The 72,089-nt window shown below is 39.1% G+C and overlaps 3 protein-coding genes across 4 annotated transcripts in view; 2 read left to right on the top strand and 1 right to left on the bottom strand.

Moving 5' to 3' along the window:
* INO80C (INO80 complex subunit C) overlaps window positions 1-2,259 on the top strand; it is an 8,056-nt gene extending 5,797 nt beyond the window's left edge. The window contains exons 4-5 of the mRNA XM_032238076.1: window positions 315-382; window positions 2,041-2,259. Coding sequence (XP_032093967.1) covers window positions 315-382; window positions 2,041-2,172 — 200 coding nt within the window. The 3' untranslated portion in view covers window positions 2,173-2,259. The remainder of the gene's footprint in view (window positions 1-314; window positions 383-2,040) is intronic.
* Window positions 2,260-15,806: 13,547 nt separating this feature from the next.
* Window positions 15,807-22,085, bottom strand: CCDC127 (coiled-coil domain containing 127). 2 transcript variants are annotated; one of them, XM_032234488.1, is made up of 3 exons: window positions 22,005-22,085; window positions 19,688-19,819; window positions 15,807-17,618 (listed from the first exon to the last, which is right to left on the bottom strand). In XM_032234488.1, the coding sequence occupies exons 2-3, from the start codon at window positions 19,809-19,811 to the stop codon at window positions 16,942-16,944; spliced, it is 801 nt and encodes a 266-aa protein (XP_032090379.1). In that variant the 5' UTR covers window positions 19,812-19,819; window positions 22,005-22,085; the 3' UTR covers window positions 15,807-16,941. The 2 variants fall into 2 exon arrangements, with proteins under 2 accessions (XP_032090379.1, XP_032090378.1); XM_032234487.1 differs by lacking the exon at window positions 22,005-22,085 and adding an exon at window positions 21,659-21,845.
* Window positions 22,086-22,090: 5 nt separating this feature from the next.
* SDHA (succinate dehydrogenase complex flavoprotein subunit A) lies at window positions 22,091-69,934 on the top strand. The gene is made up of 15 exons (XM_032234485.1): window positions 22,091-22,180; window positions 24,202-24,291; window positions 24,976-25,137; window positions 27,622-27,765; window positions 29,644-29,808; window positions 32,056-32,204; window positions 34,125-34,249; window positions 41,156-41,324; window positions 42,216-42,411; window positions 45,348-45,519; window positions 51,181-51,299; window positions 56,751-56,862; window positions 61,559-61,689; window positions 66,600-66,713; window positions 69,392-69,934. The coding sequence occupies exons 1-15, from the start codon at window positions 22,100-22,102 to the stop codon at window positions 69,476-69,478; spliced, it is 2,016 nt and encodes a 671-aa protein (XP_032090376.1). The 5' UTR covers window positions 22,091-22,099; the 3' UTR covers window positions 69,479-69,934.
* The last annotated feature ends 2,155 nt before the right edge of the window (window positions 69,935-72,089 follow it).

The following is a 72,089-nucleotide window of genomic DNA, read 5'->3' as shown; positions in this document are numbered from 1 at the left end:
CTCTGGATATAAATTACTTGTTAAAAAGAATAAGATTTCCATAATTTGAACATATTGTAATTTAAATTGCTACTTAACTGATATTTTACAATGTAATTTAAATGAATACTTAAAATGCAGAAAGCAAATACTTAGCATTAGAATCTAATTACATGTCCTTGCTTGGATAGGATACTGTCTGTATATTTGTACTGATTGGAAAAAGTGATGGCACTAGATTAAAATTTTCAATGTAATTTGTCTCAGAATTGGAGGCTAGCCAGATCTACATTGAAATGATGAATTTAATTTCTTTTTAATTTCTTTTCTTCCAGACTTCAGTATTGATGCTCTTACTTCATTTAAACCAGTCAAAAAATATTCTGATATTTCAGGACTTCCTGTAAGTATTTTAAACTTATTTTAGAATTTAACTTTTCTCTGCATTGCTCTAAATATTTCCACTCTTGTTTAGTAGTTATCTAACAAAGTAATTTCAAACAAAATCAGACTGACAATAGAATGTAATCTTGTAATACTATTTGCCCCAGCTCTTGCCAATCTAGCAGTTTGAAAGCATGCAAATATAAGTAAATAAATATGTACTGTTTTTGTGGCGAAGTTACTGTTTTCCATATTTTCATGCTGGCCACATGATGACAGAAGTGTCTCTTGGACAATGCAATCTCCTTTGGCTGAGAATTGGGGATGAGCACCACCCCCTTGAGTCAGTCACAACTGGGCAGGGGAAACCTTTAAATCTTCAATTTAAACCAATATTGAAATCCCTGATTAGAAAAGTAGTACAGCCTTTTTTCATGCTTTCAGGGTGAAAAGTACTTGCCAAACAAATCATAACATTTTAGTGTTGAAAATCACTATGAGGATCAACTGATCCCACTCTCTGCAATATGCAAAAAAATAGTTATATACAGGAGAGGAGATTGTACAGCCTCATGTTAAAAACTCTAGTTTGTTTTCCTTCTGTTTTTCTTCTATAATTTAAAACTGAAAACTTCAAAATATTACTTAGGAACAATTTTTAGTCATCCTGATGGATTGTTAATTGCATTTTAAGAATAAAGACAATTCTCTCTAAATCTGATCTCTTCTTAAAATTGTTGTGACATAAACCCAAGAAAGATTCATGTATAAGCTGGTTTGAGCTCCTGGAAAAAACATGAGATACAAATCTAATAAATTAGGTATATCTGGTAATCACCCCTATTTTCATTTAAGTCAAGTTCCTAAGTAGATTCTAACCCACCTCATAACAGAAAGTTAGGAGCATTTGTAGACAAGATGAAAGACAATTATAGTTTACTTTACTTCTGGAATTGATAAAAGCACAGCACAGGTATACCTTTCTTTATCTAGATCCCTGTACTACTGCTGAGCCAGGTACATTTTATTCTACATTTGTGCTTTTGGGTTTTCCTACCTAAATCACAATTTTGCTTTTCTCATCACTGAACTACATATGGCCCAATGCTCAAGGACTGGAAGATCTTCAAGGTTCCTCCCAACCTTATTATTCGATATTCTATGTCCATTATGGTCAAGAGTTTTACATGACTGGCAAGAAAATACATTAACAAAATGTAACAGAGTGTATATACATATATACACTTTGCATAATAATGAAAAGCGAAGCAACCTATCGAAATCAGAGGTGCTCCATTACTGAAGATTTAAAGAAAAGTTTGGACAACCATTTGTCTGAGATGGTATGAGAATTCTTATATCAGGGCAGTAGGTTGGACTAAATGATCTTCATGATTCCTTCAGATATTAATGATTATATGGCAAGAATCACATTTATACCATTATCTTTTTTAGGTATTGATAACCATTTTATAATGTGGAAAATTAGTTAAATTTCAGAACATATTTTAAAATTTGAATTTTTATTATTATGAAAACATGGATGGATAGAACAAAGGAAGAAGGGAAACTAAAGGACCATGTAATGTTTCCAATAGTATTGATTTTCACTGTTTTTAAAAATGTGCAATTTCTTACACTTCCACTCAGATATTTCAATTTGTGCTTCTCTTACAGGCAAACTATACTGACCCTCAGAGCAAACTGAGATTTAGTACAACTGAGGAATTTGCCTATATACGAATGCTTCCTTCAGATGTTATTTTAGGTTACCTTACACTAAGGAAAGCAACAAATGTTGTTCCCTGAGAAACAAAAAACAAAGCCATCATCATCATCTTTAAAAATGTAGGATATATGTTTTCAATTAAATTAAAGTATCATTATTATTATTGATTCAGTGTTGATATTTGTTTTTCCTTTTTTCCATGATATTGATTATAGTGAACAATATGCACAACATTTATCACTGCATTGGTTCTGTTGAAATTAGTAGGACTAAATACTACTTGCAAAGGCTTTAGAAACCAGTTTTTTAAAACAGAGAGTAATTAGAGGGAGTTTAACATTTCCAACAAAAAATCTCCCACGGTTGACTGAAAGGGAAGAGATCATTCAGTTATATACTAAAAATAGTATATAGTATTAAGAAAAACTAGATTAGAAGAAGATGAGCATGCTTTTAAAATTGGGGGAAGAAACATCAATACCTTACACTGTATTGATAACATTACACTGATAAGTTGTGTTTTAAATAACAAATCAAATCCATCTGTACATAGCAGAAAAAAAATTCTAGTAGTTCCTCCAGTGTCTCTGTATAGGAGTCACAATTCAGTAGCAACTCAGAATGTTGCCAGCAGTCCATTTTAAGCCCTGATCTCTCCTTCATAATTTGGAGTTCAGCTATTTTTAAAAACATGGAAAGAATTCCAAAAAGTACATTTTTCATATTTTCTTCACCTTGTTTGTTTTCAGATCTTTTCAAAAGTTATGTAGTATTATTCATTTTTACTATCTTCCATTTTTAGAATTTTATTTTATTGGAGTTCCTGGCAAATTTATTTCAAGTAACTTTTTGTTAAGGTAGTTACGCTCAACTTGAACTCTTTCCTATTTTAATTTTTTTGCCATGGAGTCCCTAATTATTGTTGGTCTGAGTTTTAAAAAACCATTGTTAAAGTCCAAAATAAATGTTCAATTTCACAGAATTTTAATTTTCCTTAAAACCATGCCTTGCAGTAAAGGGGGAAAATAGGGCTTGCTGAGGCAGCAACAGACTATGGCAATTCCTGCAACCTGAAACAGCTGATCATCGGGAGGCCCATGCTGAAACTGAAATTGGAATTGAAACAGGCTTTGCCGTTTACTGCAAGGAGGCAAATTGTTGGGAGGCAGAGACAGATTTTTTTTCTTGTGCTAATCAGGCTAAACTGAAACAGGCTGTTTACTACAAGGAGATAAGTCAATAACTATAAATGCCTATAGAACAGTGATGGTGAACCTTTTGTGGTTCACATGCCAAAAGCGGGGGAAGCGCATGTGGGGTCATGTGAGGGTGTGCTACACATGGACACGCTTCCCTCCTCTCTGCACATGCATGTGCGACCAGCGCTTCCCCCCCCTCCACTTTTTTTGCCCTCCCCAGGTTTCAGAGGCTTTCTAGGAGACTGGGAGGGCGAATATAGCATCCCCCTCCTGAGGCCCTCTGGAGGCTTCAGGAGCTTCCCTGAAGGCTCCGGAGGGCAAAAAACAGCCCTACGGCCAAACCGCAAGTCACTTCCAGTTTGCTCGTAGTGCCGTTTTTTGTCCCCTGGAGCCTTCAGCCTTGACTTAAAACAATGCTTTAAGTCAAGGACTACATTCCAGACTGCATGTTTCTCCTATAGCCATAAAATAGTGGTAGTCCATGCTACTGCCCAGTCAAGAGAAAATTAAATTTTATTTTCTCATATATCATTTCTCTCTTAAGAAGTACATCAACAATACTCTGTATTTGTTTTATTTTTTTTATTATAGTCCTTTTTGTTTTATGTAAAACAAAGCTATATTTTCAAAGGGTATTTATGAATAGATAATTACAGAGCTTCTTCATCAATATGACAGCAAAGGTTGTTCAGGCAACACTGACCAAAGGGATCAAAGTTATGGCTGACATTCCTGCAATCAAGTAATCAAAATTTGGAAACTTGGCAAGCTGCCTGCACTTACATCCTTGATTGCCTTCCTGTGAGCTTGTGGAGAGAGCAGGAGTTCTTGTTTACCTGGCCTTGGAGCTTGTCATCCAATGAATAGTGGGGACATTGCTGGGGTGTCTGTTGCCTCTTCTGGAAGGTTTAGTAATGTACTTCTTGATCATGTGGTCAGGCTCTGCACAACAAAAACAAAGGGCAAGTTCTCTGTGCTGTTGCTGTTCTTCTGCTCTTCAGGCTTGGTGAGTGACAGGATGGCACACATGCGCATATAGTTCAACTCAGGCTAGGGGCAGGCTGGTGCATACATCCAGGCACATGCAGCTTGACTACAAATTCAGCTCCATATTCATATGCGTGTACACCCTGAGTGCATGAGTTGAGCAGCGTGCACATGCATGCCGGCCCCCCTCTTTTAGACCTGGTTCCAAATAGGCCAGTAGTGGGCCAATAGTGGTATCACCACAGTAGTGGCTCACTACTGGCCTATTTGGAACCAGACCTAAAAGGAGTTGGGACCCGTCATAAACGAGTTAGATGAGGGGATAAAAGGAGAGCTCATCAAATTTTCAAACATCAAGTTGGGGGAAATAGTCAATATTGTATATGTGTCAGCCTCTGCTTTGCTGTTGCTTCGGCTGCCATGAAACGGGGAGGGAGGGCATGGTATTTGGGTGGGGTTACTAAGTGTGCTGGAGGAAGGTTCTGGAGTTCAACTGCTGATTGGACTGCGCATTCGTGGGAGTTTCCCGCCAGGAATAACGGCACCGACATTCCATCTTCATGATGCCTTTTGAAGTTATCTCGTACCTGACACTTGGGAGAATTATGATTGGACTATAACTGTGATGCCAAGGGGAGAGGAATGGGCTATTCTATATCAATCGCTTTCGCGCCTAAATATTCAGATTTCGCTTCGCTATGCCTTTAATCATTTTTAATTAGTAAAAGTACACTTGATTTCCACACATGGAGTCTCGTGGTCTTTCTTTCCTAATTATTTAATGAAGAGGTGCTGACAGTAAGCGAAATCTCACTAACACCCCACCAGGAGATTACAACCTTCCGTGGGGGGTGTACTTGCAAGAAGAAACGAAGAAAATGTCTTTGCACGCAAGCGATGAAGAAATTGAAAAGGACACTACTGATCCATCATTACCTGAGAGAATGGCTGAGTTGGAAATAGCGGGCCCTGCGATCCCCCCCCCCCGTTGGTCCTTATCTGTGGGACAAAAGGAGGACAGCACAAGCTGGGATGCGGGAGTTACCAGAAGAAAACATCAGGCAAAGCCACTTGAAATGGGGGCCGAATGAAGGCCCTGAGAAAGAGTTCAGCCGGAGGACTTGGAACAAAGGTACTCTATGCAAAGATTCGGGGAGGGTGAAGAGGCCGAGGGGGAATGGAAGCGCGCTAACCCAGAGACAGCTTCAACCCCCCCCCCCAGCCAGGGGGGCTGCCAGAGCAGGGGGAGCCCCAAGAAGACGCAGAATGGCAAAAGTCCCTCCCTTAACTGTAAAGTATGACGGAAATCCCAAGAAACTGGGCCTCTTCATTATGCAGGTTTATAACTTTATGGAAATTTATGGGCCCGATTTAGAATCGGATGACATGAAAGTACGTATGGTGTTACTTGCTTTGGAGGAAGAGGCTGCCGACTGGATGATGGGTCTGCACCAAAGCAATTCCCCCCTCCTGAGGAATTTTGATGCTTTTATGACTGCGTTCAAGAGACGATTTGATGATCCCCTCACTGAGAAACGGGGGAAGCTGAAATTTATGACCCTCACACAGGGAGATAGGCCAGTGTCTCAGTACATTCAGGAGTTTCAACACCTCTGTACTTATATGAGAAGATGGTCTGCAGAAGCGCTTTTGGATAAGTTTGCATTGGGCTTGAATGAAGACATTTATCAACAATGTGTTAATCGCCACCTTCCTAAGCGCGTTACTGCTTGGTATGAAAATGCAGCAGATATTGAGCTTGATTTAATTAGACTTCAACGTGCGAAGGAGGAGAGAGAGAGAGAGAGAGAAAGAGCAGCAAGATCTCCCCCCCCCAACTCACAAGCCCCCTTTCCGAGTGAGGAGCGAAGGGAAAGGAGGCCCCACAGGCAAAGTCAAGCCGTTCACATTTTTCGTTGCGGGAGGGGAGGCCACCGCACTCCGGAGTGCCGCGCTAAGCTTCCCGCGACCACCCCACCCCCTGCCAAGAGGGAAGGGAGATCAAGCAAGGCCCCGGACAAAAAGAAAACGGAAGCTGCTTTCGCCGCGGATGCCACCACCCCACCCCCCCGCATTTCAGACAGGACATGGAGGGAGAAGCTGACGCCTCTACCAGCTCTTCCGATGACGACGCCTCGCCTCGCTGGGTGAGTTCAAACAAAGGCCCCATGCTGATCCCAATAGAGTTAAGGGTTCCGCCCGATGGGGTATCAGAGCAGCTTCCCGCCCTCCTTGACTCAGGCTGTTCCCGCTGCATGATAAATCCTGCTATGGTGGAGAAACTAGGCCTCAAGTTAAAAACTTTGAAAACCCCTATTGTCTTTTGCCAGATAGATGGGTTCATAGCAGGGGGTGGCCCAGCCCACTTCTATACTGAGCCTCTAGAGATGAAGAGGGCTCCCACACCGAATTAATCTCTTTTATTGTGGCTCCTGGAATGGACAGGCCCCTCATTTTAGGCCTCCCTTGGCTTCGAAAATAGAACCCTCGCATAAATTGGAGGGAGGGTTGGTTGGGCATTCGCACAAGCACGCCTCCAGAGGGGAAGGGCGTTTCCCCGGAACCTGTTAGCTGCAGTTCTGCTTTGGCCGCCAGAGGGCAGGAAAGGATTGAAGGAGAGGAAAAGATTCCAAAAGTGTATTGGGACCTGAGAGGTGTTTTTAGTGAGGAATCTTCCGATAAGCTTCCGCCCCACAGACCTACTGATTGCTCCATCGACATTTTGCCCGGTATCAAGCTTGCAAAGCCCCAAATATATTCCATGTCCCCAAGGGAGATGGAGGAAATGAGAAAATTCATTGATAAAAATTTACAACGGGGTTTCATCGAGCCAGCACAGCCCAAAGTAGCTGCCCCTGTATTATTCAGAGAGAGGAAAGATGGCTCCCTGAGGCTTTGTGTTAATTTCAAGAATCTGAATGGGATCTTGGCCCAAAACCTCTACCCATTGCCGTTAATGAAGGACATGTTAGCCCAATTGGGGAAGGGCCGCATTTTCACTAAACTGGACCTCAGAGAAGCGTACTATAGAGTCCGCATAAAGGAGGGGGATGAGTGGAAGACTGCTTTCAACTGCCCCCTCGGCTGCTTCCAGTTCCGGGTGATGCCTTTTGGCCTGTAGGGGGCGCCTGCAGTTTTCATGCAATTAATTAATGAAATCTTGCATGACCACCTTTACAAAGGTGTTATCGTATATTTGGACGATATCCTTATCTATACTCAGACTTACGACGAACACGTCGCTTTGGTCCGCACTGTCTTGAAAAAACTCAGGGCCGCTGAACTGTATGCCAAGCTGTCCAAGTGTGAATTTCACCAGGCGAAGATTGACTACCTAGGGTATCGTATCTCCCCCGCTGGCATTGAGATGGACCCTGGGAAAGTGAAGGCGGTCACTGAGTGGGAGGCACCCCGGTCACGCAGACAATTGCAAAAGTTTTGGGGTTTTGCTAATTTCTACCGTCAGTTCATTCCTTCTTTTGCCAAAATTGCGCTTCCCATCACTAATTTGTTGAAGTCCAAAGGGGGGCCTAAACCTAAGCCTAGCAAACCACTGGATTGGACCATGGAGTGTCAAGCTGCTTTCGAGAAGTTAAAGCACCTCTTTGCTGCGGAACCAGTTCTGAAGCATCCTGACATGGACAAGCCTTTCGTCGTCCAAGCCGATGCCAGTGACGTCGCTGTTGGGGCCATCTTGCTACAAGCCAACGACCAAGGTAATTTGCAACCTTGCGCTTACACCTCCCGCAAGCTCACAGACACTGAAAGACGTTGGGCCGTTGGGAGAAGGAGGCATTTGCGGTGCGCTGGGCCCTGGCCACATGGCGCCACTTCCTAGAGGGAGCTAAACACCCTTTTGAAGTGTGGACTGACCATAAAAATTTGGAGGCTTTGAGGACCCCACGCCGCCTATCCCCTAAACAGATGCGCTGGGTCCAACATTTCAACTGTTTCAACTTCACACTCAAGTACATCCCTGGAGGGAAGAATTTCATGGCTGATGCTTTGTACAGACTCCCTCAATACAACTGCTCTAAACTGAGTATTGTTCAGCCTGTCGTTCCCACATCCAGCCTTGCGGCTCCAGTGGTCACTCGCCAGCAGGCACGCTCGAAAGTGGAGGTGCCTCAGGATTTTCTTTCTGACCTCAGACGCGCCCTTCCCCAGGATGACTGGTTCCAGCGGCATCAGGATGAGTGTACAATGAGGGACGATTTACCATGGATCGGAGCCAAGCTTTACGTCCCAACCTCTCTTCGTCTCGTCGTCCTCCAACGAGCTCACGATTCTAAGTTGGCGGGTCACTTTGGATTCGTAAAAACATTGCACCTAGTGAAGAGACAATTTTGGTGGCCCTCTTTGAAAAAGGACATTGAACTTTATGTTGCCAGTTGTCCGGTCTGTGCGGCCGCTAAACGGCCACCTGGAAAACCACAAGGCTTACTTCAATCTGTCGCCTGCCCTGTCACCCCTTGGAGGGAAATTTCGATGGACTTCATTGTCGAGCTTCCTGAGAGCCAGGGGCACACCGTCATTTGGGTTGTTATAGACTTATTTTCAAAACAAGTTCATTTTGTTCCATGCCACAAGATTCCTTCTGCTAAGGCACTGGCTAAACTCTTCATTTCCCACATTTCCGATAGAGGTGTCCAGTTCACTTCTGCTTTCTGGAAGGAATTTCTTACACACATTGGCTCCGCCCAGGGCCTAAGCTCCGCCCACCATCCTCAGACTAATGGGGCATGTGAGAGGACTAATTCTGTTTTGGAACAATATTTACGTTGTTTCATTAATTATCAGCAGGATGATTGGGTGGACTTGCTGCCGCACGCTGAGGTGGCCTACAATAATTCGGTCCATAGCAGCACTGGTTTCACTCCTTTTCGTGTTGTTTTTGGTCAGGATTTTGTTCCTATTCCTGAGCTACCTTGTGAACAACCGCAAGTTTCTTCTGTCGCTGAGTGGAGCGAACGTCTGAGCCATGTTTTGCCTTTAACTCTTGCTACTTTGGATGCTGCGCATCGTGCTCATAAGAAACAGGCTGATAAGAAGCGTGCGCAACCTTATCAGTACAGGGAGGGTGACCTGGTTTATTTGTCCACAAAATTCCTTCACACTATGCAAAAGTCGAAATTGGGGCCTAAGTACGTTGGTCTATTTCCCATCATCAAAGTCATCAATCCTGTTTCCGTTCATTTGCAGCTGCCAAAGCATCTCAACTGTGTTCATCCCGTGTTCCACATTAACCTCATTAAGCCTGTTTGTGTTTCTACTTTACGTCCGCCTGTCGACCCTCCACCTGCACCCCTGTTGATTGATGGTGAACGTCACTTTGAAGTTTGTGAGATACTGGACTCTCGACGCCGGCGTAATCGAATCCAGTACTTAGTGGCTTGGAAGCATTTTCCTCCCTCTCATACGGAATCGGTTGACAAGTCCCATGTTCGTGCCCCCCCGGCTGCTTCGACACTTTTATTCTGCTTATCCTGACAAGCCTTGATTTTTTTTTCTCTTTCCTCCCCCTTTTTTTTCTCTTCTGTGTTGTTCGTCTGTTTGTTTGTGTTTTCTCGTTTTCCAGGCCTGACTGCCTTTTTCCGGGGGACAGCTGGATGTCAGCCTCTGCTTTGCTGTTGCTTCAGCTGCCATGAAACGGGGAGGGGGGCATGGTATTTGGGTGGGGTTACTAAGTGTGCTGGAGGAAGGTTCTGGAGTTCAACTGCTGATCGGACTGCGCATTCGTGGGAGTTTCCCGCCAGGAATAACGGCACCGACATTCCATCTTCGTGATGCCTTTTGAAGTTATCTCGCACCTGACACTTGGGAGAATTATGATTGGACTGTAACTGTGATGCCAAGGGGAGGGGAATGGGCTATTCTATATATCAATCGCTTTCGCGCCTAAATATTCAGATTTCGCTTCGCTATGCCTTTAATCATTTTTAATTAGTAAAAGTACACTTGATTTCCACACATGGAGTCTCGTGGTCTTTTTTTCCTAATTATTTAATGGAGAGGTGCTGACAATATGATAGATTCATGATACAGAAAGATCTTGATAGACTTGAACATTGCACTTTATCTAACAAAATGCAATTCAGTGGTGACAAAAGTAAGATCTTAAAATTAGGCAAGAAAAACCAAATGCAAAGGTACAGAATAGGTGATATCTGGCTCAACAGCAGGAACCGTAAGAGAAATTTAGGTATCCTAGCAGATCTCCATTTAAGTATGAGCTGTTGGAAAAATGCCGTTGCCAAAAAAACCAGTGCAGTCATAGGCTGCATCAACAGAAGGACAATATCATGATCATGTGAAGTGATAGTACCACTTTATTCACAAGTAAGACCACACTTGGAATGTTGTATTCAGTTCTAGTCACCATGATACAAAAAAGATGTTGAGACCCTAGAAAGAGTACAGAGCAACAAATATCATTAGAGATCTGGAGACTACACTATACAATGAACAGTTAAAGGAACTAGGTATGTCTAGTCTAACAAAGAAAAGATGGTGTGACATGATAGCAGTCTTCTATTACTTCACTATTTGTGCAGCTACTACAGAGAAGAGAAGGTTGACCTATTCTCCTATGCACCTGAGGGCAGAATAAGAAGTAAGGAAGATTATTAAAGAGAGATCCAATCAGTGATGGGTTGCAGGTGGTATGCCCCAATAAAGGCGTACTGGTGCCTGCCGGGAGCACCGGGTATCGTTCCAGTATGGTGCTCCGGAGGGCCCACCTGCCTGCCCACCATCCTTACCTGTATTTGAGCTCTTTGGTGTTTCCGCACATGCACACAGAGTGTACAGCGCCTGCATGACCCTCCGCTGAGCAGCTGGAGTGTCGCAGAGGTGTCACAGAGCATCACAGGAGGTAAGGATGCATGCGTGTGTTGCGTGTGTGTGCGTGCGCATTGCACCGTACCGGTTGCAACGGGATCTGGAATCCACCACTGGACCCAGTGTAGAATTAAAGATAATTTTCCTGACAATTAGAACAATTAATCAGTGAAACTGCTTGCTTTCAGAAACTAGGTGATTTTAAGAGATTGGACCATTTGACTGGAATGATATGGGGTTTCCTGTTCAAGCAGAGGTTTGGATTAAAAGACCTTCAAGATCCCTTTCAGCAGTTATTCTATGATTTTATATTCTGCTATTGTACAGAAAGTTATTGTTCCACATGAGACCTAGCAGCATCTCTTGAAAGAAGAGGATTATTTTTAGCATGAAAAATATAATTAATATTAAAGTTCATTGCACAATCAGCCAGAGGTTCAGAGTGGATTTGGAATTTTTATCAATGAATCAAGACCTGGGATATATTATTATTGTATGGTTCATCATAAAGCCAGATGTTCAGACTGGATTTTGCATTTTGTCCATCTATTGAGTCCTTCCCAAAGAACTGGAATTGGCAGAAGTGGATGTTTGATGGTAGTATAGGTATTTTTTCAGGACATAAGCTGCATGTAAGCTGTAATTCCCTATTGCAATTGACTGAAGTAAGCTTGTCAATGTTGATGATATTCAAGTGGCGCTCCAGTTGTTTTGGGATTACACTCAAAGGCCTACTAATTTTACCACAGTTGTTCTATTTCTATTTGCAAGTGTTTCATTTTATTATCTTCTTCACTTCCATCTCTTCTATTTTGCTGTCTCCAGACATTGCCAGATCCATTATTCAGACGTTTTTCTTATTTGAATAACCATTTGTCTGAAGGGTTTCCTGCCTAAGCAGGGGATTGGCTAGAAGACCTCCAAGGTCCCTTCCTACTTTGTTATTCCATTATATTCTATTCCATTCCATTCCAACTGTTAAGAAAGGAGCCATAGAGGTGCAGTGGTTAGAATGCATATATTGCAGGCTAATTCTGCCCTTAGCCAGGAGTTTGACTCTGACTGGTTCAACATTGACTAAGCCTTCCATCCTTCTTGTCTTGTTGAGGCAATATGCTGATATTTGTAAATGCCAGAGAGTGCTATAAAGTACTATGTAGCAGTATATAAATCTGCAATTCCTATAAAATCTGGCATGTTATATGACAGATGCCTGCCTGTTTGAATTCTAAAGATCTAGAGTACTTTAGCCTCTTCATTTTCTATTACATTCTCTAGTAATAGTCTCACCAGTTCTTGCTTGCAGGCAAATGGTATGTCTTGCAGATCTTCTAATGCACTTTGTCATTGTTGCTACTTTGTCATGTTGTTTGTTTGTCAGCCTGTGCAATTTTCTTGCAGCAGCTAACCAGATGGCCCACTGTGACTTCAACTTCTTTGCATAGGTGGCTCCTACTGTCTTGTTTTCTCAATTCTGACTTTTATGTATTTGTTCTTAAGGCTTGGTCTTATGCAGCCAGAATTAGCCCCCAAGACTCTTTCTTCAACTTTCCTGCCCTTATCTATTGCCAGGTTCTATTATCTGCTTTACCTGTTATTCACCATAAGCCATGATGGCACAGTGGTTAGAATACAGTACTGCAAACTACTTCTGCTGACTGCAGTTCGATTCACACTGGCTCAAAACGAGGACCCAGATTGTTGTGGTCCTCATGCTGACTCTCTAAACCGCTTAGAGAGGGCTGTAAAGCACTGTTAAGCAGTATATACAGTGGTGATCTGTTGCGGGTTCCCACGGGTTCAGCCAATCTTCTAGCTAAGGATCTGCACAGTTCGGCAAACCCACAAATCCCATCCCTAGCTGGCCCCACCCACTACCTCACCTGAACTGGTAGTAACAAAAATGCTAAAAATAAAAATAAGTTCTGGCAGTCAGCTGTGCCACCCGATCATTGGAACATTTTTAAAACTTTTTTAAAAGCAATATTTAACTACCAGTTCGCCCAAAAATGCTTTTTAAACATTTTAAAATGCTTTAAAAAGTAAAAAAAAAAATAAAGTTCCAATGATCAGTTGTGCAACAATCAGTTGTGCCACATGATTTCTAGCGAATATAAATCACATAGCACAGCTGATTGTCGCACAGCAATTTTTTTACTACCGGTTCAGGCAAACTACAAGTTCGGGCAAACTGACCTGAACATGTAGCATTTCACCCCGGTCTCTATGCTCAAAAGTGGAAACATTCAACACTACCCTCAAGAATGGCCTGGTTGGTGAATATGATGGCATTTGCAGAGGGGTATAAATTAACTTCCTTGATTAAAGACAGTACAATATCTACATTTATGGCTGACTGGAAATCCCTTTTTTATGATTAGATAAAAAATAGAGTAATGATCTTAGAGCTTTTGTTTGTAATTTGTAATTACTGTATATTTGCTGCAAAGGAAATCAATCTTCTTTCAGGGTCTTTTTTTCCTTTTGCACTTTTTTCTTAATTCTATTAAATACACAAGAACACACTTTGATTTATGTAGCATTTTGATCCTTTCGACTTTTGTGATAGGGATTGGCAATGTTTTTCTGTCACCTTGGTATTACTGCCCAGCACTCTATTACAAGTTTGTGTGAATTTCAACAACTTAGTTTGAGTACTGTCTCCAGGGTGCACAAACCTTTCTGTCATGTTAGCTCATTACCCTTGACATATAGACAATATACTGTTTATACCTCCTCTAATCAAATATCTGAATTCTAAACATCCCCATGATCATCAGACATGTATTTTCAATCCAGTAGGATACTTCTTTAATGTAAGATAACCTCCTTAGTAATGGGTCTCTTCCGTTTTGTGGTGACAGCCTGTTATTCCAAGATTTTCATTCTTTATTACTCATCCGGGCAAAGTATGTAAGGAAACTAACACTACTATCAGGACTTTTTTTAGAAAAACAAATACATCAGAGTGCTTATCAGATATGAGCAGCCCATTCCAGGGGCTCATATAAAGTATTTAATAACATTGTATTTTTTTTTCAAAATCAAATTAGTTATTGTATACACTAAGTGATGAAATGGAGTTTCAAATATCAACATTTTGAGGTAATATTCTTTAATAGTGGAGAAGGGAAGAAATAACTCAAAACCTGTAATATTCAAATTTTCCATTATTTCCTACCTACAGTATCTTGAATGAATGTAATTTGTATTAACATATCCTTGCCTATACTTGAATGTATGCTTTGAAGACAAAGAGTAGCAATGGAGACATTTTAATGTTTAGATTTTTTTCATGGGAAAGAAGTTTGTTGATAGTCATATTTACCTGAAATTCAGCTATGATTATGTTCTTTAAATTCTTTAATATCTGATCCCCATAGATATTGATCATCTGCACAACTTGCTCATGCTCCTTGTCAGATCTGTCTCAACTTGGACGTTGAGGAAAGAAAGACCCTCGACTCCATTTGATTGAAGTGATAAGATTCTTTTACTAAATCAGGCAGTTGTAATGAAAGTAAAGCTGGTATTCCCGCACAAAGGTTACACTTTTCCCCCTTTCCCTGCTCCCCCCATTGACCAGTTCAACAGTGTCCAATATTATTCCTTTTTGAATTTTTGGAAACCACTTTGATGTTGGTGCTTCTTGATGCAGTTTCTCATTCTGTTCCCAGGCCATCTGTCTTTGGCATCTGGTTTATTCTGGTTTGCCACCTCTGGTTCTTGTCAGCTTGTCTTCCCTCCCTCATTTGTCTTCCCCTTCCCATGCTCCAAATTCTTTTCCCCTACTTTCATTTTATGGCAGGATGCCAGCAAAATAAAAAGCTGAAGATGGTGAACGTGACTTTTATAGTGCTGGAAGGTACATGAATATTTCCATGGGACTTCTATTTTTCCCATTCAATTTATCTATTGCTTAATTTACTAAAATTACTAGTATCTTATGTACCAGACAAGTTCATTTAATACGGTGAAGCTAAAAGAACTCTTAAGTGAACATATCAACAAATTTTAAGCAAGAAACTAAACAGTAAAATTGATTTCCCCCGCCCCCAGAATTCTATTGAAAAGTTCATCACAAATAAAGGCAAATATACACTATATTGCCAAAAGTATTTGCTCACCTTTCTTTACTGACATATGGAACTTATTGTGACATCCCGTGCTGTACACCACTGCATCCAACGCTTTGCATTGCACTTGGTGATGTATGGCTTGGATGCAGCTGTTTGGCCATGGAACCCCATTCCATGAAGCTCCCTGCACAGTATTCTGGAGCTAATCGGAAGGCCATATGACGTTTGGAGTCTGTAGCGATTGATTCTGCAGAAAGTTGGCGACCTCTTCGCACTATGCACCTCAGCATCTGCTGACCCCTCTCCATCAGTTTATGTGGCCTACCACTTCATGGCTGAGTTGCTGTCATTCCCAAACACTTCCAAGTTCTTATAATACAGCTGACAGTTGACTGTGGAATATTTAGGAGCGAGGGAATGTCACGACTGGATTTGTTCCACAGGTGGCATCCTATCACACTCCCACACTGGAATTCACTGAGTTCCTGAGAGCGACCCATTCTTTCACATATGTTTGTAAAAACAGTCTGCATGCCTAGGTACTTGATTTTATACATCTGTGGCCATGGAAGTGATTGGAACACCTGATTCTGATTATTTGGATGGGTGAGCAAATACTTCTGGCAATATAGTGTATATATGCCAAGATAATGTTGCAGGATCCAATCTGGGTTGGTCACTGGGACAGGAGGTTTAATTTTCCTAGCTTTCGCATTAGTGCTACAACCAATCCTCAGGGAACGTCTCTCTACCAGAATATGTGTTCATCAAAAATTCATCTATTCAGGCAGTAAATACCTTATTCTTTTTACTGGATGTATTGGCAAACATATTTAATAACTGCAAGACATAAATAGAATCCCATTCTTATTCTTTGCATTTAACTACTTTCCTTTGTAAAGATCAATGAAATCACATATTTTAAACATTAATCTGATTGGTTGGACATAGTTTTCATCATTGAGATGATGATCTCTATGTTTAAGTTGGCAATTTGTAAGGATAACCATGTGTCAGGATGATCAATATATAGGGAATGGATTGTATCTGCTGTACAGATAGTCTCAACTTGGTTATTACCAATCATAGTTACAATTAAAAAGGGGGGGGGTTATAACCTGGATTCAAAGTTTCCATAGTTGGGCCCAGTCTGTAGTCACATGACTTGGCAACATGGCGATATTTATAGCCATTTGCAGTCACGTGACCACATTTTACAACAGTTTTGCCAAAAGCTAGCACTCCTATTTTTGGCAAAATTGCACTCATAGAGAACCAGTAATTCTCTTAATGACTTCAGGGATTTTCTTAACAACTGCTGCAAAATGGTCATAACATTTTACAACCATTACAACCAGTCTCCATTATAGTTGTGTGTCAAGGACTATCTTTGTTTGAGGGTCTGAAGAATGAAAAGCATGACAGCATAGAAAGGACTGTAGAAATGTGGAAATACTATTTTTAAATAAATCCTATTGAACATACTAGCACTGCTAATACAAAAACCACATATATTTAGTTGCCATACATTAATATGGTAACATCCAATACAGATTTAGATTAATCAAAATAAGACTGGTATTATTAGATTATGAATGTACTTATGACAGTAACTAAAGATACTGATATATACCTCACAAAGTTATATTGATATCACAAACCAGTATGAGGATTCTGTGGGTTAAATTTTAACAAATCTGGAGAGGATTACATTGATATAATACAAGCTAGAGATGGTGTAGCTTTAGCCAGTGTTTCCCAAAAATACTTTCTCTGCCTTCTTAAATTTTCTGACTTCGACAGATAACTCCCAATATCGAAGGTAGATCCACATGAGCTTTCCATTTTGATTTTTATTGGTATTTAATAAATTGCTGCAAGAGGTATCATATCTGAAAATATCTTTCAGCCCAGCTTCCAGTTCCAGTTCCAAACCAATTGGATTAGTTGTTGCTTTGGTTAGCATTTTTTTCTCTACTGCCAACCGATGATATCTTGGCAGTACAAGGCTGCAATACATATCCTGCCTTTCCATTAAAGCTTCTTCAAACTCTTTTAGTAAAATAGAGGCTTTTGTTTGCCACTGATCTTCCTTCTCCAAGCAGTTCTTATACAAAGCACCTGCAGCACCAGAATCCTGCAGAATCTGCTTCTCTTGTTCCACCTTTGTCCTCTCTTCTTCCAAAGTTCTTCTTTCTTCTACCAATTTGTAACTTTGAGAAATGAGTGCATTGCGATAACTTAGGGTTCTGTTCCGTTCTTTTTCCAATTCTAATTCCAAGTGGGCAACCATTCTGCGGTTTTCTATAATTATATCGCGATATTTAGATTCAAGCTCTTTCTGTACAAAAGACAATTTTCTATAGACCTCTCTTTTCTCTTTTTCTATTTCTTTCTTAGATTCTCTGGACCAAATCCAACCTGTAAGACATTAAAATAACCTAGAATGGTAAATAATAGGACTGGTTTCCAACTCAAATTTAACACTATACTATATATACTATATAACTATATATACCTCTGGTGAAATATTATCAGTAGAATAAAGTGGAATCAGAGATCAATGAGCTTATCCTTGGAGCAGGGTAAATCTTACAACTAGATACTTAACTGCATTGCTTGGAAATGGATGGGGGAAGAAAATGAGGTTCTCTTAGAATAGTTCTCTGTATGAGATTGTTTTCTCTTTCCAACTGACTCTTTAAAAATTATGTCATAATATAGCATTTTTCTTCATTTTTATAACACATTGTAACTTATTATTTTCAATTTTAAAAAAATGTTAAATGTTTACTTAGTCTTTTCATTTTCAACCATTAATTATATTGCAAGGGTTATTTTACTATAGTAATGTCACTCTATGCATTGGCCTTCTATCTTTACATTAGAAGTAGTCCTCAACTTACAACCATTTGTTTAGTCACTGTTCAAAGCTACAACGGCATTGAAAAAAGTGACCTATGACTGTTTTTCATATTTATGACCATTGCAACGTTCCTATGATTACATGAACAAAATTTTAACAACTGCAGTGATTCAACTGCGGCAAAAAAGGTCATAATATGGGGCAAAAGTCACTTAACAACTACCTTGCTTAGCAACAAAAAAATTGGTGTCAATTGTGGTTGTTAGTTGAGGACTACCTGTAATACCTTACCCCTCTCTTCATGGCTCTTCATTTAATGTTTGCATGTTTTATGCCAGCACAGATTATTTCCAAAAAGGAAAGAGGCAGAAATAAAAGCACTAAGGGAAAGTTACATCTTATTTTTGTCAGGGGAAAGTATTATGGTCCCTGCCCTTAAAAGTATTTGGTACTGATACTGGCCATCCTGGGTAAGGTTGCCATCTGGAAGTAGCAGATAGGAACAGAGCTGGTTGTCTCATCACATTAGTCCACTCGGAAAAGGGAAGGAGATTCACAGGAATAATTCAGGTCCCTATGTTTTTGGTTGTAGTGGAAGAAGATGATGTCATGGAAAAGGGGATGATGCAGAATTGCAATACTTCTCTTTGATTGGGAAGATGGGAGGGGAGAAAAGGTGGCAGTATAAGCAAAAATGTCATTCATTGCTCCTGCCAAAATCCTCCAAACTATCAAACATTTCATGTCCAACATCATCAGGCAATGGTCCTGGAAAAAATAGCCAAGCACTAAAGAAGGTTGCTCTAAAACCATCATGAAGATTTTTATTTCTCTTCTATTTCTCATTTGCGAGTTGTGCAATAGATTAAGGGGAGCAGAAGTCTATATAAATCATACTATTATGAGGAGAGATAAACAAGAGATGATGTTTTTTTAGCCTGAATACTGAGATCCTGTTCCAGGTAAACATGATGTTACAATCTTTTTCACGAGTGTCTGGAAATAGGAACAGGATATAGTCCCAAAACTAATTCTTAATAGATCTACCTCTCTCTAAAATCTTAAATTGGCCCCTAATTGGACAATGCAAATTAGAATGACTAGAGTGAACAAGGGGCAGGAAGGATGTGGGAGGTTTCATTCAAATTGGGCTGGCAGTAGAATTTTACAATCATTATCAAAGTGGGTTCAATAAATGATCAGAAAAAATATGGAAAAATTATCTTATTGAGTTCTAGACTTAAGAATTATAAACTGTTTTAGGCTGAAGATTTTGTAAGCTTGCATGGCCATGAATTAGAAGTAATCATAGTTCCCCTACTGAATCCCTGTAACATTACATTAGTCAAATTCTAGGCAGTTGGCTGACTGACAGAAAAAAGAAACTTTGTTTCCTGCAAAATCTGAGAGTTGATTATTTTCTTTGATAAAGGAAAAAATAAAAATGTCTTTATTTTTTTCATATTACAGTAATGATAAGAGCTCCTGGTTTCAGGAAGTCTAGGTAATGTTTAAAATAAGCACAAAATATTTGTAGGATGATTCAATGTTAATAATGGATAAGCAGAACAACCTAAATTTAAAAGTAATCAAAAAATTCAAATTTTATTTAAAGATCACTTACGGAAGGCAGCCAATCCCAGCATTGGAACCAACAAAGCATAATTCCATTTGCTTCCATGATCTTCATTATTTCTTGCATTAGGTTGAATGTTCCAGTTAGGAGGAGGGTTATTTAAATTATTCATAGGCAAACCTTAAAATCAGAGAAAACAACTCTTGAGACTCTTATCACCTAACTTTACACTCAGCTATTTAAACTCTGATAGAATTCCCTAAAAATTACTTATATCCATGACATAGTGAGAATACACAAAAAATGTAGGAGAAAAACATACTGCTGCCAAATCTGATTTCTCATATCTTTTATTATGCTTCCCCAAATAATGAAGGTTTGGCCAGATCATCAGCTAGTTCCTTTAGTACTTTGGAATACAATTAATACACTCTTATATTTAAAATCATTCATAAGAAACATGTGTTTCCTGATGATGTTTCTGATGGTCTCAATATTTAATTCTGTCATTTTATCTATTCTTTATACTTTCTGGTAGAACCAGGGCTGATTCAGGGCTAAAGTCAAGTAGGCCAGATTAGAGGAACCAAATTTAGGAGTGCCTGTTCTTATAATCTATTAAGGGAAGAAGGAAATACACAAAGTGATATCCTCTCAGGATATTCAAATCCTGAGAGGAACAGTATTAAGAGCAAGATACATTTAGCTGGAAAAAAAAGCGGGGGGAAGAGCTATATCTTCAAATATCACGTGCTATTATTAAGAAAATGGAGCAGAATTTTTCTCTGTTGCTATGGAGATCAGAATTATGTCCAATGAATGGATGGGAAGTAAATTTTAGGTAAAGGTTCCCCTCGCACATATTTGCTCGTCGTTCCTGACTCTAGGAGGCAGCGCTCATCTCCATTTCAAAGTCGAGGAGCCAATGTTGTCCGAAGAAGTGTCCATGGACACGTAGCTGGTATGACTAAATGCTGAAGGCGCATGGAACGCTGTTACCTTCCCATCAAAGGTGTTTCCTATTTTTCTACTTGCATTTTTACATGCTTTCAAACTGATAGGCTGGCAGAAGCTGGGACAATGGGACCTTGCTCAATTACAGACCATTAGGGATTTGAAGTGCTGACCTGCCAACCTTTCTGATAACAAGTTCAGCATCTTAGCCACTGGGCCACCATGTTTTAATCAATTTTAGTCAAACATTAAACAAATATTACGGTAAGGCCTGTTTGGTGATATATTAAACTATCTCTAGAAGGATAGTCTAGTTTCTTCTCTGAATGTATTTTAGCAGAAGTTGAATAATCATCTTTCAAAGACTTTATCATACTCTGTATTAAATAGAGAGTTGGGTAACATTATCTCCAAAGGTTCTTTTTGTGATATACAGTAATTTTATAAGCAACAGAATTCCCTAATTCTGATATAGGCATTTTTATTTTCTACAGAAATTAATATAGTAATAGGCATGGTTAAAGAAAGAAAATGTATTTACTTTGGGGGGTTACTAGAATTTCTAGGAAATGCATTCATAACCTCCCAATTTAATATTTATCATTTACAAACAACCACCTTATTGTTTTCTCTAGAGTCACTGGAGTTGTAGTTAATCATCATGGCTACATCAGGGCTTTAGAACTCACAGTTTGTTAAGCCGTTTTTCCCCATATAAAGTCCAACATTTAACTGACTATTCTTTAATAAAAAGTTTTGTGGAAATCTATAGGAAAAAATCTTCCTCTAAGAGAAAAATATGAAATGTTCCTTCAAACAGTTGCTTCAAACACATTACATACAAATCTGTATCAGGGAACTTTTTAGCATCTGCAATTTTATCAAAAAATAGAATAGTTATTATACAGTTTTACCCTCTTAAGTAAAAACAGGATTAATATGGATTACTAGATTGTCAGGGCCCAGTACTGTTAATTGCAGTTGTCAATTACGTATATTGCTTCACAAGCCTCCTTTTTTATTAAACTAACAGCACTTTAAATATAAAAACATGCAAACTCATACCAAAAAATCTTCACGAACATTAAATAAAGGTGAAAAGAAAACCCACGACCAGAAGTTCTGGCAAAACAATATTCCAAACCCCGTAGCAGTTACTGAGCACCTTAACTTTCATTGCGCGTGCGCAACGTGAGCATCGTACTCTTAGCCTCCTCTCCACCCCGAGATAAAGCCCCTTCATCGCGAGAGTCAAAACCATAGACGATACATCAACTATAATGGTTTTCCTTTTTCAAAACGGATTGTCCTGGTGGTGCAGTGGAATATTTAAATCTTCGGAGCTTTCCTAACCTTTGATTTTCATACCTTTTCATAGAAACAACGAATGCCTGAAATGATAAAAACCTACCTGGACAGATTTATTTTGGTTTTTTCCTCGCACTGGTGCTAACCAACCAGCGCTCTCCGTGGGACGCTTGCTCAATTAGGCCCCACTTTCCACACATGCGCAGTAGCTTAATATCCTACCAGGTAGAAATGGCGTTGACTTTGGGGAGGCTGCGATATTTGCAGCTGTTCTGCAAGGTACGTCCTTGGTACAGGCCGGGTCAACTATAATAAATTTATATTTACCTTGCGCTCGAGGGTGGGTATTTCAGCTTCAGTCGGAGAAAAGTGGCGGGATGTGCGACTTAATGGGCTACGTATATTCAGGATAAGATACTGGAAGTTTCGGTTCCGTCTCCCCCCCCCCCCCCATGTGGCATTCCGGGAATCGTGTTTCCCATATTTCTATAGGGATATGTTTAATATATTCTATATAAGACATCTTGTAAATGCTTTAACAATTTGTTTTTATTTTTTCCGTCCGTATATTTTCTTGTTGAGACCCGCGTTGAACTTTGTTCTTAAAAAATAAACGTATCTTGGTCTTGAGATTAAAACATAACTTACACAGTAATAGCTTGCTAATATGGAGATGATATATCAATTAGCAGCCCTGATAAGTGACTTTTCTCTAAAATCTCAAAACATGATGAAGATTTGAGATGATACAATATATTTACATAAGAAAGAGGCCTTTTTGAAACCAATACTGTATAAATGCAAGAGACATTTAAAATGATAGAATCGACTTCTGCAAACCTAAAAGTATACATGACTACCACACAATCTTAGTAGCATAGCACTCCCACATAGGAATATTTTAATAGAATGCCTTATAGTAGTGGCCAAAATTGTGGAAACCATTTGGGAAAAGTGCACAGTATTTTTGAGGTTTGATTGCTAATACCACTTTTTTTGCAATAGTACCATAAAGTTAAATATCAATGGAAAGATAATTTAATCAAGAATGTAATGCAATAACTTATATGAAGGATCTTGAAGAAGAGCCAAGGTGGCGCAGTGGTTAAATGCAGCACTGCAGGCTACTGCTAGATCAGCAGGTCAGCGGTTCAAATCTCACCGGCTCAGGGTTGACTCAGCCTTCCATCCTTCCGAGGTGGGTAAAATGAGGACCCAGATTGTTGGGGGCAATATGCTGACTCTCTGTAAACCGCTTAGAGAGGCCTGAAAGGCCTATGAAGCGGTATATAAGTCTACTGCTATTGCTATTGCTACTATTTGCTATTAGAATAGCAGTTATAAAGAAGAAAAGGGAAACACTTAGGCCAAATTCCTGAAGTCTGCACCGAACAGTCCTTGCACTCAACTTTACATTGCATTTCAACATTTCATCTTGTATACACCCAGATGATTTTCTTCTCTCACTTAGGCATAGTCTTTTAATTTTTCTATCATCACTTGCTCTTGCATCTTTTTCTGCCTTTACTAGTGTGGTTTTTTAGTGACTGAGTCTTCTTATACCTCTTCAAAAACTTAGAAATGCCACCTTCTAATTTCTTTATAACTGTAGCATTGTTCACTTGATAATACTATTTTACATGGCTTTCTGGGTGACCAGTCAACTCTGCACCATTACTTTAATTTTATTACGTTTTACAAGCTCACTAAATGAAAGAACAAAAAAAAAAACCCCAACTTGATAGCAATTACAATATCAGATTAAAAGTCTAGATGGTATTTTGTCCAGTTTTGTTGAAAAATGTTTGAAATTAATTCATAATTCTTCCTAATGTTTCTTATCATTTCCTTTTTTAAATATTTTGACAATTGCTGGAAAAATGTAACTACAGATATTACATTTCTGCATACCATTTGGTTATGATGATTTATGTAAAAAATAAAATCACGAAATATAATTAGTTGCACTGTCCCAGGGTCATTTGATTCCCATGTACAACCTTTCTACCTAGCTTCTGACAAGCAGAGTCAATGGGGAAAGTCAGATTTGCTCAAGGATTACATTTCACTTGAACCCCTGCAGTGATTCACTTAACAACTGTGGTAAAAAGTTTATAAAATAGTGTGCAACTCATTTAACAGCTTGTCTTGCTTAACACCTGAAAATTTTGGGATCAATTTGGTTGTGTTAAGGGCACCAAAATGTTTGCTTACAAACAATGCAAGTACTAAGTATTGTAAGCAACATTTTGGTTCCCTTACTAATTAGAAGATTTTTAACTATTATTTTTATTTTTCAGCAAAGACCAGCAGCTTGTGATGTGTTTTCTCGTAATTTTCACTTCACGGAATATGGAAAGAAGAATGTGTCTGCCAAAGTATCTGATTCAGTAAGTTATTTTTGAATCACTTACATGACTTCTTCATCCAATCCAGATATGCTGAAAAAGATAAGACATTCAGTCCACAAATTGATCTAAGTTGTACTCTAGTTTATTTTTGAATTAGTTGTTTGGTTTAACAAACCATGATTTGTGGTTTAACAGTTGAATAGTTGTGGGTTACTCAATAAACCTTGATTAATAAGACATGGCTTTGCATGCATACTGTACATTTAGCCAGTAAGTAACTGTATGGGTATGCGTTCGTAAATTTTAAAGCTGGATTTAAATGATCCCAACCTCTGTTTTCCTTATTGAGGATTCTGGCATTCAATCTTGTTTGTATGGATCAGTCAAATTGCAGTTTATTTATTTATCTGATCTATCTTTCTGTTCAAATTAAATACTAAAGATACAGTGATAACTTACAGGAATGAAAGAGCTTTTTGTTAACATGGCAAAGAATGGCAGCAAAGGATTAAGGACTTGAGTTTAATTATGCTTCTTAATTGATTAAATTACAGAGGAGAGGAATATTATTAATCAAAACCTAAAGAGAGATAATTGAATTGTTTTCAGCATAGTGCTTATTGATTGTGCTACTCTCCAAATGTAAATTTAAATAATAACTTAAATTGTATTGGGGTATTGCAAATATTTCATCTCAAGGTATTCTGCTTTTTTGTTGTTCAGATTTCAACACAGTATCCTGTAGTGGACCATGAATTTGATGCAGTTGTAGTGGGTGCAGGTGGTGCAGGTTTGAGAGCTGCCTTTGGCTTGTCTGAGGCTGGTTTTAATACAGCATGTGTTTCCAAATTATTCCCGACCAGATCTCATACTGTTGCTGCACAAGTAAGAGACCTCTTTTTCTCAGTTGCTGCATGCTATCTAGATTTATGTTATATACAGATGCCATTGTTTAACAGAATTTGTTTGTCTCTTTATAACTTTGAATTTGCCTTAACAGTTCACCATAATGCAATTTTTTTTAAATTAAGTTGTCTCAATTCCACTAATTTAAAGAATGTGTTTAAAACCTGGAACCATTATTCCCTTGTCATTGAAATTTCAAGACTCTTCAGATTTGCAGAGTTAAGACTGCTGCAGTGTCACAGTGCTTAGTTCGGGTCAAGTGATCATAATTTTCAATATTCCATGTCAGTTTCCTCCAAGCAAAGTTGTCGGGGAAGCCAGTAGGAAGTGGGAAATGATTCCTGCTTCCACTGTTTTCTGCTTATCTGTGATCATTCTGATTCTCTGCTTAGGTAAGGAAATATCTCGGGAAGGTGACCTAATGGGTCATAGGTTTTCTAGTTAATAGTAATGCTTGAGGCCTATAGTATTCTGATTTTCATGAGTAGCATAGAGTGAGGTGAGCATTATATATTTATTTTGCATTGAAATATTGATTCTGGGTAAAATTCTGAATTTAATTTTCACAAGAGAGATCATCTGGAGCTTTGGAATAAAGTATTGCTATATGCTAACAACACCCAACTTAAATCACTTGTGAATGGATCAAAGACTTCCTGACGGATCGTCTACAAACAGTAAGGGTTGGATCCTTTACATCTTCCACGCTGAAGCTCAGGCTTCCCTTAGGGCTGTGTACTCAGCCCATACCTGTACTCGTGTACACATGACTACATATCCTCTGATCCATCCAACATCATAATAAAGTTTGCAGACGACACAACAGGGCTGGGTCTCATAACTGGAGGGGATGAATCAGCATACAGGGAAGAAATCGAGAAGATGCTCAAGAAGCAACTTACATCCAAATACTAGTAAGAAAAAGGAGATGGTGCTAGATTTCTGGAAGCACAGAGAGGAACCTGCCCCACTATATATCGAGGGGGATTGTGTGGAGAGGGTTTCCTCTTTTAAATTCTTGGGAGTGCTTATTAGTCAAGATCTCACCTGGAAAAACAACACGTCTCTGGTGATTGGAAAGGCCCAACAGAGACTTCATTTCCTTAGAGTTCTGTGAAAAAATCAGGTGGAACAATGGCTGATGACCTCTTTCTATCGGTCCATCATAGAAAGTGTCCTCACATATTGTATTACGGTATGGTATACTGGTTTAACAGCTGCAGACAGGAAGGCACTACAGAGAGTGATCAATTCGGCACAAGAAACCATTGGTTGCCCTCTGACACCACTGGATGATATTGCCAGATCTTGCTGCTTTAGCAGAGTAAGGAAGATACTCAGAGATGATTCGCATTCTGGTCAGTGTCTCTTTGCACTTCTACCATCAGGCAAAAGACATCAAAGTATAGCTAGATGAACAAACAGGTTTAAGATAGTTTCTATCCTTGGGCTGTGAGACTTTTAAATACAACCACAATCACTCCATGCACACACTAGTTTTTTTTTTCTTTTTCTTTCTTTTTTCGTTTCTGTCATTTTGCACCAGTGAGGTTAAAACCAATTTTGTTGTATTTAAGTACAATGACAATAAAGATTATATTTATACTTATAATTCTCCATATCATTGAACTGTAAACGAATTGATTTCCTTGATAGATTATACATTTAATAAATGAGCTGGATAAATAGAAATTATGGTACATTTATTTAATTATTATTTATAGACTACATGTTCTAATTATGTGATATTCAGATCTCTTCTGGATGGGAATGAATTCTCCTTTAAATAACTATCCCATAATATAGAAATGATCCTTGATTCACAGCTGCATCTGGATTCCCAGATGTGCTTTTCCAATTGCCAACTATTAACAATTTGTGTATCAAACATGCTTGATAAAAAATGATTATACCTTGATTGCAGCATGACTTGTTTCTAGCAATGAGCTCTTTATATAGTTAACTTTGAAGAGTGTTTAAAGGTTCAGTTGGGGTTAAATACAATTAGATCCAGAATTCTAGGCGCATTTTATTTCAGTGTTGAATACATATACTGATTACCAAACTGTTTTTGGACAGAATGGAAAGTGATTATTCTTTTTAGATACTGAAGTGTTGAAGACATGATTAACTGAGAAACTGCTGCTCTTGGCATGAATTTGCCTTGACTTCAAAGTCAACAAGAGAAAATTTCTTAAATATCACTTTCTGATCTTTAGAGAAAGGAATTGTATTAAATCAATCATTTTTTATTTTAGGTGCCAGGGTTATGTCATTTACTCATTTTTTAAAATAAATAGGTTGTCATAATCAGAACAAGGCTAAACCTACCATGCAATTCTTATTTCTTGATCTATGAAAAAAAATCTCATATTGATCTCTATTAAAGGTTTATGATAAACCTTTAATAAAATGATTTATTAACATTTTAACAATTTTCCTCTGCAATGGCTTAATTTATAGGGAGGAATCAATGCTGCTTTGGGGAACATGGAAGATGATAACTGGCGATGGCATTTCTATGATACTGTGAAAGGCTCTGACTGGCTAGGAGATCAGGATGCAATTCATTATATGACAGAGCAGGCCCCTGCTTCAGTTATTGAGGTACAGTTACTCAGATTCTTTGACTGTCTACAAACATTCACATTGATAACATAATTAGGAAAAACCATTTCTTAGCTAAAATAACTTTTTTCTTCACTTATAGTATCAATGTGAAAAATAGGATGCATAAACATGTATTAGTTGACTGCCTTTATTTGTCTTTTAATAAAATAACTGTAATACATGAAAAAAGCCCAGAAAAACATTCACATTGATAACATAATTAGGAAAAACCGTTTCTTAGCTAAAATAACCTTTTTCTTCACTTATAGTATCAATGTGAAAAATAGGATGCATAAACATGTATTAGTTGACTGCCTTTATTTGTCTTTTAATAAAATAACTGTAATACATGAAAAAAGCCCAGAAAAACATTCACATTGATAACATAATTAGGAAAAACCGTTTCTTAGCTAAAATAACCTTTTTCTTCACTTATAGTATCAATGTGAAAAATAGGATGCATAAACATGTATTAGTTGACTGCCTTTATTTGTCTTTTAATAAAATAACTGTAATACATGAAAAAAACCCAGAAAAACTGCTGATGATCATGTATTTCTTGATAATGCCAATATCATTGAAGATATTCTTTCTGAAACGGCAATCCCAAACAAAATGTTTATATTTTATATCATTTAAAACAGTGGTCCCCAATCTTTGCAGCTTGGTGGGCTGGCTGGGAGAGAGAGAAACCAGACCGTGTGAATGGTGGGCTGGTGTTCATATCTGCATACGTGCAACTCAACTCACGCAAGCAGGCTGCTCCATACGCACATGCCATGCAACTCCACTGCAAATTCTCTCCCACCTCTCATGCAGCCAAGTTCTGAATAGGCCATAGCCACATAGTAGGCTGCAGCCTGGGGGTTGAGGACCCCTGATTTAAAACCGTTGTATATTCATTGACAAATTTCAGGTTTGGATCACAAAAAATCTTACATGATTTTTCTATATTTAGATACCCTACTTAATTGTCTGTTTTGAGACATGATCCATTGCAATCTACCTAAGTTTACCTAGTATTCTTTATTTCCTCCTTGGCTGTTTTAATTTTTTTTGGCTTTTTGTGTTCTGTGATCCAGCTTTATATATCATTGAAAAATGGGGAACTGTCATCCTTAGTGATCAGGCTATTTTTATGATTTTGGTCTGACAATATCATTATGTTACTTTTGAAAAAAAATTGATTCAAACTTGGTGTTTCAGACCTATCCATACAGTTTTCTTACCAGTGCCACATAAATGATTTGCCATTACTTTAGTTAAGCCTTGATTTTGTCATTTATTCTAAGTGGGTCGGCATGTATGGTTTTCAATTTTTGAGAATTGAATTATCACAGTTGTTAAATATTATGTGGGCTAATACAAAATTCTTCAGGACATATTTAGGTCCCTAATTAGTGTCCATAAATTGCTAAACTTAAATAAATTAAATTACTGTATTTAAAAATGGCCAAGAACACATGTCATCACTAAATCTCATAACATTTTAGTACTTTTGCTTAAATTGAATGAACATTTCAAAATCTTTTGAGATTTTAGCTATTAAAAATAAATATACATGTTCATTTGCATATTACAGCCTTCTTACAATACATTATTGTCATAGTTCATGAATAATCTAGGGACCGTAGTGATATTACTAGCTAATTTTCAGTAATTTCTGTTAGAACCCCCAGTTACATAATAGTGCATAATCTTGCACCATAACATACTAAATAGATTAAAATGTTGCTTAGCTTATGTTAACTCCTTTCATTTTACTTTATTTGTTTTTGGGAGCTGAGATATTTTCAGATGTATTATATGTTATTTTACTAATTCCCCTTGTCTTTATATACAATTAAATTAGTCATCTCTTTTTGGATTCCTCAGCTAGAGAATTATGGTATGCCATTTAGCAGGACAGAAGATGGAAAGATCTATCAACGTGCTTTTGGAGGTCAGAGCCTTCAATTTGGGAAAGGAGGACAGGCTCACCGTTGCTGTTGTGTAGCTGATAGGACAGGTCACTCTCTGTTACACACACTGTATGGCCGGGTAAGTAGTTGTTTATGGAGTGGGGAACAAAGATTAACAGTTGCTTTTAAAATTGATGGTGGCATTGGCTAATGCCAATTGCTGTTATAACTGACTCCAGGTAGAATTTTGCTGATGTTCCTATATATTGTCTATATAAGTAAATACAGTCAAAATAATAGAAAGTTTGTATAAGTGATATTTCTCTATTATTCAGAATTCAAAATGACAGTTTTTAAAAAATAAATCTGTTCTTAAGATAAAAAATTTTTGGCTTTATTTTTGATCTTATAAAATATAATGGAACTGAAAAGATGCCTTGTAATATGTCAGATCATTGGACTATGCATTCCTGTAGATTGTAGTTAGTGATCAGAGAAGAGAGCTTGGGATTGTTATGGATACATAATGAATTTCTTAATACAATGGGTTCTTTGAAAATAGCAATTTCCAAATTAGACATTAAGAAAGAAATTCAATATTGCCAGCAAATAATGTGTGATTTCACATAACAACTATTTATGAAAGTTGTATCATAAAAAAGCTATTAGGTGCTTGAAAATGTAGAGGAGAAAGGCTATTGAGGTCAAATTGGGCCAAGACATGGAAACGACCAGACTTGTCTTTCACACCTCAAAATCTAGAACTTGGATCATCAACAAAATTTAATGCAAAGATAAAATCAAGTATCATTTCACACAGGGTATAGTTAAACTACCTAATTCTCATCTAAACCATGAACAGGCTCTCAATTTGACTAAATTTAATATTTATTAAAATAGAGTCAAGATGAATGAGTGTGTGTGTGTGTGTAGATTCATCTTACCACTATTTTAATCTAATGCTCAAGTAGAATGCTTGACACGATTTCAGACAAATGGCTGTCCAATTTCTTCTTAAAAATCTCCAGTGAGGCAGCACCCACAATTTCTGAAGACAAGCTGTTCTGCTGATTAATTGTTATCACTATTAAGAGATTTCGTCTTACTTCTAGATTTGTTCCCTCCTTGATTAATTTCCATCCATTGCTTCTTGTCCTTCTTTCAGATGCTTTGGAGAATAGGTTGACTACCTATTCTTTCTTAAATATTGTACCATGTCACCCTTTGTCCTTTATAGCATTTATTTCTTCTGTTCACCATTTTTTATTAAAACATAAGAAACAAAATGCAGCACTGGAAATAGATTTTTAAATTCTGTCAGAAAATAAATCAGGAATATAGAACGTTATGTTATATGAGAGTCATGTTAATTGTATTATATGAGAAAGTTTTCTAATCAAATTTGACACTTTGTTTCTTAAGCTACTGGAAAATAGATACTCATTGAATGTTAGTTAGAAAAAATCTTAACAATGTGTCGTTGGATGGCGGAACCATTTATGCAGGAAATTAATAGTCTGCTTTACTGCATATGCTTAAACAGGGGCTGGGCAGCCATCTGTCACAGATATTTTAATTTAGGTTTTTTCACTGAACAATGATTTGAATTTGATAAATTAAATTCATTCATTCAAGCAATCAATTTCTATAGTTGCCCATCTCAGTCAGTGATTCTGAGCAGCTTACAATTGAAAAAAAATATTACTCTTAAGAATGCTAAAACACTAAAAACATCTAGGTTAAACACAATAGGATAGGCTATTTGGCCAGTTAAGAATACAGCCAGGAAACAGGATGCTTGACATATTTAGTGCCCCAAGCTTGAGAACATAGTCAGGTTTTTAGGGTCTTACAAAAGGATAACAGGATTGGGGCCATTATAATTTCCAAAGGAAGGATGTTCCATAAAATGAGCCACTGTGGAAAACAACTTGTCTTCAGCTGACACTCTGACTGACAAGAACTGCAGTATCTGCATTCTGCAGAATCCATTGAATGCTTTTAATTCTAGGGTTATTGCTTTAACATTCTCATAAAAATATTAAACATTTAGAAAATACCAAAAATATTTTTTTAGCCAGATTTATGGTCTAAAGCAGTGTTTTTCAACCTTTTTTGTGCAAAGGCACACTTTTTTCATGAAAAAAATCACGAGGCACACCACCATTAGAAAATGTTAAAAAAATTTAACTCTGTGCCTATATTGACTATATATAAAGTAATTCTCCCACGGCACACCTTACACTATGTCACGGCACACTAGTGTGCCACGGCACAGTGGTTGAAAAACACTGGTCTAAAGAAACACTTTCTAATTACATAATGAAATTAACATTGTTGCTTAAGTACTGAAATTAATGCTTTGTTCCCTTTCTCTCACTATTAGTCACTCAGATATGATACCAGTTACTTTGTGGAATATTTTGCTCTTGATCTCCTAATGGAAAATGGAGAATGTTGTGGTATTATTGCACTATGCATCGAAGATGGCACAATACATCGTTTTAGAGCAAAGAATACAGTTATTGCCACTGGGTAATATGTTAATAACTATGAAGAAATGTCAATGCCAATATCTGGGCCTTTTTGTTTTAATTCAACTAGCATTATCGTTTTAATATAATATAATACAGTACAGTACAATACAATATGCCACTAGTTTATATTCCTCCATGCATTTTTGTCTTTCTTCTAGTTGATATAGGGCATGAGAAATTTAATGCAGCCCAAATATTCCATACTTGAATGTGTCGTATTTTTCGGAGTATAAGTTGCACCTTAGTTTTTGGGAGGAAAATGCAGGGGGGGGGGGAATTCTGCCTAGCAGGTATTCATTTTTATTCCCATAACACCAGAAAAGCAAGCAAACACAATAGTATAATAAAACAATACTTTTTGCCACTTTTTTCCTTTTCCCAGGCAGGCCGGGGAAATTCTTAACAACCTTAACTAGATGTCTGGGCATTCAGCCAAAAGCAAGTCATACCTGTAAAAATGTAACAAAGTTGAATCAACAAACCAGCCCAGCACTTGCCTGAAGAAAATCATTGAGAAACTCAGATAGAAAAAATCCTTGCCCTTAAAGGGATTATCCCCAAAAGAATAGAAATCACTAGTCACAGGAATTCTCTGCCTTGCCCTTGAGTGAATTAGCTCCCAAAAATACAAACTGGACAAAAGTACTTCTTAAGGCAGTCTTCAAATCTTTCATCATCGGCTTCTCCCAGTTGGAACAAACTGGGAAATTTTTCCAACATTATGCTGCAGTAAAAGTATTCAAAGCTTTTTTTCATCCCTAATGAGGTGCTAATGAGTGAAGCCAGATCTTCCAGATCTTCCATCTTCCGTGCTTTGCCTGAAATGGAAGATTGCTTCACTCATTAGCACCTCATTAGAGCTGGAAAAAAAAAGCTTCCAAAAAGCTACATTGGAGTATAAGACTGTACCCCAATTTTCAGCCTCTTTTAGGAGGGGAAAAAGTGTGTCTTGTACTCCCAAAAATATGCTAACTATAACATTTTTGTTAAAATTGATTTTTTAAAACTTTTTTTGCATGGGTGCAACCAATACTGGAGAGATGGTAGACTCGCTTCACTGAATGTAGTCTAGCAGAAGTTAGACAAATTATTTACCGTAACTGCCTATATTGAGTATGGTATTAGGCTTGATAGCCTAAACAGTCCCTTTCAAATAGCTTCCATTAAGATAAGTTTCATTCTGACATAGGTTTATCAATATATGAAGAGTTGAGAGCTGCAGTTCAGCTGCGGCTTTTTTAGGAGGTAATTTGAAGATGTATGTTGATGTGCTTTCATGGGAAATATGATTGTTTTTGGGTCTATTTTTCAGCCATTTGGGCATTTGCTTTCCATAGGATTCTGATTTCTAATAATAAAACGTCTGAAGTGCAAAGAAATTTCAAGATTGGTTTCAAAAATTGTGATTTATTTTTATTGTCTATGAGCTGGGGAATGCTAAAGATGGAAAGTTCTCCCAGTTAAATGGCTCCTTTTCCTTTGACGATGATGACGATGATGATATGTATGTCGGTGTTAGTTAAAAAAACAGAAAAGTTGTGTTATTAAAGTGTAAGCATTTTGCTTTTAAATACCAGCTACATGATCTGAAGTGTGTTGGTGGAAAGTCAAAACATGGGAATCTGATTTAAAAATCTGTATTTCAGACACACACTAAGCCACTCTGTGGAAGAATGGCATATTATGATCTATTATACTAAACAACAGGAAAAAAATACTTAAAAGTGACTCATAGATGGTATGACTGTATGTTGCTAAGATGCAAGTTGCTAACATTACAAATGTTGGAAATGGAATGTTTTTTAACATTAAAGAGATGACATTCATTATTATCACATATATTGGCATTAATGTTACACATGAAACATTTTCTTTCCTGCCTTATGAATAGTAGATACTAACTATGAACTTTTTCCAGAGGATATGGGCGCACATATTTTAGCTGTACTTCTGCTCACACTTGTACGGGTGATGGCACAGCAATGGTTACCCGGGCAGGCCTACCTTGCCAGGATTTGGAATTTGTACAGTTCCATCCCACAGGTAAAAACTACCTTATTCTGTTACAAGGAACTAAGTTTTGTAGTAAATCCTTTTTTCTCCTTAATGTTTTAAAATCAACATGATGTGCAATAGAAAATTATGTATAATCTATTCATTGTTTTTATTGGATAATCTCTTCAATAGATTGCAGCAATCCCATAGACCTTGTATACCTTTAGCAATTTTAGCAAAGTAAAGAAATACGTGACCCGACAAAAGGGCGAACTTCTAAACCGTGCCGCTAAAACCGCAATGTCATCAATGCAGAGACAACAGCGCGGAGACAGAAGGGCGCTTTACAATAGCACAGCGACAGAAAGCCGATTTAACTTAAGGTAAGGGTTAAGTTTAGGGTTAGGTTTAGGGTTTGGTTTAGGGTTAGGTTTAGGGTTAGGTTAGGTTTAGCGTTACGTTTAGGGTTATGTTTAGGGTTAGGGGTTAGGTTTAGGGTTAGGTTTAGTTTTACAGCGTGCTTCTGTCTCCGCGCTGTTGTCGCCGCGATTCAGCGCTCATTCGTCGGAGCGCTTTAGAACACATGGTTTTATCACCGCGGTTTAGTTGGGTGCGGTTTTGTCGTTCGCCCTTTTGTTGGTGAACCAAGAAATATCCCATGAAATTTTAATTAGCAAGCTATTTAATTAGCTTCAATTATATGAGGATTTAGCAGATATAGGCAGACTCAAAAACATTCCACAATATTGAAACAGCTACTTTGTCCATGTTTATTAAGGCCATTTTCTCAAGAAATTGTTCATTTTGTTTCTAGCATTGAACAGATTTTGAATGCAGTGGCTTAAGTGGCGTCTTCTAGTACTGTGACTATTGTCTGTATATAAAATTGGAAATGTTTACAATTTCTATAAAATTCATTTTGAGCAAAGTAAATTCTTAAATTTAGGCAAAGTAAAAATATTGACAGCAAAGTAAAAATAAAGAAATAAGAAATTTTGGCCTCAATTGACTTCCTGTAGACAATAGAAAAAGGCAATCTTGAAATATCTACTTCACATTTCTATGGCAATTTACTGGCATATTTCTTTTTCTAAGACCATGATTCTTTCTGAAAATAGTAATAAGAGAAGAATGAAGAAGTAACTGAGATGTATTAATTATGAATACTGCATTTATCTGTTAATTATGAAGTAACAGTTCTTACATCATCTATTAGTGATGGCTAATCTTTTGCATCATTGTGTGCCAACCTGCATGCCAGAAATGGCACATAAAACCATCCCGCAAGGAATGTGCAACCTCGCTGGTCTTCATGTACGCGGGAGCGCCCAAACCAGAAGAGCAGTGTTCCACCACACCTGTGCATGGTGGCACCTGGATTTATGGTTCCTGGATTTATGGTTCCTGGTTCGGGTGCCCGCCCGACAAACAGGTGGCAGTCGTGCATGCGCTCAATGGAAACCTGGAAGAGCGCGCCGAAACTCTGCTCTTCCAGGTTTCTTCCAGATCAGCAGAGGGCTCCCTTGCCTGACCCTTCTATTGATCAGATGGGGGAAGCAGATCTCGGACCTCCTCAGAGAGATAGCTCCTCATCTGTAGTTGAGGAGGTGTCACAGGATTCTCCTGGGGATACCCTGACTCCCTTAGTTCTTCCATCAAGGAAGAGCCAGAGCTCTTTCAGTGTTTCCCCCCCTCAGTAGGGCTAAAGGCAGGTCTGCTCCTCGGTCTAAAGAAGACAAGGGCCCTGCTTTGTCTGCAGAGATGAGGGAAATTGCCATAACCATCTCGCAGGGTATAGCTGAGGGGACGTGCCAGAAGAATGCTCGAGCCTCTGGCTCTTCCAAGTCACGACCACACCCAGCTCAGGACAGGGACCCTGTCCCGGCTTCTCCTGGCACCTCGGAGGAGGATGAGACGGAGGAATTTGAGTTGTTGGAGGATGAGGACCTTCCGATAAATCCGCCTTCACCGGCCTATTTAAACTGTCCTTATTCAAGGCCATCTTGCACAAGGCTAAGGCCTCCACCGAGTTAGGAGCCAAGCCCAAGGATAAGGCCGTTCCCTCTATCTCTCAGGGCCCCAAAGAGGGTCTATTTAAGGAAAATTCCCCAACTCAGGAATTGATTCTGGTTCCTGATCTTTTTATGAACGCTGTCCAATGCCAGTGGGCACAGCCTGGTACCCTGGCCAACCCAAGTGGGGGAGATAAAAACGTATATTCTGTAGAGACCAGAATGGACAACATCTTGAAAGTGCCAGAACTAGATGCTCCGGTAGTCCCATTAACTTCTAATTCAGCTTTGCTGGCGGACCTTCTAGAAGGTCTTAAGGTGGAAGATAAGAGGTCAGAGAAAGCCTGTCATAAAACGCCTGGGCAATCAAGGCATCCACTTTGGCGTGCTTCTTTACCAGAGCCTCTCTCCTCTGGCTGCGCCAGCTTAAATCTAAACCTCCTTCAGAAGAGTCTCAATAGTGACATGACATCAGCAAAATTATCACCGCTGTAGAGTATGCAGCCGACGCTTCACTGAACGCGGCTAAGTTTGCTTCTCGAGCGTTGCCATCCAATGTCACCTTGTGCCACCTGCTATGGCTTCGCCACTGGCAGGCGGATATGAAGGCCAAGTGGAAGTTGGCCTCCGCCCTCTTTAAGAGTGGCCAACTTTTTGAGATGCCTTAGATAAGTTTGTGATAGAGACAAAGGACAAACACAAGATCCTTCCGTTTACTCATAAGAAGAATGAGCAGAAGGGCTCGGACTCATTCAGGAAACAGAGATTTCGATCACAAGAGACCGCACAGGCCTCTTCTGCTCCTTCCTTCTCCTACCAAAGGTCCTATTCCCAGGCTGGGGACAGGAGCCAGGATAGAAACTCAATTGGGTCCTGGGGTAGGCAACAGCAGACTTCCTTTTGGAAGCCCTTTCGTGGCGGTTCCAACTCCTAACAATTCCGATGTAACAAGTGACCACCAACAGGTTCCTCCCATAGGCGGCCGACTGCAATTGTATGCCCACAAATGAGAGGTGATCACCTCGGACTCTTGGGTCCTCAACAAGATCAGGAGGGTCCTAATCCTGGAATTTCTATCCTTTCCTCAGCGGAAGTTCATCCGCTGCTCAACCCCCCAAAATCCCATGAAGAGATCCCTCATGCAGGCGGAGATTCGTCACCTTCTGCAAATAAGGGCCACAGAACTCGTACCAAGTGAACAGGAAAAGCAAGGATTCTACCCCATTCTTTTCCTGGTCCCGAAAAGCTCAGGGGAGTGGAGGACCATCCTAGACTTGAAGCGCCTGAATCAACAACTGGCCTACAAGCGCTTCAAGATGCAGTCACTCCAGTCCATCCTGGACTACGTAAGCCAAGGAGACAAGCTAACCTCCATAGACTTAAAAGAAGCTTACCTGCATGTTCCCATTCATGTATCTCACAGGAGGTCCCTACAGTTCCATTACGACGGGAGGCATTACCAGTACAGGGCTCTCCCATTCGGCCTCTCGTCCACGCCCAGGACCTTCAAAAAGCTTCTGGCAGCTGTGGCGGCTCACCTCTGGGCCCGCCTAATTCGACTGGAATGCTATCTGGATAACATCATTCAGTCTTCAAGCTACCACCAGGTCCTGCAAGACATTCAGGTGACCATATGCACCCTCCAACAGCACGGCTTTTCTGTGAACCGGAAGAAGAGTCATCTCGAGCTGACCACACGAATTCAGCACCTAGGCACCATCATATACTCAGTTTCTTGCCAGGTGTTTCTATCCCCAGACCATCTGCGAAACCTCAAGAGCAAAGTGCATCAGTGCTGCAGCTCAGGTCAGTGCCGATCACCAAACTCTCACAACTTCTTGGCATCATGATTTCCTGCCTAAAAGTAGTTCCCTGGGCGCGCCTTCATGCTAGGGAACTACAGTGGTTCCTCCTGCCGATGCAGAGGTCAAAGGGCAGCAACTCTCCAAGATGAGTCTGTCCGCCACAGAAGGTGATCCGATCCCTTCACTGGTGGCAATCTGCAGAGAAGGGGTGCCAGTTCAAGGAGCCCAAAAGAATCGTGGTAACTTCATATTCCAGCCTCTATGGATGGGGAGGGCGCATTGTCAAGGACAGCTGACACAGGGCAGAGGGAGGCAGCTCACAATATAAATTGGCTGGAGCTGAGAGCTGCCCGACTCGCCCTACATCGGTTTTCAACACAGCTTGTGGGCCGCCATGTACTATTACTAACAGACAACATAGCAACAAAGGCCCACATAAAACGGCAGGGCGGCACCCACTCCAGGAGGTTCATGACAGAAGCAGAGTCTCTGGCAGGTGGGCAGAATGCCACCTAGCATCCATCAGAGCAGACCACATATCTGGGACAAGCAATGTGAAAGCAGACTGGCTGAACCGGCAGATGATCGACAACTCCAAGTGGCACCTGCATCCAGAGCTGTTCCAACAGATAGTTCGGAGGTTCAGCCAACTGCAGGTTTACCTATTCGCTATTCTCGCCAACACACACCTGCCAAGGTTCATTTTCTGTTACCACATGCCCCAGGCGGAGGGGACGGATGCACTGAGGTGCAAGTGGCCCTCAGGACTTCTCTACACATTTCCTCCCCTCCCATTTATTCCGCAGGTAGTAGCCAAACTCCTAGCGGAGGAAGCGGAGATCTTCCTTGTGGCCCCACTTTGGCCCAGGAGGTCCTGGTATGCAGACCTTGTCAGTCTTTCCATCCAAAGACAGTGGAAGATTCCTCAGGAGCAAATGTCCCTCAGTCAGGGAGCAGTCTGCCATCCGGACCCTCAGTGGCTCCAATTAGCCGTCTGGCACTTGAGGGGAAGCTCTTGAGGAAACAGAATCTCTCTGACAAGGTCGTCAAGACCAATCAAGTGTCCAGAAGACCATCAACTACACGAATATACGAAGTGACATGGGTTGCCTTTTCAGCCTGGTGTAAAGAACATAATGTATAAGAGACATTTCAACTTCAATACCACAACTACTTGACTTCTTTCAGGAAGGATTGGACAAAGGTCTGGTGCCCAACACTCTCCGCCGCCAGGTCGCTGCCTTGTCCACCATCCTTGCTAGGGGCTCATCCCGGTCCCTGAGTCAACACCCTCAGGTCAAGAGTTTCCTGAAGGGCGCGGCCAATATCCATCCTCAGACTATACACCGATACCCTTCCTGGAATTTGCTGTTTGTTCTGCGGGCCCTGACGAGCGCTCCTTTCGAGCCGATTCGAACTGCGAGTCTTCACCATTTGACTCTTAAAACTGCCTTTCTAGTGGCGATTACGTCTGCTTGGAGAGTCTCAGAGATTGCGGCTCTCTCAATCAGGGAAGAGCTGTGTATAATTCATACTAATCGGGTGATCTTGAGACTCGACCCCACCTTTATCCCCAAGGTGAACTCTCACTTCCATAGAGCCCAGGAAGTGATCCTCCCCAACTTTTGCCCTAGACCTACACATCCCAGGGAGCGTACTTTGTATAAGTTAGATGTTAGGTGAGCTAACTCGCATTTATGTCAGGAGGACTATGGAATTTAGATGCTCTGAGTCATTTTTTGTGTCATTTCAGCCTGGGTCGCTGGGCTGCAAGGCCTCGTTTTTAACCATTGGACGTTGGCTGTGGGCCTGCATCAAGATGGCCTATGAACATCAGGGCAGAGCCGTGCCAGGTCTGGTGATGGCACACTCCACAAGGAGTGCTGCCACCACAGCAGCATGGGCGACCCAAGCGTCCATCATTACATTTGCAGAGCAGCTACGTAGGCGTCCCCCACTGCTTTTATTAGAAATTACAAAATTGACACCTTTGCCTTGGCCAAAGCCTCCTTTGGAAGATGTGTTTTGCAGAAACTTGCCTTGGCTCCGGACAAATTCTTCCCGCCCTGGGACACAATAGCTTGGGTATGTCCCATGCTTGGACTCTTCAAGCAACGCACAGGAGAATGATCATTGGCTTACCTGAATGGTCATTCTCGGGGCGCTGTGGGAGAGTCCAAACCCGCCCAGGGTTTAACTAGGTGTCCAAGAATCCTTGTAACAGTTAGAATTCTGTAGGGCGTCCTGCAGCGGATAAGACCTTTGTTTTAAACTGACCTCAATGAGACAAAGGAGGCGTAGTTAAAGAAAAATCTACTCAGTCCTATGGCAGATAGACTGTATTTAACCCATGCTTGGACTCTCCTGCAGTGCCCAGAGAACGACCTTTCAGGTAAGCCAATGGTCATTTTTTCTAGTGTTTTTTTAGCTTCCAATGGTCACTAAATGAATGTTTGTAAGACACGTATTACTTGCAGTTGTTAAATAAACCAGTGTTTTGCCAATAACTGGAAGTAACTGCAGGTTTTCAGTAGAAATAAAATCTGGTCACATGACTGGGGCGCTGCTAAGGAGATAAATATAGCAGTGTTGCCAAGCATCCGAAGTACAATCAGATCCAAATTGTAAATCCCCTTTTTAGGCTTCATTGTAAATCAAAGACTACTTATATAAAACTCTTATTTATATCTTACTTTAGGGATATTAATGTTAGGCATTCACTTTCAAAATATAAGTAATGTTTTAATCATTCACTCAAGGCTTTTCAATATTGGTCATATTAAAAAGCTCAACAAGGTTGGACCTGGTTGTCCCAGGAAATCCCTGGAATAGGAAGCAATCCTGGAGAAGATAATTGCAAAACCCATTTTATGTTTTCAAACAAACTATGCGGATATGTTTTAATCATTGGTAAGCTTGACTTGAAAGAAACTCTGCTTGTATTTAGATAATTCAGTAAATTTTATAAAATTGTATTTTTAAAAATCAGTAAATAATTGCTAGGCCATAATTTGAACCTAACCTTTGTAGAATATTGTTCAGTTAGATGTTACATTACATCAAATGTTATAGTAAGTTTTGTTTTTGGGATGATATATATCATTGGTAAAATGTTTTAATTTTAATATATTTTGCAGGTATTTATGGAGCTGGCTGTCTTATTACAGAAGGCTGTCGTGGTGAAGGAGGTATTTTAATTAACAGTGAAGGAGAAAGATTTATGGAGAGATATGCTCCAGTTGCCAAAGATCTAGCTTCCCGAGATGTTGTATCTCGTTCTATGACTATTGAGATCCGTGAAGGAAGGCAAGTTTAATCTATCAAGTCCATAAATGTGATTATAAAAGATGCAGAGATCAACATTGTACAAACAATACTTGTATGCACACATATCTTTCCATTATTTGCTTGCAAAATAAAGCATAGCACAACATTTGTAAAACCCACCCATCTGCAATTTACAATCCAATCTCCCTATAGCAAACTTTTTTTAAAAAAAATTAGTGACTTGGCAACTTGACAGACATGAAACTGCAATAAGTCATCTTGTTTGTTTAACTATGTGCTTAATTGCTTTTTTATTCTCTCAACATTCATTTATAGATAATCTTAAACAAATACATGTAAGGATGTCATTGTTCTGTGTTACTGTATTATACAGAAAAAAACAATAGAAAAAGAGCAACTCAGTCATAAACCAGAAAACATTCTAATTGCAATGATCAATCAGAACGCTCTGAATTGAAACAAAATAGCCTGTTCTTGAAACAGAACTCTTAAAATGCTTATGTTTTGTTTATTTTTAGATTCTTGGAACTTTTACTTTCATGTTAGAATATTTCAAAAGCCTTTTGCACATCCCTGTTACAGATTTGTTTCATTGGTTTTTTTTAAAGGGAATACTTCATTTGAACTTTTTATTTATTTATTTATTCATTCATTCATTCATTTTTATGCTGCCCATCTCATGGATGCAGTAAGCAGTTTGAAATATAATAAAAAATAAAAAGTAATATAAATCAATTAAAGATAATTAAATAGAAAAGCTAAAAAATGTAGTTACTAAAATAAAATCAAGTATAGTTTGCAAACACTTGATAGAATTCTCTTATATAATTATTTGTTGTCTAATGTTTGTATCTAAATAATGGTAAGAAAAAATGTTTATCTCTATTTAACATCTCTTTAAAATAACAGAGGTTGTGGTCCTGACAAAGATCACGTGCACTTGCAATTGCACCATTTGCCACCACAGCAGCTAGCAATGCGTCTTCCTGGAATTTCAGAAACTGCTATGATATTTGCTGGTGTTGATGTTACAAAAGAACCTATTCCTGTCCTACCTACTGTACATTACAATATGGGAGGTATCCCTACAAACTACAAAGGACAGGTAATTTTCTAAACATTTATTTATTCATTCATTAAATGTATATACCCGTGATGGCGAATCCTATGGCACAGGTGGCATGCAGAGCCCTCTCTGCAGGCATGCCAGTCGCCCCAGCCCAGCTCAACTAGCATGCACATGCAGGCATGCCTTCCACTGGCCAGCTGGTTTTCAGGACTATGCTGTGGGCCAGGGTGAGGGACCTGTGAGCAGGGGAGGGAGCTCACATTGTGCAGCAAACTCGGGCTGGATGTGAGTGTGAATGGCCTGGTCCCGCAGTGCTTCCTCGCTCAGTTGGAGACTGAGTGTTTTCCATTTTGGGCCTGGAAAGCCTCTTGTACCAATCTCAAAGCAAAAAACAAAACAAAACCCTACAACTGTTTGAAGACTGAAGGAAGCCTCCAACTGAGCGAGGAAGCACTGTGGGGCCAGGCCACTCACACTTCCAGCCCGCCGGAGTTTGCTGCGCCAGGGCAGGAATGAGACCCTGTCCTGTGGAGCCCACTGCCTCTTGCGTGAGGAGGACATCGATGAAGATGAGGAGAAGAATGGTGAGGCTTTGCAGAAGCCGGCAAGGTGCAGGTCAGGTGGGGCTGGCTGGCTGACTGGGGTAGGGCCAATCCTGTGCTTAGTTGGCTGCTGCCACGAGCAGCTTGCATGCCCCGACTGTGCTGGTGGAGAAATGAGATATCCTGCTTGAATGGGGCGGACGAGGAGAAAAGTATTCAAATTCCCCCCCCCCTCCCGGCCTCGCTGCTCAGGTGTCACCCACACCATTGCCAGCAGTTTGAGTGCCCTGGCTGAAGCATGGATCGCTTTCTCTGACACACACACACACACACACACACACACACACACACACGGATTGCTCTCTTACCCTGGCTGTCCCTTATTTGCATGCAAGTGTGCTCCTTGAAACAAAGAAGCCTCATTAAGTAGTTAAGTGGAAAGTAGTTGAGAGGGGAGGAGCAGGAGACCACTTTTCATGCCTAGAATGAAAGTTTCTGGGTCCCTGAAAAGAGGATGGGTGCCTGAGTCTGCACAATATTATAGCACCCAGGCACGAAAAGCATTTCCCAGCCAACTCTCCTCTCCATTCTTCAAAGGCAAAGAAACAGAAACAAGAGAGGAGACAGATGTTTGCAAGGTAAGCGAGTCCTTGTTGCAGGAAGGAAGAAGCATTTTAGTGGGTTAGGTAGATCTTGGGAGCCTGTTCTATCATTAGGACCTCCATAGCCTTCCCCACCCTGAGATATCTCATGGGCACATTGATATTCTTGAATTGTGAGCTCTTAGGAAAGTATCCCCTACTTTTGTGTTACAAACAGTTATTTCCAGTGGGGAAAGCAGGACAAAGCAAGTGGGGGAAAATAATTTCCTTTGCTATATTTCCAGTCTGAATTAGACCATGGCAGGGTCCATATAGAAGAGCTCTTTTAAAGATCATTATGTATTAATAGAAAAGAAACTTAGCTCTGTTCTTCAATGCTAAAGCTGTTGCACATAAAAAACAGAGGAGCTCTGTTCAACTACCAGAGCCATCATTTTGACAGTTTTGCTGTACTGTAGTGTGTCCCCATGAAATGCAAGCATGGAATAAACTCAGCCTGGTTTGTTCTCAGTCTTTTAAGTGGCCACAAACTACTAGCAAAAGTGGTGTTTGATCACAAGGCAAGGAATGTTTCCCCTTTTGTATTTGAGCATCCAAGAAGGGACAGGAAAGACAAAGAAAAAGAAGGAAAGAGGGGAAGAGAGCAAGGAAGCAAAAATAAGGAAAGAGGAGAAGGAAGAAGAAAGAATGAAGAGGAAAGGAAAAAGAAGGGAAGGAATGAGAGAGAGTGAGGGTATGAGGTAAATCCTGCCTTAGCACTTGATCACCAGCAGCCCTGTTGCCTTTTACCATCCCCTTATCCCCTCCTGTCCTCTCCTGGTGGTCTCCCATCCTATCACTGAGGATGCTTTGGTTTCAAAGCTAGGTCTTGTAAGAAGAGGAAGTGGGCCTCCCTCTGACCCATATACTTTGCCCTCCTGCACATACCATAGGCAACCAAGGAGAGCCAGCAGAGCAGCAATGGGAGCTGGCCCTGCCCAGCATGGCCCCCGAAGTCAACCACAATGTGGCCCTTATTGAAATTAAGTTTGACACCCCTGGACTAACAGATGACCTGACTGCTGCATATGTTGCTCTCAAATTTATAAAGTATGAGTCAAGGTTAGAAACATCAGTGTGCATACAACAGCAAAAGTCACATTAATCAAAAGCATGCCAAATGCAAACATTTACCTTTCAATAAAAAGGTGTTTGTATCATTGAAAGCTCTGTTATGGTGGGGTTTTTTAAAGAAAAAATTTTAAAATCACATATGAGTTTTTCTAAACTAAAACCTAATTATTCAGGTTAAATTGCTGTGTTGGCACTCCGAGATAAATAAGTGGGTTTTGGATTGCGGTTTGGGCACTTGGTTTCTAAAAGGTTTGTCATCATTTGTACTTACTGTCCATCTCACTATTGAATTTTAATTTTAAATAGACTAGATGTTTATTTTTATACTATTTAAAGCTTTGACAGTATATCAAAACAGAAGCTCTCATTAGTTTTCCTCCTGTGCCTTAATCTAGTGTCATCATTTTTTTTATTATAAGATGCCATGCAGAGGTGGGTTGCTCCCGGTTCAGCCGAACAGGTAGTGGTGATTTGGCCTGGGTCGCAGAACCGGCAGCGACCCAGGCTGGCCACACCCCCGAAACGATTCCCCAGTCTCTTCTGCCATTGCCAGCATGATTCTGCGCAAGCACAGAACAAATTACAGACAACTGCTCATGCGCAAGCAATGCGCAAGCAATGCACACAAAGCGAACCGGTGCTAACCGGTACAGGAATCCACCCCGGTGCCATGTCTTGTCTATCTACATTTGTGCATATATGTATATATTGACAGGTAATCACACGTGGAAATGGCAAAGATCAAATAGTACCTGGTTTATATGCTTGTGGTGAAGCAGCTTCTGCCTCTGTTCATGGTGCTAATCGACTTGGTGCAAACTCACTTTTGGACTTGGTAGTCTTTGGTCGTGCCTGTGCTCTTACCATTGCAGAATTATGCAAACCTGGTAAGTCTCTTTAGTTTTTAACATCTAAAATATGTACCTTAAATTTTGCAATGCTGTATTTTGTAACATACTTAAAAATTAAGATCATGTCATTTGTGTCATAGAAAGTTACATGTAGTCCTCAAGTTATAATGGAGCCTGCCCATTGGGGTAAGAAATCAGAACAAATGTTAAATGAACTGCCTCAAGTAACAACTAAGTCATCCTTGCTCTTTCCAGTACATTTGTTAATCAAATATATGTATCATTAATTGGAGCATGGGGTATCTTAAGGATGGCCTACTTGCCTTGGGTCTCCCAAGGCCTCCTCCATCCTCTGAGATATTCTTGGCTCTGCTTTTGCCCCTTGGGTGGCCATACAAGCCTGCCACACAGTTCACTGTTTTGCCAGTAAGAAATAATAGGGAAGGAACCACTGGGCACACCTGCCTTTTGTAGTTCTGCCACTGTTTTTTAGAGTTTTTTTGTCCCAGTCCATTGGTCACTGATCAGTTGGCCATCAGGAAATTGCAAACTCCTATCTAAGTCGGTAACTTCAAGAATAGCTTCACAAAAGTTTTCCCTTGCTTTAACTTTCTTCCTTCCCCAGAAAGCCAAATTTCTTCAATAAACAAAACAAAACAGCTGAAAGGAACAGATTTGTTGATCTTTCTCCCCTCCTCAATTATGTGCCTAAACAAAACTCCTCACTTCTGCTCTCCAATTGCTATTCCTTTTAAAAAACTAACTCCAGGCTGAAGAGTACAAGAAAACAAGCAAAGAAACTTTTTGCCTTCAGCAGCTACAGAAAAAATTCAGCTCAGAATTTTGCAAAGCTTTTTACTGCTTGTCTGACTGCATGTAGAACCCAGCTAGGATTCTAAAGACAAGTCCTAGTTAGATCGTATGGGCAGTTGACAAAAGGTTTGCAAAGACCCAGTTTCTGTCCCATTTTGCTGCAGCTGGCTAAATTTCCTGAATTTTAAATGCAAAAAGGATTTGTTTATTTCTTCCGTTCCCTACTCTTCAGTCTGGAATCAAGATATGGTTTTTAAAAGGATTAGAGCCATGAGGGCGAACCTATGGCACATGTGCCAGAGGTGGCATGGGGAGTATTCTCTGCTCGCATGCCTGTTGTCGCCCCAAGTCAGATCTCCATCGCGGTTTTTTCATGAGCTTCTGTTTCTCTGCAAATGACAAAACAGAAGCTCATGAAAGAAAAAGATCTTACCTCTTGCCACGCTACTGCTGTTGGGATGTCCCATCTCCTGCCAGCCAGCTGGTTTTTGGGTGTCTGCTGCACATGCATGCATGCGCATGCATGTCCATGCCTATACACGTGCACCTTTCAGTTTGGGCATGTGCGCACGCACTGTTTGGACACTCCATGTCTAAAAGATTCACCATCACTGGATTAGAGATTAGAGGTGGAATAGAAAGATCAACAAGTCTATTTCTCCAAGCTTTTTTTTTCTTCTTTATTGAAGAAATTTAACTGGGGGATGAATTAAAGCGAGGCAGTGGTTTTGGGAAGCTTGTACTGAAGCTACTGCCAAACGCTACTGAAGCTTTTGGTTTCCCAAAAATTGCAGGAGCCAGGAGAAGTTTGTATTCTCCAGCAGCCATCTGATCAGGATAGAAAGCTCTGAAAGCAGCCACCATTTTCCACAAGGAATTGTCAGTGCTGAAAATTGAAGCATTAACACGTCATATCTGGAGGACTACCTGTAATTGCATTACCGGGTATCGACTTCTGCTTGAATTTGTATGAAAATTATTATGCTGTCAGGGTTGGAGAGATGTTTTCTCTTTTGTAGTACAAAATTCAGAGAAAATGTTTCTAAATTATCATTATTTCTGATGAACTTATCTAATGTCATCTAATGTTATTTGGGAGTTTGGCTGCTAAAGACATAATTTAAAATTGTCTGTTGTAGGTGTCATATAGAATGGATTCTTCTGTATTTTTATGCCGTGTTTCCCTGAAAATAAGACAGGGTCTTATTTTCTTTTGACCTCTGAAATAAGCACTTGGGGAGGTCTTATTATTTTTGAGGTGCAAGAGGTGGCGAGTGTGATTATCTCATGACTGCTGCTATGTTGCAATATTTTGGGGGAGGACTTTTTAAATATTTTTTTATTTTTTATTTAAAACAAATACAACATCCTTCTTTACATGCTATATAGAAAGTGTATCAATTGGTTACAAAAAGACTTTTGTGCATCTCTTCCACAGTCAACAAACATAATTCATATTAACTCAAGTATTTTAACTCAAATATTTATACATGTCACCATCATCATATCTCCATTTTAATTTGACTATAGTTGTTTAAGCGTCCTTCATCATAAAATATACCAAAATTTAATACATAACCACATAATGACCTTTCAATTACTATTTCAAGAATCCTCCACTAACACTAAATCCTTATGTCCTATTCTTGCTAAACATCCATAATATTTAATAACAAAGTTTTGTAATCCTCCTTTCCAAATCACTGTTTAAAGTTTACATCCAATTTCTTTATGTTATACACTATATTGCCAAAAGTATTCGCTCACCCATCCAATTAATCAGAATCAGATCTTCCAGTCATTTCCATGGCCACAGATGTATAAAATCAAGTACCTAGGACTGCAGGTAGACTGTCTTTACAAACATTTGTGAAAGAATGGGTCGCTCTCAGGAGCTTAGTGAATTCCAGCGTGGAACTGTGATAGGATGCCACCTGTGCAACAAATCCAGTCGTACAATTTCCTTGCTCCTAAATATTCCACAGTCAACTGTCAGCTGTATTATAAGAACGTGGAAGTGTTTGACAACGACAGCAACTCAGCCACAAAGTGGTAGGCCACGTAAAATCGTTCAACATCAGTGTGTGACCTCACAAATGCGCTTCTGGAAGAATGGTCAAAAATTCTCACAAACACACTCCTGAACCTTGTGGACAGCCTTCCCAAAAGTGTTGAAGCTGTTATAGCTCCAAAGGGTGGACCAATGTCATATTTAACCCTATGGATTAGGAATGGGATGTCACTTACACTAAGTTCATATGTGAGTAAAGGCGGGTGAGCGAATACTTTTGGCAATGTAGTGTATGTACGTTGTTATTCATCCCTCTTTTATTTGACTATATCTTATATCATAACATTTCCCCCCTAATAATCAAAACTTTAACTATATCTAACTTGGTTCTTAATTGTTGTTGTTGTTGTTGTTGTTATTATTATTATTATTATTATTATTATTAACCTTTATGTATAATCCAAAGGGATTGCTAATCTTCCTTACATGGGTACCATTCAATATTCATATCCAATTATACTCATCACACTACACATTGTGTGTGTGTGTGTGTGTGTGTGTGTGTGTGTGTGTAACATCAGTTATTTATTTAAACTATATCTATTGTCAATAAATTTCACTAAATTTCACTAGTTTTAAATTATATTCTTCCATCTATCAACCTGTATCTTTCCAATAGCAAAACAGTCTCATATCTTCTGCCATTTGTGGTGCTAGTCCTCTAATCCTTGATCAACTTTGTATGGACTCCTCCTAGCAACTCCTTGCTTATAAGATCTCTCATGATGCCCTCTTTCTGTTTCCTTAGTCAGCTTATCTTTGATTGTCAGTAGTGTTATCAATGCTTTTGCTAATAGAATTTCTCTCTTTAAGTCCATAGATTCTTTGGTTTTTTCTTCTTCTGTATCTTGCCCTCTGGGATAAATTTCCTCTCCATTTAATTCCTCTTTCAGTATTCCATTCTTTCCATTTTCAGAGACAATCCAATCACATAAATATCAGCAGATTTAATCTCTTTATATTCATTTTCCACTTCGATTTTTTGAGTTTTCACCACCACATTTTGCATTTGATAGATATCCTCAACTTCTTCATCATATTTTGCTGTTATATGCTCTAAGTCTTCCAGCTTCTTCTCTATCCTCTGATATGTATTTAATAATTTATGTATTTCTTAAGGTAACTTTTGCAAGCTTAAAATTTCTATTTGGTTTTGAAATTGTGCCATTCTCTCCAGCTAACAAACACAGCTGCTCTAGCTTGGAAGGTTAATAAAATTAAACATAGATTCACAAAAATGTTTGTTTTCACTTTTCTCTGGTTAAAGATATGCTTCAAAGGGACATCTGTATGCTTCCCTTCTTATCACTCTCTATAACCAAGCAGTGAGACCTTGTAGTGCCAAGCCAAAACAATCAGTGAAGAAAAAAAAAGTGTTCCATTTCCAATACACAAACTCCAATACAAGACCTCCCAGCCTCCGAGTTGTGTAATTATTGCAGATTTCCTTATTTCTTTTGTATCTTTCAAGCTTTTTTTAAAAAGAGTCCAATTTTTAAATGGGTTAGAAGAACATCCACAGTAATGAAAGTGGAAAATTTTAGACCATAGGTTACAGAGAATAATTTTAAAAAAAAATAGAAGAAGAAAACTTAATCCATTTGTTTTAAAAGGTTTGCATAAATTCCATTCATGAAGATAGCATTTGAAAAGTAAGATAACCATTGTCCAAAACCATTCTAAATTTAATTCCGCCGCTTGATTCTTCTGTTCTCCAATTAAAATTAATTTTAAGTTTTTTATAGGCAGTCTCTTTTTAAAATAGTAAAAAGTTCCTCACCAGCTGGAAACACTTTCTCTTTCCATATCTTTCTGTTTTGGAGTTGCCCCGACTTCGTCAGCCTTGGCTGGATTTTTTGTCACCGGCTTGAAGAACTTCTCTTGCATCGATCAGGGACTTTGTGATGTCCCTGAGGTCAGCAAGACGTATTCCTCCTGTTCGCCGTCTCTTTGGGGTGGTTTGGGTCCGATTGGACCATCAAGTGGCAAAAGTATCGTCTGCGATCTCGGAGCATCGAGACCGCACTTCCGCATCATTGCGACGTTGGCTCCTCCTGGGGTGGGGGAGGACTTATTGTCACGCATGACCTCAAAAGCCCAATTAGGCTTATTATCTGAGAGATTTTATTGTCAGGGAAACAGGATAAGATAGATGGGAATATGGGTAATACGACCAATTAGATCCCACAGATTAGGCCTCCTCCGGATTCCATCAGCTAGCCAGTGTCGACTGTCGACCACCCGGGGGAGGGCCTTCTCTGTGGCTGCTCCGGCCCTCTGGAACGATCTCCCCGTGGAGATTCGGACCCTCACCACCCTTCAGGCTTTCCGCAAAGCCGTTAAGACCTGGCTGTTCCGGCAGGCCTGGGGCTGATGAGTTCCCAGCCCCTCTCGAATTGTTGCGCCTGTTGAGGAGTTTTAATATGTTTTTTGTAATTGTTTGTCTTGTTTGTTTTCGTTGTATTACCCCCTTTCCCTATGAGTTTGTTAGCCGCCCTGAGTCCCTCTGGGAATAGGGCGGCATACAAGTTTAATAAACCATTGAACCATTAAACCATTACCTTTGCAGGATCCTTGGTGTTGTCTGGTGTTGCTTGTTTTCTTGCAGACATTTCATTACCCAAACTAGGTAACAGCATCAATGAAGATATTAGCTAGTTTGGGTAATGAAACTTCTGCAAAAAAATAAGCAAGCTCAGAGAGCACCAAGAACTCTCATGTCAACTCTGAACTACAAATATTCTCCTTTATTATCTGTGTTCCCTGAAAGAAACACTATGCAGTTAAATAATAATTATGCTTATTCTTGTTAGGGGAATCAGCTCCATCAATTAAATCAAATGCAGGTGAAGAATCTGTTGCAAATCTTGACAAATTGCGTTTCGCCAATGGAAATGTAAGAACATCAGAACTGAGGCTTAATATGCAAAAAGTAAGTAAGATCTTTGGATTGGAGGATAGGTTTTTAATCTGAATTTGTAGTGCATGGTTAATTATTAACTCAATTTCAGAATGTTCTAAATATTTTTCCCAAAAAATTCTACCCTTGACTTTTCCAAATATAATACCAATGCATCCATCCATAAGCTAAATATTGATAAATTATCGAGGCCTAATTTGATATGGTTGTTGAGTTCAGCAACTTAAGTTTAGTCACAGAGTTCCCTAAATTAAAGTGATAACTCTGTGCTGTTTTAATTAATAATCCATTTGTTTGGGTGCTTTATCTGTTATGGTATTATGGTTATAGTATTCTCATGAGTCTTCTGTAAATTTTTAACCTATCCTCAAAGTCCATATTTTATTTTCATGGAGTATCACATTGCCTGTGCAAAGATTGTATAACTATGGTCTTTATAGGTATAGACACAATCAACATTTGAATATCTTTTTAAGGCATTAAGGTTACTCTGCCAAGCATTAATTAATTTTCACTACTGATTCCCTTATAGAGGTCTTCAACTTAATGATTCATTCAAAATGAGAGGAAAAGTTACTTGAAGTTACAGGTGCTAACCCACCCCTGTGATCATATGATAGTATTTTGGGTGGTAGCAACTTGTTTGCAGTTATAATCAGTTTCCAAGCATGTGCACTCATGTGATTGCCATTTGCAATCTTCTCTCCTGGCTTCCCAAAAAGTCAGTAGGTTGAAACTCCATGCATGGAGGGGAGGGTGGTAGGGACTGGAGAAATAAAGATTTTTAGGATTCAAGCTTCTTTTCTTTAGCTGTGTTCCAATGTCTGTCCTCTTACACGCACCCCCACTGCCATCCCCCCTCACCTTGACATAGAAGGGAACTCAAGCTCTGGGCTGGAGAAAGGAATCTTGTGTCCCAAACATTCAAGCTTCTTTCTAGCCTTTTATCACTCAGAAAGTGCAGGATCCAATCTCGGTCAATCACTAGGACCAGAGGTTTTTTATTTCGAGCTTTTGAACTCATGCTATAGCCCATCTTCAGGGAACTTCTCTCTAGCAGAGTGTGTGCTGTTGTGTGTGTGGTATTTATAGTGCCTGTTGTACATAGCTTTTTAGATGTTGATTGGGGTGCATTGATAGCTGATTTTTAAGTCATTAATTATTTGCTTGTGCAGTCCAGCCTTTTAAGTACTTGATAGACTGATGGAAAATCAACACTCCCGTTGACTGATAAGGGACCTGTGGGGAATCAGTGTGCTGCCTGTAGGAAGCTCAATTTTTTGGAATCTGAGTTTCATTGTTCCAGCATAGCATAGTTACACCCTTTATTCCATTTCCTTTATATTTATATTCCATTCCCATGTAACATATATTTAGTATTATTTAAATTGATTTAGAATACTATAATAACAAAAATGCAGGAATACAAAAAATAAACATTGGAATTAAGTTCAGCTTAATCAACCCAAATATTAAAGGAATTCTAAGCCCGATGTGATTCTTACTGTGTTTAAAATTACCAACTAAGAAAGCTCCCTAGGGAACCTTACGTTAACAAAGGAGAGAGAATGTAACCAAAAATACTATTCATCAAATTTATTGCATCTCTTTAATTGTGTCACTTCAAATTTATTCTCGCTTAATAGGGTAACTAGATACTTTTAGTAACAATTTTGTTAAATAAAGGTATTCCTCGAGTTATGAATGTTCACTTAGTAACTGTTCAAAGTTGCAACATCCCCGCCAAATTACTTAAAATCGGATCCTAAAGTTATGTATGCGCAGAACCATAGGGATTGTTGGCCCTTATGAATAACCACAGAGATGCTGCAACCACTGTTCCCTCTAAGGTGCGCGGCTGCGCGGCCGCGCACGTGGCTAGAAACCCCCGCGCAGAGATTTCTAACTGCCATGCAGAGATTTCTACCAAAGCAAACGTGGGGAAGTCCTTTGCAGGCGGCTAGAACTGGCCGCCTGCAAAGGACCTCCCCAGACTTGTTTTGATGAGCTGCCCGTGGCAGTGGTGCCTCTCTCTCCACGCGGAGCACCTGAGCTGGCCCCCGCGTTATCCCTCCCCCTTCCTCCTCTGCCGTGCTTTTGAGGCCGCGGGAGCTAGTAGGAAAGCGGTGGAGGTGGAGGCGACGGCAGGGATAACCCAGAGCCCAGCTGAGGTGCTCCGAGCGGAGGGGGATGCACCACCGCCGCTGCCATGGGTGGGGGTGCCAGCGGGAGCTTTGCCGGTGAAGGAGAAGGAGCAAGAGGACTGGCGGCTTTGAAATGCAACCCCCTGGTCCCGCTGGCCGCGGATTTGATTCGTCGTAAGCGGGGGCCGAACACATGCTGAGCCGACTTTGCGCAGTGAGGCGGAGTAATTCAACCCCCCCCCCAAAGAACGTGTGTGTGTGAGAGAGAGAGAGAGAATTGGATCAAAATTGGTGGCCAAAGGAGTGGAGGGAGGGAGGGAGGGAGGGAAGGAAGGAAGGAAGCCCTGCCCCCTGTGAAAAAAACTGAAGATGGAGCAGTGAATGAATAAGCCATAAAAGCAACAAACAGTTAATGCGTAAGTAAGCTGAGGTGGAAGTTCTCAACTAAGGAAGCAATATAAGAAAGAAATATAAAAAGCTCAATATGCCAAAACACTTATTTTAGTCTTCATTTAATTACTTGTATTGTAGTCTGATGTAACATCTTTTTAAAGTTAACGTTAGTTAGAAAAGATAGGGTACAAAACTTAAATAATAAAAAAATTGTACATTCATTTTGAAAAATAAATGCAATACTTGATTAATTTCATATCTATTTATTTAAAATAGTTTTGGCATGGCATATGATTTTATTGACTCAGTTGGAAATGATGTGGATGTTGTATCTGATTCTGAGGTATATATATTCTTAAGTAACATAACATATAGCATATTGTCCAAACTTGCTAGACTATTTAATTGATCTTATTACTTTAAAGGGGGAGAGTTTCATGATAAATTATTTTACTACATTTATGTTGCATTTATATATTATATTTATTACATTTATATTCCACATTATATATTTGTATTGTTATTTTAGTGTTTATTGTCAATTTTGATAGATATTATATTGATATATCAATACTGATTTTAATCATACTAAATAACAATTACTGCTATTATTTATCAGCATTAAATATTTACATTTTTAATATCGAGTTAGTCATATTTTAGAATAATAGGATTATCTTTTAATAGGATAATTGGCAAAATCTAATTCAAATGTGATGGGTTGCATTCCAAAGGAATGTGAGAGGACAGGTTGCCTGCAAAATGCCAGGACCCTGTTGGTGCCATGTCTCTCTCTAGCCAGTCTAACAATCTAAAAGCTGAGCAGAGAGTCTTTTTTTTTCAGGGTGAGCGGAAAAGTATAGTGTTTGAGTGGCACTTTTCATGCCTGGCATTCATCAGGCTGAAACCTCGCTCACAATTGGTGCTTGGCGCTTGGAATGTTGCGCAAATGTCCAGCAGACGAGACAGCAGTTCAAACTGTTGCTCTCTTAGGTGCTCAGGCATGAAACTGTGCAGCTCAAACACTATACTTTTCCGCTCATCCTGAAAAAAAATTAGAGGGAACATTGGCTGCAACATGCTACTTCACTACCACACCTGAGAGCCCTGTGCTGCCCCTATTTGTCTCCTGCATGACTGAGCGTGGAGCCCTTGCCAAGCCTGACTGAGAAGTGCCGAACTGGCCTCTCCCCTTCCCTGCCAAACCTTAAGCTTTCCCACAAGTGGCACAACCCTGCCCCACCATTTGCTGAATTCCCAAACCTGTCCAGATTTCACAAATTGTGCATCCGCGGAGCTAGAAAGCTTGACATGCGGCCACCCTGCTCCCCTCACTTGCCAGAAGGACTCCAAGGCCTTTTCCAAATTGCAAGATGGGTTCCTAAACTAACCTGCTTTCCAGTTTCATAGCATTTCTCTCTGCAGCTCAAGATGCTCTTCTTTCACTGGAGAAATCGAAAAAATAAAAATAAAAAAATGTGCACCGAAGAAGAAGCCTCTGAATGTAATGTAATGTAATTCCCAAATGTGGAGCAGGAGCAAGCAACTTCATGAGCAAATTTGTGGGGCTAGAAAAAAAAGTAAAATCAGCCTTTCCAACTTCTCTTGAAAAAAAGTAAGAACTCGCAAAGTTGGAAATGCTGATCTTTTCTTTTTTTTAGTCCCATGAACATGCCTCGTAGAATTGCTTGGTCTCTCCTGTTCCTCATTGGGGAAAGCAACTACTTTGGAGGATTCTTATATATTTTATTATTTTATAGGCTAGAGAGTTTGATTCCAAATTGAAAGGGAAGGAGAAAGAGTTAAGAAGAGATGCATGAATAATTATGGTTGAATTAAAAATTAAATAATTCATTCAGTTCATAATAATCAAGACAAAATTACCATTAAATATTTTCAAGAAACAACATCAAAGTCTTGTGCAACACCCAAGGAAGTTATAGCTGATAGGCCACCTATACAAATTACAAATTTGATATTTTCAGAAACCTGAGAGAGAATCTATGCAAACCCATTTAATAATTCTACTGAATGAATCTCTTACCAATTTCAAAAAACTTTATCAAATATCTCTGCTTAGTCTTTCAATGAAAATATCAGCGTTCCAAATATCATCCAAAATTAAATCAAGAGTCCAAGGCAGAGCTTTCCTTAAAGTTCCAATTTATTAATAGAGACATGTTGGTACATCTGTGTAAACCCGAATCTGAAAGCTTCCCAGGGTTCCCACCCACTTGAAAGTTCATGATCTTGCCCCCATACCCACAAGTCCATCAAATGGTCCAATCTTCCACTGCCATGCTGGAAGTTCCACCCATCCAGTTCTGATCAGGCTCAGAGGTGTAGAGAACAAAAGATGATCTTGGACTTCTAGAAAGGAATTTTTTATTTTGACAACAACACATTCTACTCCTTACTATTGCCCCTCCCAATTCCCCACAAATGAAAAAGCATAATAAAATAATAGAGTGTGTGGCAGCCAAAGATCCTAAAAGGAACTGGCTGCAGGCCTGACAGAAAATATATTTAAATTGTTAAAAATCTATAAAGTATGGTCTGAAACCGTGACAACATATAAAAAAGTGAGATCTCAGAAAACATTTTTGATATAACAATTCCTGTGTATGGGAAGAAAAAAGTACACTCCTGTTGGAATAGAATATGAAATATCCGTTTTGTATTAATTTAGAGATAACTTTGTGCAAAAATGAATTTGACAATATAATTGGGTAATCGAGCCTCTGAAAAGTTCCTGAATTTGATTCCAATCACCTCCACCTAGGGGCTGAAAATAACTATATATTTGTCTTAAAAGTCTGTGGGTTAATTTTGACATAATTATTTTGGCAAATGTAGAAACTTAAATTCTTACTTAAAGCTATCAAAGAAAATGAATTGAAGTGTATTGCTCTTTTATTCTTTATAGACAATGCAAAGCCATGCTGCTGTTTTCCGTACAGGCCCTGTCTTACAAGAAGGCTGTGAAAAAATGTCCACACTTTATAAAGATTTGGATGATCTGAAAACATTTGATAGAGGTATTGTTTCAATACAAACTTCATAAAACTGTGAAAATTCATACATTCTTTTATCTAATTAACCTAAATGTATCTGCATCATAATTTTATTTAAACAAATCAGACTGGGTCAATTTATCTGCAGAAAAGTAAGTTAAAAATGACCCCAACAGGGATCAGAATTTCCATTGCTAAGCAAAGAAGTTGTTAGATGAAACAGCATGTGACTACACCACTTACTAACAGCAGTTCCGGCAATTCTCACTGCAATTGTTAAACCAGGACTAAGATTATTATTAGGTGTAGTGCTCATGCTATTCCTGCCCTACATACTCACCTCTACTTCAACCCTTCACAGCTTCTCTCCCCACTATTTCTGTCCTTTTGGCTCCCTTGCATTCTGCCATCTATCCAAACGGTATTCTGTTACCATAATTTACTTGATATCCTGTCACCTGTAACCATCACATTCTTCTTCCTTGACATGCAATCTCTGTTGATGCTGGGCTTGCCACTGCTACCCCAGGCAGGCTCCTGATGGGTGTGCCCCACTTTAGCTGTCTCAGCATGCTGCACATTCCCATGGGTGCACACCCTATGTGCCTATCAGGATTCCACCAGATGCAATTCACTGCCTCCTCCTAGCTTTCAGCCATGGTGCTGCAAAGCAGCTGTTCATTCAACAACATGGTGGTGCCTTATGAGATGCAAGAAAAACAAGGTAAGTGCGGTCTGCAGGTCATGACCTGGAGCAATCATAGCCCAGGCAGCAGTCCCCTGCTCAGCTTAGGTTATGCCTCTCTCCTGTCCTGATGTGCCTGTCTGGCTTGTGACAGGACTGTTCTGATCCCCATCCTTACTCCCATCCCACCTCTGTGTCTGCCTTCTCCATTTGTGTTGCTAAAAAAGAAAGTCAGCAATGAATGCAAAGTTTTGTTTACAAGACACATGTTTAAGGACAACCCTCTCTGCTGCAGGCTGATTAGGAGACTTGCAGCCAGAGAGATGACAGCAGGCAGGGGCATAGGCAAGAATGTATATAGGATCCCCAGCCATCAGTGGCTGCAGGCTCCACTGCTGATATGGGGCCTGCAGAAGAAAGGGCTGTGTTTAATGGAATGATGTATTTTTTCCTTGTCTCAGACTTTTTTAGCATATAATTTTTTTGATTGTTTTAAATTATTTTATTTTTTTGTTACCTTCCCGTACCTTTCCCCTACTCCTACTCTTCCTCTTCCCCCTTCTACCCTCTCTCCTCTTTCTCTCCTTTCCATCCTCCTCTCCTTACCTCTTTCTTCTTTCCCCCATCTTCCTTTCATTCTCTCCCCCTTTTTCCCTTTCTTCTTCTACTATTATTGGTGTTTCTATTTTAAATCTCAGTTTATGTTTCCTTGAGATGGTACTTCCTCCAACCCAGATATAATTTAGTATCATTTCTTATTCCCTTACCTTTACTAGTCTATCCCCCCACAGACACACTTTGTATCTCTCTATTGTATATGCATTTATCTATTTGATATACACAACAATTAAAAAACAATCATGCACTCACAAAAAAAAAACCACAACAAGTATATGTTATAAAAAAGTATATCAGCTGGTTACAACAAGTTTTTGTGCATCTCTTCCATTAATTCATATTAATTCAAATATCTTAACTCAAATGTTTACTATATTAACATCATCATACCTCCACTTTTAGTTGACTACAGTTATTTAAACATCCTTCATCCTTAACTATACCAAAGATTTAATCCATAACCCCATGCTAGCATTTCATTTACTTATTTATAAAATCCTCCATTAACATTAAGTCCTCATATCCTGTTTTAGCTAAACATCCATAATATTTAATACCAAAAATTTCATCCTCCATGTATATAATTTATTATCATTCTCCTTTCTTTATTTAATTATATCCTATATCATAGCATTTCCCCCCTATTAGTTAAGATTTAACTATATATAGTTTTATTTTATTTTTTATAATAATTATTATTGTTATTAATAATCTTTATATATAGTCCAAATATATTAAATTCATTTGCAATAGGTATAGATGAATAAAAATTGATAATGATAGTAATGTATATAATGTTGAGTTGATATGGTAAGTAATAATTGGATATGAGAAGGGAAGGCTAGAGCATATAATTTTTATTGAAAATTTCAACAACAATAGTAGTAATGCAAACTCTCAATGAAATGAAATGAAAGAGAAAGAAATTCAAAACTAAAAGTGGAAAAAGGTAAAAGAAAAGAAAAAATGAAAAATTTAAAGATATAAAGAAGTAGTTTCCAATCTTCAGAAAAGTTATAAGTACAATTATATTTTAGTATCTCTAACATTATATCATGACTCTCTTCTTTCTATAATCTATTCTGTATAATCATCAAAAACTTTAAATCTTAAATTCATTTTTTTCTTTTTTATGCAAAAAAGTCCATAAGGGATTTTCAGTCATCACTAAACATAGATATTGTCTTTTATTTAACCAAACAAGTCAGGTTAGCCATTTCAGCAAATTCTGTCATCTCTATTATAGGTATTGTAGATAAAGATCTTCGTGCATTCAGTAATCTTGCAGCTGTTATCAAATGTTATCAATTATAAAAACAATGCTCCATCCTCTGAATCTCTGAGTCCCATATTTTCTAATTTTTTTACATCCACCAAGCATGATAAAATTATCCTTGTTCTTATTGCCAGCATAAATTTGAAGTACACTTATGCATACTAGATAATGTTTTTAGTATTATATACAATAGTATATCATTGAATAAAAATTCTTTTTATAACAATATAAATTTTATCCTTTCAACCACTTATTTTCCTATTATTCCCATTTGTATATTATAATCAATGCCTTTGGTCCACTGTATCATATATTCCTCAACCTTTTCATATTGTTTCAAATTGGAATAAACTACATATTTAAGCAATTATATTTTATCCTTGTTCCAGATATCTTAATAAACAAAACTTTTTATGGTATTCATTGCTGATTTCTTTTTTTAATAACAAAAATGGAAAAGGCAGAGTCTGAGATGGGACAAGGACCGGGTCAGGAAGTACACCAGCTCTGTCACCAATAAAGCAGAATATTTGTAGCTCAAGGTTAAAATGAGATATCCTTGGTGCTCTCTGAGCTTGGTTGTTTTTTTGCAGACATCTCATTACCCAAACTCAGTAATACCATTAGTGCTCATAATGATGTTACCTAGTTTGGGTAATGAAACGTCTACAAGAAAACAATCAAGCTCGGAGAGCACCAAGGTTCCCTGTCACAAGTCAGGGAGGAGTATCTGTAGAGAAAATGAGTATAACCTACACAAAGTAGGGCTTTGCTAGCTGGGCTGTGGCTGCTCCAGGTCATAGTCTCTAGCTTGCAACTGTCTCACTTTTGCATACCACTCAGGAGGAGCAACCCCTTATAGAAAAAGAGCTATTTTGCAGCACCACAGGCAGGAGGTGGCAGTGAGTTACTTCAAGGCCCAGCAGGCAAAAGTGGTGTGCACTTGGAAATGTGTAGCAGAAAACCCAATATCTGAGATGGCAATGCTACTGAGATAGGCAGGGATCACAAAGGCCTTGCCAATTATGGCAGATCGTGAAGTTCAACTGGGGCAGTGGAGAGTGACAGGTGGCTGAATGCAGGGTGGTCAAAATGGCAGAGCTGGAAGGATATAGCAGAGGGAGGGAGTTGAAATGTATCCTTGGCAGCCCACCTCCATTTATGACTGTATGGTATGTTTCAGATTGGGTCATTTGATTACTTGCTTTATAATTGTCATGACTTACTACTATAATTTGCGGACTTAATTACAATTGTAAGTTGTCAACTATCTATGCATTACAGTTTTAGCACAATAACCTTAAATTACAGAAAACAGATTCTGGTTCAAGGTTTAGCAAAATAGTGGGACCAATTACTAAAAAAGTATGATAGATTTGTCTTTGTTGCAGATATTTAAACATAAGTTAAGCAACCAACTGCTCATGTTGCTTTAATTTAGATTCCTACAGTCCTGATCAGGGTTGAAATCAGTGACTTATAGAGTTTCTGCCAATCCTGATTTGTAGAAAATTCTAAAAATAAAGTAAGTCTGGCAGGAAGGGCTGAAATTATAATTTATGCAAATTGAAGGTATTTGTGCAAATGTGTTAATACTCTTTTTTATTCATTGGAAAATTATTTTAAGAATGGTTTCTACTCATTTTCATGGCAATTACTCAATCTATTTTGGTATTGGGTGAGTTGCAAGTACTGCAATGTAAATCAGCAAATGTGGCACTATATAGAAATGAAATCTTTGAGGCAATCTACAAAGCTGCAACTTTGTTTTCTTTGCCTGCTGCTGCTTTTCATGCACTGACATATCGTAACTTGTTTCTACGCTTGTTTCCATTGATTTGGAAAGCTGCTCAGCTTTTGGAGATTTTTGGTTTTCTTTCTTGCAACCTAGCCACTCCCCTCAACTTATGTATGACAAATTCACAATTCATTTCCTTACTCAGAAGTATACCTTGTCTTCAATATTTATTGTTAAATATCTTTATCAAGCTGTATTTGAGTCTTAAAGAAGTATTAAGCTTCTTTCTGCTTTCTGTGATAGTACCATTAAATTATACCAAAAGAAGAATCTGCTGAATCTGCTGAAGTTCTTTCTTCCTATAATTTCTAAAACTGCTCCATACTTTTTGTTGTACTTGTAGGTGTTGTTTGGAATACTGACTTGGTAGAGACTTTGGAACTTCAGAATCTCATGCTGTGTGCTTTACAAACTATTTATGGAGCAGAAGCTCGAAAAGAGTCACGTGGAGCTCATGCTAGGGAGGACTATAAGGTACATATTTATTTAGAAGTTATTTCTTCAATTGCTAAAAATAAATACTCTTAGCATAGGCAAGATAAAGTTTGTACTTTTTATAAAGTTATCCTCAAAATCGATTTCTCTGTCAAATAAGCTTTACTTATATTGCATTTAATAGCTTAAGAATGTGTCTAAACAGGCTGTTTTCTATTATAAAAATACATAATGTCATTATCTTGATCACTTTTATGTGTTTCACATTTCTTAGAAGGGTATTCTTTTGTGAAATGGTACAGACCATTGACAAGGAGAATGTGGCTGTCTTCCATGTTTTCCCAAAGAGGCATTTATAGCAATAGCAGTAGACTTATATACCGCTTCATAGGGCTTTCAGCCCTCTCTAAGCGGTTTACAGAGAGTCAGCATATTGCCCCCAACAATCTGGGTCCTCATTTTACCCACCTCGGAAGGATGGAAGGCTGAGTCAACCCTGAGCCGGTGAGATTTGAACCGCTGAACTGCTGATCTAGCAGTAGCCTGCAGTGTTGCATTTAACCACTGCGCCACCTCGGCTCATTTATTACAGAAAAAAACCTACGAACTTATTTTGTAACCTCTAACTAAACATGTATGCATGAATGTCTATATGAATCAATCAATCTATCCATCCATCCATCTATTATGTATCCATCCATCCATCCTGTCACAAAAGTACCATTTAGCTACTTTGAAGTTATGTTGGTTTCTGTTGCTGCTACATGCCTTTCCTTGCCCAGTTTCCCCTCCCCCCCTCTATTGAGAGGTGAAGCTGCTTTACTTGGAACACTTACATTAGCAATAGCACTTAGATTTACATAGCATCCCATAGTGCTTTACAGCACTCCCTGGAGGTTTACAGTGTGACTGTAATGGAGCCTGATCCAGCCCTCATATTGCTCTCAACAATCTGGATCCTCATTCTACTGACTTCAGAAGGATAGAAGGTAGAGTCAACCTTGAGCCCTGTCAGGATCCAACTCCAGGCTGTTGGCAAGCTTGCCTGCAATACTGCATTCTAACCACTATACCACCAGGGCTTCTATATCCTGTGATCATATAAATAGTCCTTGTGATGTGCTGTAATGGAGCCTGACCCATCCCTCCAAAGGCTTTCCGCACCTTCGAGATATCCTCATGCTCTGCTTCCTTCCTCTTGGATTCCCACAGATCTTTTCCCATGACCATCAAGTTCCCCAAGTCTTAGGCTTTATTCCTACCCCACCAAGCCAAATATCCCCCTCTAACTTACCTTTGAAGAATGGAACAGGTTGCTTTGCCACTCATGATTCCTGAATCTTGCAGCTCTGAGGAGTCTCATTAAGGCAGCAGAATGGAGTGGTTTGTCCCTCATAAGCTTCTACAAGCAAATGGATGCAAAATTGAGCTGTTTCTGCAAACCCCTACATTTTGCTGTATTAATGAGGTTGCACAATGCTGCAGAGAACTTCTGAAAACAGTAGAAAGCTTCTATAAAGCTATACAAATTGTATTAAGCAACAAAATAGAGTGATTTGTCCCTGGGCCACACAGCGGTGAATCAAAGGTAGCTGCCATTTTGTTCCCACCCATTTCTGGATGGGGATGAAATGGCAGTCACAAGACAAATTCCCATTTTGCTGACTTAATGAGATTCCATAGCACCACAGCAAGATTCTAGAATCACAACATGCAACAAAACAACCTGCACTATTAAAGGCTTTGGAGCACTTCAAAAGGTAAGTGAGGAGGAGGAATGTGTAGGCCTGAAGGAGTGGGAACCAGTCTAAGGCTTGCTAGGAATTGTTTGAGGAAGGAAATACTTGCAAGGACTGAGGAGAAGGAAGATAAGTGGGGAAGTGCTTCAGCATCCCTGTGGCCAGTCATAAGGGTAAATGACAGTGCTGCAGTGGTGTTTGGAGAGTCCGCTAAAATTCCCAACATCTGTTAAGCAACAATTATAAATCGAGGACTACCTGTATCTTGAATATCATCAAGTAACAACCTCTGCCTATCTCAGATCCTTGGTAAGGACTTGATAAAAATGTTAGATCCAGTCTAAATATGTGGCTGACCGCAAAAAATCATCATCATAATAGAAAGCAAAGATAATACCAATAGTAATAGGCACCCTGGGGCAGTCCCAAAATATCTAAAGCATCATTTGAACATCACCAGCATTGGCAAAATCACTATCAGTCAATTGCAAAAGATTGCTTTACTTGGAATAGTTTACATCCTGTGTTGATATCTTTAACACTATAAGATAACATATTTTGCCTAGCCCAATCCTTGGGAAACACTTGATAGGTGGATAAAAATGCCAAATGAAATCTAAATACCCAACTTACTGTGCACTCAATTATAATAATGAATAATTTTCCAACCAATGCACACATTTATGACCAAATTTCATTCACCTCACAACAAAAATCTTTAGTGTCAAACTGTTTACAGTCTACTTATTTTCAGGTAACAGTGCCAAGGGGACAGAGGATTCTAATCAATCAATTGAGGCCACAGAGCTAAGCTTGTTAACTTGCAGTTGTCAGTGAAGCACTTGATGAAAACCAGCTTAAGAATAGATAACTTATTTAAGCAATTACTCCACCCTGCACAAAGGGGCAACAATAAAAGGAAAAAAAGTGGCTCAGGTACAGGACACTGAATGGATGGCTGCAACCAGTGACCTTTGCAGTGTCTCTGGCTCTCTCTGGCTCTGGTTCTCTGTCTGACTGTCTTGCTTCTCTCTCCTTCTCTCTAACTTAGTGACAATTTCACTTCTGATTTAAGAAATGGCATACTATCTTTTGGAAATGTGCTCCAAATATAATTCTTTCACCAGAGCAAAGTGGAGGAGAATAAATACTATAGGCATATCCAGTGCCCATAGCACATACAATGTCTTGATTGAGCCTGAATCTGTAACTTTCCACTCAGACCCAAACAATCCTCAGGCACTAGACAAAACCTTGTCCAATCTGGAGTTGATACATATATATACTATAGACTATGAAAGTAGGAAATCATAGAATTGAGACTTTATGTTATGTTCCAGTGAATGGGGTTAAAGTTTTGGGAACAAATATGCAATATTCTGAGTAAAGAATTAGTAGAAGATCTTTTGTTTGGTCACATAAATGGAAGGATGAGAGAGTACAATGAAAGAGTTCAGAAAAAATATGGGAAGAAGAAAGCAGAACTGCTTATTTTCCTGTGCACTGCTTGGAGTGTCCAAGCATGGGTTAAATTCTGCCACAGTGCCCAAGGACTGGAGTGAAATTCTTGGCCACGCTTCCTGGCTTCCTGTATCCTCAGTTTTTCAATTCAGTCTAGCCCATCAGGACACTTTATACTTTAGCTCCTTAATTGAGTGTTTTTCCTCTTTTTTTATAGTGTTTAGTTGCTTTAGAGTATTTTTTGCCTTTATTCCCTTTTTTGCCTAGCACAGTGATGGCAAACCATTCTTGGTTTGCATGCCATAAGCGGGGGGAGAGCAGGGAGGGTCGTGTGGGGGCATGCCACACCCATAATGCAATGTGCTACACCCCCCAGCGTGCATGCACGTGTGACAGGCGTTCCCCCCCCCCATTTTTTGCATACTTTTTTCACCCTCCCCAGGCTCCAGAGGCTTTATAGGAGCCTGGAGAGGGCAAAAGCAACCTCCCCCGCCCCTCAGAGGCCCTCTGGAGGCTTCAGGAGCTTCCCTGAAGCTTCTGGAATGCAAAAAAACAGCCCTACGGGCAAACCGGAAGTTCAGGAACAGACTTCCGGTTTGTTGATAGGGCCGTTTTAAGATAGATTCATAAGCAGCTGACCAATCACACTTAATGTATAATTCTCAATGGAACTATATCTACAAGGTTCTGTCCAAAGCCCAGAACTCTTCAACATCTTCATAATGAGTTAAATGAAGGGATAGAAAGGGAACTCATCAGAATTGCAGACAACACCAAGCTGGGGCAACACTGAAAAAGGTAAGTTTAATATCCAGAAGGATCTTTGATGGATTTTAATATTGGGCCTATCCAACAAAAGGAAATTCAGTGGAGAAAAAAAGTTGCACTCTTGCACTTAGGCAAGAAAAACCAAATGTACAGGTATAGAATAGGTGGTACCTGGTTCAATAGCAGTGATTGTGATAGAGATCTAGGAGTGCTAGTGGACAACCACTCAAGTTTGAGCTAGCAATGTGCTACAGCTGCCAAAAAAGCCAATGCACTTTCTAGACTGCATCAACAAGGGATATCATGCTAAGTAGTAGTACCGCTGGTAGGACCATACTTGGAATCCTGCATCCAGTTTTGGTCACTACAATACAAAACACATTGAGACTGTGGAAAGTGCAGAGAAGAGCAACAAAGATGATTAGGTGACGAGGTTGAAGCATACAAGGAACAATTGTGGGAACTGGGTATGTCTGGTCGAATGAGAAGGACTACAGGTAATATGAAAGCAATCTTCCAGTATATGAGAGGTTGTCACAGAAAAAAGAAGGTTGTCATTTTCCAATGCACCAGATAAGAAATAACAGATACAAGTTTATCAAAGAGAGATCCAACTTAGACTTATTGAGAAATTTCCTGTCAGTGAGAACAGTAAATCAGTGGAACAGCTTGCCTCCAGAAATTATGGGTGCTCCATCACTGGAGATTTTTAAGAAGAGATTGGACATTATCCAGAATGGTATAGGATGTGAGCAGGGCATTGGACTAGAAGACCTTCATGATCCCTTCCAATTCTGATATTATAAAACATATAAGGACTGGGTTATTTAATTAGCAGATACTGAATCTATTATCAGTGTGAGGGCCAACATATTTACCATTTAAGATGTGTTAAGCTACTTATGTTGTTTTGAAACATGCTTGGTCTTATCTGAATGAGTTTTAAACATAATATACCCTCACTTGTATTTTATATTCTAGGTTAGGATAGATGAATATGATTATTCTAAACCAATTCCAGGACAGCAGAAGAAACCATTTGAGCAGCATTGGAGAAAACACACACTCTCTTATGTGGATGTGAAGACCGGGAAGGTATTAAACATTTTCTTAATTTTAATATTTATTTAGTTGTATGCTACTTCTAGTAACACGGATTTTGAAAGGAATGATTAAACAAATTATTAGAAATAATAGAGAATATTGTGCTTGAAAGATTTATATGTATGTCTTGCTTTTCCTTGAGAAATCAGATCCTCAACTATGTCTTTTTCATCTTTCCTTTTGTTTTTTGGAATAGTGAGATATCTCTGGTAGAGAAGGTATAAGCTAAAGGTTACTATGTGAACTTCCTTGCATAATTGGATCTAGTCTAGGAATTATCAACCACATAGGGCAGTGGTCTCCAACCTTTTGAGTGCCAGGGACCAATTCTATGGAGAGTGGTTTTTTTGTAGACTGAGGAGCATGGTTTTGTACACTGCCTGGATTTTGTGCATGCACGGATGGAGCTTCGCTGACTTTCATAGCCCTGTCTGTGGCCCAGGAGTTGAGCATCCCTGACATAGATAATAGAGGCCATGTCTGGGGGTGGATGGCGAGCTGATCTCTCCCTTTGTATCAGATGAATACACTGATGTTGGAAGTATTTGTAATAGAATTATAAACATGAATTCTGTTTTAGGACCACAGCAGGTCAGATAGTCCACAGTAGGTCAGATACAGGTAGTCCTCACTTAACATACATTTGGTCAGAAACCATTCAAAGTTACAACTAATATTCAAAGTTATTGCTGTTGTATCATCTGCTGGATAATGGGAAAATTTAAGCATTTGGCAATCACCCCATATTTATAATCAAAAGTGTGCATTCAATGCTTCCAACCCACATATTCTCCCCTATGTCTACTTTTCAATCTGCCTCTGTCAACCCTTGCAATCCCAGCTGACCTTCATTGTCACTGCTCCCACTGCTGGCCCAGGATCCAGGTCCTGGGCATACCCCTAGAACATGTGGAAAGGAGCCGTGCTTGCTGAAAACAGCTTGCTGGGCAGGAGATGGGACAGAGCCAGCAACTTGTATAAGGCAGGAAAAGTGAGAAGTCCTCACATAACAATTGTACTTTTCCTTTTCTAATAACTATCCTGAGATGATTGGAACTCTAATCGCTAAGCAACATAGTTATGTAATGTGTCACTTAATTACTATTTTTTTAGCAACATAAATTCCAGTCCCAATTAAGGTAATTAAATGAGGCCTACCTATATTTCATATTGGGACTATAAACTGGATGATCTGTAGTGACAGACCAGATCCAGAATATAGGCCATAGGTAAGCAACCCCTAGTTTGGACCATCATTATATCAAAATACTGTCATATTGTATATAATCTTGCCTTTCTAAAGTCACCAATGTGGATTACAATACAAATAGTCTTCACTTAACAATTATAGTTGGGCTCCACATTTTAATTATAATTAATTGTAGTTGTTAATCAGGTCACATGATATCACTTGATTTTACTACTATTACTGTTGTCATAAAGTGAGTCACAATACAGATATAGAGTAAGAAAAGTAGTCATTAAGCTGATCCATTCCACTGAATGGGCATTTTGCTGGAAAACAGCAAAATAGCCCACTGCATATTGCAGTCATATGACTGTTAGTCTCTTCAACCAGTCTTGAATGCAAGCCAATTGCCAAGCACTATAAGTACGATATTGTGGCTGCAGGGGGATGGCTGCAACGATTGTAACTTTGAGGATGGATTGTAAGTAACTTTTTGTTGAGTCCATTATAATTTTGGTCAATAAGTGATTCATCATTAAATGAGGATTACCTGTACTCCTAGCCTTACTTTAAATAATAATTTCTAATGCAGTGGTACTTCAGTACTCAACTGCTTCAAAACTCTTTCAGTTTGGCACGCAACACATTTTCATGTGAAAATGTCCTAGTATTCAGAGTATTTTGGTTCTTAACACACTGTAAAAGGAAGTATGGGACAGTTTCAAAGGTTAGACAAGAAATTAATCATACTGCAAAAGTCACTAATATAGGAAAAGGGACAGATAGATCTTTCCCAGTTAAGACAAAGGACCACATAAGTTGGTTTGTTTAGTACTTGTGCCTCCCTGAACCAATTAAGGAGATGTACTGAGCACTGTACGTGATTCTTGGGTATTTGCTAGATGAGAAAATTAAAATCTAATCTAGTAGGACTGGAGATTGGGATAAAAGCCTCTTTATTCATGCTGCAGGAGGTTAAATAAAATGGCTCTGCTTAGATGGTATTATTAAAGGGACTGATGCTAAGTGAACAGCATCTTATGTATTTTTGACTCCACACAACTAGAGATATATGTAGAAGTATCTTGATTTGGCTTCAATAGTGTATATGCTTACTAAGCCACTTTATAGCATAGGTAAAACTTACATTTGTGTATGATCTAGAAACTGAAGGTTCACAAAAGGTTAAATATGACCTGTTTGAATTAAAATTTTGCTATGTAAGAATTTGTGCTACTTAATTACAGAAGTAAAAAATAAAATTTCAGCATGAATGTGGCAATATTTGATTATAGACATGATTTCTTTTGTAGAATGTTTTCATATAAATAAATTTAAATATTTATAGTTATATATCATAATAAATTGTAAATTTATTAATATCAATGTAAATCATAAAATTTGAATTTTGACAAGGTAAATGAAAGATAAAGTATTAATAGTACTTTATTAATAAGATGAACCTTTTTTTTTTTTTAAGGTTTCATTGGATTATAGACCTGTAATAGATCACACCCTGAATGAAGAAGATTGTGCTACAGTTCCACCAGCCATTCGGTCCTATTAGTTATTTTGATTTGAATTTTTGCTTTTAATGCATACGCAAACATACCAGGCAAACATTAGCCATTGTAGTAGATTAAAATAGCATGTTAATTTAAACCATTCAAAATCCAAAATCTGCTCTAATTTTTATGCTTGATGTATGAGAAAACTGAGTTTTGAGATATGAGCTATATATTGCAATATCAAAATGTTCTTGCATGCAAGTCAGTTCCTAATTTTCTCAGAATACTGCTTATTGTTGCATACATTTTTTTCATCTTCCTGTAATAAATTTCTAGTGTGTTATGTTAAGAAACTATATGCATGCGATGAAAATGAGGGGTTTTTATTGAACGTAAGAGCACCATCAAGATCAGCAATGTAGAGTATCATTTAATAGATTTGTGCTTACAGAAATTTATTAGTGCATTGTAACTTTTAAAAACTACATGGCATTAAAATGTAATTGCTGAAGTCATTATGATTATGAATGTTACTTCAAATTGGCTTTTCTTGTTTGTTACAAGCTCCAAAACTACTTTATCCTTTTCATTTTAGTGAGGTATTAAAAGAAAATGGGTGTTTTTGAAAAAAAATTCCAAGTCATTAAGATAAATAAAGATAAATTAATAACTATTGTGTCAGATCTGCCATCTTCAGCTTCTATGCTTTGCTGGCATCCTGGTAGGGAGGGAAGAGGGGACAATGGAATGTAGAGAGTAGTGATGAGCAGGAAGAGGGGGTGACAGCTCTGATAGAAACAGGTGTGAGAATTGGCATGTTCAAGGACACCTGGCCTGGGAAAAGTATGTGAAAATGCACCTGTTTACCGGTTTCAGTAGTTTCTGTAGCTTGGTAGAAATAAAGACAGAACCTAGGTATTTGCCTCAATAAGCTTTACGCATTTATTCAGCTGAATAAAAACATGCCCCTCAAAGCAGGATGGAAGCCTATACACACTATGACACTCATATTTATATGTTTGCTAAATTATGTATTTCATCACTCAGAATGGCTGGCACACTCTAGATAAGATAAAGAAGTACAGAAATAATCATCCTTCTCTTTTGGAGGTCTTCCAAGGACATTGTGTGTCACTGGTGTCCTGTTGTCAGGAGTGCTCTGGCCAATAAAAAGCATGTTCACAAAATGGTGATTCTTTGAGCCTTCCGGATTCAAGTCGCGTACTTTCAAATGGCCTGATAAAGGCGCTCAAGAAAGTCACTCAGGCTTTCTGAGGGCAGCTGATGGATGTCATATATTTTTCTTAGGTTCTTCTGTTTTGGAATGGCAGTTTGCAAGGCAGTGACAATGAGATTTTGGAATACTTTCAAGTATTCATAAACTGGACTATCATAGTTCTTAACAGACAGTTTAGGATCAGTCTCCAGGAAAAGGGCATTTCCTCAGCAACCTTCTTTGTGGCGGTCACTACCAGATACCTCTCTTCCAATGTAAGGAAAAGATCTAACATGACCTATGGTCTCCTAATTGGAGTTGTGAGTGCGGATAATAAACAGGACCAGATCAGAGTACTTATATGGGGCTCAGTGTAGGAACCAAGCCTGCCCTTCCACGCATAGAGATCAGATGTAAATAAAGGAATATAAACAAGGACATTCTGGAGCTCCCCCCTTCAGAAACATGTTCAGCAAGATTGTAGAATGGGGAAGTAGAAGGAGCGGGAGACTTAGGTGCTGGAGGGTGGTGTAAGCCCGTTTTTTAACATCTGTTTCTTTCCTTGCAAGGTCCAAAAAGGTGCATAGTAAACCTGTTGATCTTTGTCCATGCCTCTTTAGACATACTCTGCCATCGTCTCAAAGACTCCTAAGTCAATTGATCCCCCTGGGGACCAGACATTAGGCTTATCCTGATGCCAAAGAGCATTCTATTTAACCAAGGTTTCAATTTTCATATCTTGACAGATTTTTAAGCTTGTTAAAGTTCCTTAAAACACATTCAAGAGGACTGAGGGCACATCCCATATTCTTATTCATCTCGATTTCAGATTTCCTGTGGGCTGAGCCCATATATCTAAATTAGTCACACCCCTTGCAAAGCCTGTTGGGTCACAAGAGATCCATTGATCCTCCTTCAATGTTAAATCTCTTGTCAACGGCACAACGGCTTAGCAGGGAATCACAGGCAGTTGAAATCAGTTTCATTCCTAGACCTGGTCAACAGTGGGGAAATATGTAAGAGGAACTCATGTACTACAGCAATTCACTTGCAATCTGTTGTATGAAAGTACTGGGTTGCCCCCTCCCCTTGCTTTCTAAGCAATTCCAGACATGGAATGTTAGGTGATACCAACCATTACTCCAAGCTCTTGTCAATGGTGGGGTAACTTGGACGAGGCATGCATCCTTTCATACAACACAGGTCATTCAAAAACAAAGCACACACTAAATGGTGAGAGAAAAGAGGGAAAAGTAAAATGATTTCCTTATTTAGTTGTTAGCCATCCAGGGTAGAAAAAGGAACTAAATAGAGGCAAACAGTATAAATCCTGGTCCTCCAAAGTTTAGAACCTGTTTAAGAGTCAAGAAGGAAGGTGCCTCCAGAAAATCCCAGAGCATATTTGGTGTTTTTCCATTTCTGGGCTTCCCAGGACCGAGCACCTGCCCTGCTGT

The sequence above is a fragment of the Thamnophis elegans genome, chromosome Z, assembly GCF_009769535.1.
Source record: "Thamnophis elegans isolate rThaEle1 chromosome Z, rThaEle1.pri, whole genome shotgun sequence".
NCBI classification, from domain to species: Eukaryota; Metazoa; Chordata; class Lepidosauria; order Squamata; family Colubridae; genus Thamnophis; species Thamnophis elegans.
Note: the sequence above shows the minus strand (reverse complement) of the source record. Positions and strands in the feature narration are given on the sequence as shown.

Bases quoted from the DNA above. Each gene is read 5' to 3' on its own strand.
- CCDC127 (XM_032234488.1), bottom strand. From the start codon at position 19,811: ATGAATAATTTAAATAACCCTCCTCCTAACTGGAACATTCAACCTAAT. The intron at 17,619-19,687 runs GTAAGTGATCTT...AATGTCTTACAG, and splicing joins GCTGGGATTGGCTGCCTTCC to GTTGGATTTGGTCCAGAGAA.
- SDHA (XM_032234485.1), top strand. From the start codon at position 22,100: ATGCGCAGTAGCTTAATATCCTACCAGGTAGAAATGGCGTTGACTTTG. The intron at 29,809-32,055 runs GTAAGTAGTTGT...TCTCACTATTAG, and splicing joins TACACACACTGTATGGCCGG to TCACTCAGATATGATACCAG. The intron at 51,300-56,750 runs GTAAGTAAGATC...TATTCTTTATAG, and splicing joins TGAGGCTTAATATGCAAAAA to ACAATGCAAAGCCATGCTGC.